Raw genomic sequence first — 72,089 nt, 5'->3', positions numbered from 1 at the left:
AAGTGGTGGTCCCTGAAGTTGTGGGGGGCCATGGGGCCCCCATGCACAGATTTGCAATGAAGCCCTGGGAAAGTGGCAGTCCCTGGGGCTGCAGGGGGACCAGTGTGGCCCCCCACATTGATTTTGATTAAAGCCCCGGGGAGGTGGCAGTCCCTACATTAAAAATAAGCAATGCATCTGGGACTTGGCCTACCCGAGGGGTTCAGAATTAAGAAGTGCAGGAGCCCATGCTTCATTTTTAAAAGAAATTTTACCAGATCTGGGGATCCACCGCAAATCATGGTAAAAACCTTTTAAAAATGCCTTTTTACTCTGGGGGACCTCTGGGCCTCTACCCTGGCCCCTTTTCTTATTTTTTACACTTTTTTCTGGGTCTCGAATTAAGCTGATTCCCAACATGGCTGCCAAAACTTCCTTGGTGTTGGCATCCAATCAGGTTTCAGCACAAGCTCAGGAGGGTTTTCCGAGCCTTTGTGTCCCTATTTATACAATTTTAGATTTTCTTTAATTTCTCTAACACTACTGAATGGATATATACCAAATAACAAAAAGTTCACTTCCTAGACCAGTGGTCTTCAAACTTTTTTATGCCGGCCCCCCCAGTTGAAAAATAAAAATCATTGGGCCCCCCTCAGAAATTTTCACAATTATTTTAGAAAGATGGCAATGTTTAAATATGTCTAAACCTATTTTAACATTGCACTTAAGTACTGTTACCTTTTTAAAACCGCAATAACATGCTTCTGCTTAAAACAAAGGCATGTTATCTGTATAATATTTCTTTTGGCCAGAGTTTGGCGCCCCCCCTGGGATCACTTGAGGCCCCCCTAGGGGGGCCCGCCCCCCAGTTTGAAGACCTCTGTCCTAGACCAAGACCTACCTTTCTGCCAAATTTTGTGTAATTCTGTCCAGCAGTTTGGGCACTATCGCTGTTCAAAATTCCTATAGAAAACTGAATGGGGAAAAAAGTGTTTTGGGACCCCCCCCTTTTTCTCAGGCTCTTGCTTGACGGATCGCCACAAATCTTTCCAGACAGATGCTGAAGTGAGCATCATAGCTTCTTGGAAAATTTCATGAAGATTTCATCAAACATTGCCTAAGTTATCAGCAAAACAAAAAATGCTTTTTTCTATAGAAACTACCGCCTAACAATATCTACCTAGTGGCGACCGCCAGTATATATATATATATATATATATATCTATACATATATATCTTCACAAAAAAAACAAAGGTTAGAGGGACTTTGTAGTTAAGCTCACATTTCAAGTGTACAAAACCATAGAAATGCAACATTTATAGTTAGAGTTACCTCAAGTAACTAGAGCTTGTGCCCTAAGGTAACTATAACTTGCTGCACAGTTTTTTCCTAAATATTTTTGAATGCAAATATTGCATTGATATTATCAAGCGTGTTATCAAAGATGTCTTGGGTACCATAATTTGTGGAGTAATTAGCAGTTCATGGCGAGAGCGCAAGTTATAGTTACCTCAGGCCACGAGTTACTTGAGGTAACTATAACTATAAGTGCTGAATTTCTAAGGTTTTGTACGCTTGAAATTTAAGCCGAACTTTAACTTCTCTCTAACCTTTTGTTTTTCAGTAAATTTCAATGTTTTTTGAACATCTATTTCCTTTCCCTGTAACCTTTGTTTTTTTCAATGAATTTCTATGGCTTTTTAACGTATAGTAATTGTCATTACTAAACGTTAATCCAATCACCACCATGCATAGCCTTCAGCCGTGCACAGCAGTGGTTGGCCACAGAGCCTGGCCATTGGCTAGGCCCTGAGGACAATCCCCTTTAAGCACCCAAAATTGCACTGTGCATGGCCTTCACCCGTGTGCAAGGGAGGTTGCCCGCAAGACCTGGCCTGCAGACAGACCCTGCATCCAACTCCCCCTAACTACTCAACCTCATGCTGTACATAGGCCTTTGGCCATGTGTGGCGCGAGTTGGCCACGGTCTCTCTGGGTGTGAAAACAGATGCGAGAGGGTGTAGTTAGAGTGAGAGTGGCTGTCAGGTTGTCTATCTGGGTGTGTACATCAGTGTTTTAGTAGTGTGTCAGGGTGTGCGTGAGTTTGTAAGTTGGTGCATGAGGGTGTGAGTTTGTCTGTGAGTGGGTGTGTGAGTGTCTGAGTGGGTGCGTGAGTGTCTGACTGGGGCTGTGAGTGGGTGCAAGAGGGTCTCAGTGGGTCTATGAGTGGGTGTGTGAGTGTCTAAGTGGGTGTGTGCGTGGGTGCATAATTGTCTCAGTGGGTGTATGATTGGCAGAAAGAGATTGAAAGAGAGAGAGAGAAAAAGAGAGTGAGAGGGAGACAGACTTTTTTTAGGCTTTGATGAATGATAACTTAAAATGACATATTTTTGTTTAATTCAAAAATGAAACAGATTGTCTGTGTGTGAGAGTGTGTACATCAGTGTTTTAGTAGGTGCGTCAGTGTGCGTGCAAGTCTGTAAGTGGGTACATGAGTGTGTGTGTGTGAGTGTGTCTGTGAGTGGGTGTGTGAGTGTCTGAGTGGGTCTGTGAGTGCCTGACTGGGGCTGTGAGTGGTTGCAAGAGGGTCTCAATGGGTCTGCGAGTGGGTGTGTGGATGTCTAAGTGGGTGTGTGAGTGGGTGTGTAAGTGTCTCAGTGGGTGTATGAGTGGCAGAAAGAGATTGAAAAGAGAAAGAGAGAGCGAGAGAGAGAAAGAAATAAGAGAGTGAGAGGGAGACACTTTTTTAGGCTTTGATGAATGATAACCGAAAATGACATATTTTTCTTTAATTCAAAAATGAAAATGTATTTTTTATTTTTAAGAAATAAAATCACCTTTAATTTTTCACTTAAACATAAAAAAAAAAAAAAGGAAAACAAGTCCAACTGGACTCGAATCCTTAGTGCTCAGTGAGAAAGTCCTTAACTTTGACGCTGTGCTACCTTTGCTTCTTTTTTTCAGACCTGTTTTTTTTCACCCTTTAAGGGCTATCTGGGATCATGGGGAAGCCCTCCAGGGCTCCCCGCGGTCCCTATATGTATTTTCTTTAAATTTATTATTTAAAAACAAGCCCTTTAAGGGCTATCTGGGACTGCAGGGAGCCCTCAAGGGGGTCCTTGTGGTCCCTACTGTTTAAAAAATGTTATTTCACAAACATTTCATTATGGGCTACATGGGACTGTGGGGGACACCTTAAGGCTTCCCCCACAGTGCCATTGCTTCAGCAAGCAAAGAGCTGCTTTGATAGCAGCAACCTGCTTACTGAAGCATTTCAATTCTGTCCCCTGCACACGTGCAGACAACAGAGATGAAACTTCGGATTTTGGGAGCGGGACCTGCTCTACAGGTCCCACTGTCAAAACCTGAAGTGTTTGCTGTGGCTTGGCTGCAGTCAAGCCACAGCAAACAGCTATGTCCCAGGGGATGGTATCCCTGGGACATAGAAGGGGCCAGCCCTGGGGGGGTGGTGGTTCCCAGGGCCATCAGTGGCTCCATGAGGGGCCAGCGTGGCCCCCTCTGAAGTTTACATAGCCCCGGTGGTGGTCTGAAACAGACCCCCTTTCAATTATTTTCTGTTTGCCCCGGTGGGGGGTGGTCCCCGAGGCATAGGGGGGCACAAACCCCCACATATGACCATATAGAAGACACGCGGGGAGGTCACAGGGGCTTGGGAGTCACATAAGGACCTCCCCTTTTTTTCAAAGATTTGCCCTGGTAGTGTCCCCAGAGCACGGGGGACACATGGCCCCCTCTCAAAATTCAGTGTAGCCCCAGGAGGTGGTGATCTCCCCATATCATTTCTTCAATGCCCCAGGAGGTGGCGGTCCCTGGGGCAGCAGGAGGGATCCAGATGCCCCCGCATATCAAACCAGCCCTGGGGAGGTGGCGGTCTCCAGGACAGCAGGGGGCATGTGCCCCCGCATAAATAATATATGCCAGAGGAGGGGGTAGTCCCTGGAACAGCGGTAGGGGGCCAGGAGCCCCCCCATTTCGGAAAAAAGCACCAAAACTTGGCCCTCCCATGGGCTTTATCATAAGGAAGCATGGGAGACCGCACTTCATTTTTTTGTTATATTTTATGGTGTATCTATGGATCCACTGCAGATCCAATCGGAAAGTAAAAAAAATGCCTTTTAGCTCTCGGGGGTCCCTTTGGGACCCCACCACCAGAGCCAGGGAGTCAGGTTGTTAGTACCCGGGCCCCTTTTATATTTTTTTTAATTTTTTTCTGGGACTCGGCTTCAGCCAAGTCCCAAGATGGCTGACAACACTTCTGTTGTTGAAGAGTTATCAGCCAATCAGATCTCAGCACAAGATGGGAGCGGTTGTGAATCCTTTGTGTCCCTTTATATAAAAATTTTGATTTTCTTAAATTGCTCAAAAACTACAGAATGGATTTACACCAAATAACAAAAGGGGCTCTTTCTGGACCAAGAGCTACCTTTCTGCCCAATTTGGAGTAATTCTGTCCAGTGGTTTTTGCGCTATCGCTGTTAAATTTTTCCCATGGTAATTAACATTGGAAACACTCTGAATTGCAACCCCCCTTCATCTCGTTCCCCCCCTTGATGGATCACCCTGAAATTTTCGAGACAGCAGCTGACATGACTGACTGTCAATTTTTTGGGGAAACTTTCATGATGATTCGTCAAGCGGCGCCAAAGATGTAGGCGAGCAAAAAACAACTTTTTCTATAGAAACTAGGTCCTAACTGTAACTACCTTTTGGCGACCGCCACTAGGTAATATATATAAATATAATAGATATATATATTTAGTCGCCCCTAGATAGTTACAGTTAGGACCTAGTTTCCATAGGACGAGCGATTATTGGTTTGCCTATAACTTTGGCGCTGTTTATTGAATTGTCAAAAAAAATTCAAACTGTATACTTTGCTAAGTTCGGCTTCTGTCTTGAAAGTTTTGAAGTGATCTGTCAAGCAGAGGCCGAGAAAAAAGGGGACTCCCATAATGTTTTTCCCATTCCTTTTTCCATAGGACCTTTAGACACGCCTACAGCCCGAACCGCTGAACGGAATTACACCAAATTTGGCACAAAGCTAGATTGTGTTCCCTAGATCACGCTTTTTTGTATTGGTATAAATCAGTTCAGTAGTTTTGTGGTAATTTAAGCCCAAAAAATAAAGATATATAGGGACACAGTTCCTCCGCACCACAGAAGAAATCTGATCGGCTGCTTGCAACCTGAGAGAAATGTTGCAGCTGCCATTTAGTTTTGTCAGTAAACGGTGCCCGGGGCTGAAATGTGGGTGGCAGTGGAGCTCATGGGGTCAGGGTACAGGTTCCCTGACACCATAGGGGTGATATAGTTGTGGTGATGGAACAAATAATGAGCTTGAAATACCCCAAAATATTTTTTTTTACGTTTCATGAGATCCGCAAATCAAAAAAAAAAAAGTAAAAAAAAAACAGTCTATATGCTGACAGATACACTCTGACATTCAAATTTACACACACATAGACACTCTCACACCTAGTCTGACATCCAGGCAGACACGGTCACACCCACTCTCACACCTACTGACATGCTGTTACATCCACTGTCACACCTGCACAGACACTCTCACACTCACTCTCATACTCAGAGAGACACTCTCACACCCAACCTCACCTCCAAGCAGACACTGTCACACTCCCTCTCACACCCAGACAGAGGCTCTCATGAATACACTCACACTAACATAGACTCTCTCACGTGTAGTGTCAATCCCTGAGACACACTCTGACACCCTCACACCTGACAGCTACTCTCACACCCAGTATGACATGCAGGCAGACACTGTCATAGCCTTTCTCACACCTACAGAGATGCTGTCACAGCTACACAGAAACTCTCACACTCACTCTCACACTCAGAGAGACAGTCTCACACCCACCCACCAGGCAGACACTGTCACACTCCTTCTCACACCCAGACAGAGACTCTCATGCTCAGTCTCAGATTAACAAAGAGACTCTCACATGTAGTGTCAAACGAGAGACACACTCTGACACTCACACCAAGACAGCTACCCTCACACCCATTATGACATGCAGTCACACCCACTCTCATACCTACAGACATGCTGTTACACCCACTGTCACATTTACACAGACACTCTCACATTCAGAGAGACACTCTCACACCCACACTCATATCCAGACAGACATCGTCATACTCCCTCTTGCTCCCAGACAGAGACTCTCACATGTACTCTAAAACTAACATAGACACTCTCAAATGTAGTGTCTAACTTAGAGACACACTCTGACACTTACTCTCACACCCAGACAGCTATTCTCATACCCAGTCTGACATCTACACAGACACTCTCACACTTACTCTCACATTCAGACAGACACTGTCACACTCCCTCTCCCACCCAGACAGAAACTCTCATACTTAGTCTCACACTAGCATAGACACTCTCAGATGTAGTGTCAAACCTAGGGACACACTCTGACACACACAGACAGTTTGACATCAATGGCTACTCTTAGACACAGTCTCACAGCCAGATAGACAGACTCACAGATATTTACAGACAGAGAGAGATAGTCAGTGGTAAAGGGTCTGGGGTAATATGTACCACTGATGCATATAAAAGAGTTAGGGCAGGAGTTCCCTGGCCACATACATTTATATAAATGTGGGATATTGATGAAAATGTGTTTAGAGTATAAATTATAATTTTTTTCTTTTAGGAGATCCGTGGATGGATCCACAGAGCAAATCGGCATTTAAAAAAAATAAGAATATAAATATATATATATATGTATAATATATGGGTAATGGATTGGCTCCATCATTTCTGCATATATCCTCCATATCAAATTGTAAATTGTTGTAGTATATAGAAACCATGTTCTGGTCTCAGAGGAATCCAGAAACAGTTTTATTAACATGTTTCCTTGATTTGTCTATTTGTGGGCAGAATTGAGTTGACCAGTTTCACTTCTGCCTTTGGAAAATGTTTGAAAAAACAAAGCACTGTGTGGGAAGAGTGGCATTCATTTTTCAAAGGTAGCCTTCATTAGGATTTCCAAACCAAATCCTGTGACTGCACCCAGGTCATTGCCACCACAATGACAATCATAAGATTTGGATGGTGGCAATCCTAAACAGTTTCAACCAAATAAAGTAATTGATGCTACTTTAACCCTCTCTGGCCAATCCAAGAAATATCCACATTAAACAAACCTAGGTCCCTGTCAATACAACTTCTTTGTTGCTCTCTCTCTCTGGCCCAAAACACAAAGCTATTTCCCACAATCCACACTCTGAGCATCTTGGAGGTAATCTGCAGATGCACACAGGAGATGGTTGCACCTGAATGAGGTTGGTTTGAAATGAAATTTAGTTAAATGGAGGTTAGTAGGTACAGTCTGGAAGAACATATTCAATTGGCTGTTGTAGATGTGTTTGGGTGAAGGTAGGTAGCGAGGTTATGTGAATTGTAAGTATTTTTTGGATTGGCTTTGCAAAAATGATAAAACAGTAAACGTAGCTGTGATATGTTCACTGTGAAAGATTCAACCACACCTGCTAAAGATGTCTTTAAAGTAAGCATGCTCAAGTCAGAAACTATTATGAACTGGTGGCCTGCTGCAGCAGAATGTTGCATACTGTTTAACCATGGTATGAGAGCTACATGGGCATGAGGGTGCTAACACAGATGCCTTAATTAGAAATTATTAATGAACGTTTACGTATTTTGAATAATGACGTATGTAGAAAAATGAATAACGTAGAAAAATAATGTGCATCTTTGAAATTGTGACCTCGGAGATTGGCCACCAGTGTTCACGAAATGTACTAAAATTATGATTAATCCACATGAAACTTTGAAAATGTATTAGATTAATGTAGTAATATGTTATATTAAGGGTCATGAAATATGTCCTTGCTTATTAATTGTAGACTTTAACTTAGTGAGTGTCTTGGCCTAGTGTTGCCAGGCCTCATGTAGAAGCTGTATTTCTTAAGTGTTTAATGAAAAATACTGACATAATGAACTAAGAAATGCTCATTGTTTCAATAAAATGCTTAGCAGAAGCTTTCTATGGAAACCCATGGACAGGAGATAAGGTCTCTCGCAGAGTAACTAAATGTGTGTAAAGTGAGCAAAGGGTTCTTTCCCAGGACACAAACAATGAAGACACTGACTGGAGACGAAGATGAAACAAAATTGATACCTGACAAGGCGGATGATGAGAATAACGTAAAGCAGACCAATCCACGACATGTGACCTGGGAAATATTAGAATTCATAGATTTGGTAAAGGGACATTATTGGGTAGAGTAATAAAGTACGATTAATTGACCAATTGGAAATTGGAGGATAGTGTGGGTAACCTTGATATAACAACGTGACAGAGGAGAACACAGACAGATTAGATCTTACCCCGTTATGAACTGCGATATTGAGAAGAGATTCGAGATTCTGTCATTGGGCTCCTACTCTCTGACTGAGAGCCTGAAGTTTTGCTGATCGACTGGTGACCTGAGGATAAAGACTGATTCTGCTTGCTGACCCATATCGTGGATAGGTTGATATGACAATGACTGAATTGCATTTTATGCCTTTTCTTTCTAGGTACCAACTGTGCTGACTTAATACTTTTCTTTACGTGCATGTTTTCCAAATTTGTGTTCTAAATTGTTTTGCATGAAGCCCCACATGCTGATGCAAATTGGTGTTAGCTGAGGTTACTCATGTGACAACTGACAAATTACAGAGACAAATGGTTGGCAGACTATCTTGCTGAACTTGATGGATGTCGTAGTTTTACTGAATTGGGTTTTATTAATGTCTTGTGTTGATACCTTAGAATGTCTTTTGATTCAAGCTTTGATTAGATCACGACTTCTGCGACTTGTTCTGTGACTCAATTGCCCTATTGAATCATTTGGGAAGGTTTGGTCATAAAGTGTCACCATTGAAGTTGCAGTACTGGCAGAAGGTAGTGAAGTATTTGGGTCACCAGATTGAGAAAGGATCAAGGAGAAGATCCAGAGAAAGGATAGGGAAGTTCTGAGTCAGTATTTTGAAGTGACCTGAAGAAAACTGATGAACTGAACTGTTGAAACAATCTGAGAAACATTTATTTTTAGAAAGAGACTGATGAAATAACTGGGTAAGACATTGATAACCTGATTTGACATTTGAAACTGATTTTGACAAAGCTGCTAACCGAATTTGACAAGGAGAGGGGTTCCTGGAAGTGAAACTGAACTGCTGAACAAATTGTCTATTTTTGATTTTGCTGCACTTTTCTAAAGTTACTTCTGCTTTGTGATTCTGTACAGATCAAGGCTGATGTAGATAAGAGAATTAGGGATATTAGGCGCTGTAAATATATGAGCATTGGTTTGGCAATTAAGTGTGTAATATTGTTTATAGTGTTGATTGTGTCTGTTCTTGGCATGAAAGGAGTCAACCATACTTCTGCTTTTGAGACTACTGCCTTAACGGCTTTAGAAAGATTTAAGTTAGACGAGAAGTATTTGCATGATTTTACTAATGTTCAAGGAGAACTTTCTTCTAATGTTTTCTATCGCTTGTTGAGTGAGTATGTTGAGACCTAGGATGCAAAGGATTTTCTTGTGTGAACGCAGATTCCTTCATCAGTCGAGGAAGGAGTCACTTATCATAGTCTTCCCCTAACATATGGGAAAGATTGTAGTCTGTCACTAACAAGATTCTATAATCAAGAATACATTCAATATTTTTACTCCAATCACGATGTTGTGTTTTCATTTGGTCCTATTATTAGGTATTTGAGTAGAGTACAGTAGCTAAGGATAATAACATAGAATTAGTTAGAGGATTCTTTGAACCTTCACTATCGTTTTGGACCGCTCATGCTCATAAGAATAATCTCAGATGCTTGCTTACATCTTTAGAGACGAGCTTCTTAGATCACACTGATGACAGGAGAAAGGCACTTAAGGAAAGATTAGAAAAAGGATTAGAGAAGAGGACTTATCAAAATGATTATGCTTACACTGCAATTAAAACAGGGCAGGGAAATTAGCTTTAGATGTGCTTGCACCACTGCCCTGGGGATTATGACATATTTAGTCATCAGAGGAGGGATTGCTAATGCCGATGTCTTAATTAGAAATTATTAATGAATGTTTACGTATTTTGAATAATGACTTATGTAGAAACATGAATAACGTAGAAAAATAATGTGCACGTTTGAAAACGTGACCTCAGAGATTGGCCACCAGTGTTCACGAAATGTACTAAAATTATGATTAACCCACATGAAATATTGAAGATGTATTAGATTATTGTAGTAATATGTGATATTAAGGGTCATGAAATAAGTCCTTGCTTATTAATTGTAGGCCTTAACTTAGCGAGTGTCTTGGCCTAGTTTTGCCAGGCCTCATGTAGAAGCTGTATTTCTTAAGCTTTTAATGAAAAATGCTGACAGAGTGAACTAACTAAGAAATGCTCATTGTTTTAATAAAATACTTAGCAGAAGCTTTCTTTGGGAACTGACGGACAGGAGATGAGGTCTCTCGTAAAGAAACTAAATGTGTGTAAAGTGTGCAAAGGGTTATTTCCCAGGACGTGAACAATGAAGACACTAACTGGAGAAGAAGATGTAACAAAATTGACACCTGATGAGCTGGATGATGAGAACATCGTAAAGCAGACCAATCAACGACATGTGAACTCTGAAATATTAGAATTCATAGATTTGGTAGAGGGACATTATTGAGTAGAGTAAAAAAGTATGATTAATTGACCAATTGGAAATTGGGGGATAGTTTTGGTGACTTTGATATAACAACGTGACAAAGGAGAACACAGAAAGATTAGATTGTACCCCGTTATGAACTGCAATATTGAGAGAAGAGATTTGAGATTCTGTCATTGGGCTCATACGCAGACTGAGAGCCTGATGTTTTGCTGATTGACTGGTGACCTGAGGACGAAGACTGACTCTGCTTGCTGACCCATATTGTGGATAGGTAGAAATGACAATGACTGAATTGCATTTTTATGCCTTTTCTTTCTAGGTACCAATTGCGCTGACTTAATACTTTTCTTTAGATAGATGTTTTCCAAATGTGTGTTCTAAATTGTTTTGCATGAAGCCCCACATGCTGATGCTAATTGGTGTTAGCTGAGGTTAATCACGTGATGACTGACAAATTACAGAGACAAATGGTTGATGGACTATCTTGCTGAACTTGTTGGATGTCATAGTTTTACTGAATTGGGTTGAATTAATATCTTGTGTTGATGCCTTAGAATGTCTTTTGATTCAAGCTTTGATTAGATCACGTCTTCTGAGACTTGCTGATGAACAAGTGTTATCAGAATTGTTTTGATTAGAGTTGATGATTAAAATTCATGACTTAGTATTGTTAACAAATACGGAATAAACTTACTAAATTTATACCTAAAGGAGTGGTTATTCATGGCCGAAGAGTCATGGTGAGTGACAATTTACTGACTCCATTGATTATTATTGATTTGACTAATGATTATTGATTATTGTGTGTTGATTCCTGATTCTGTGTCGAAGCTATGGTAAGAAAACACTATACGAATCAAAAGGTTCATCGACCTATACACGTCCCTTTGTAAGTTTACTTATTAAGGACTGAGGCGCCGACAAGGGGGAAGGGAATACAAAAAAAGACTACACTGTGCCTTTGTTTTACAACATATAGAGGCAATAATGATTTAAAATGAGTATTTATTGTTATGACTTGGTTTTGTGTCATTAAAAAAAGTGTTTATATGGATGTGTATTTGTTATAAGAACAACAATTAATTTCCAAACTTCCCCATTGACCTACATCTCCAGGGGGGCCGCACTGAGATCTGTGGTGGATTTGCTGATCTGGCAAAACTCCTATCGTATTGGCTAACGTTTGAGGAGTACTGCAAAGGGTTTACTATAGAAACTAGTCACAAGTTGTAGAACATTATAGTCACATGAATGGAAGATTGTGAATGGTTTAGTGATTGAGTAACCTTGAAAGCAAATTTCAAGAGAAACATGCAGTACAACAAAGACAATCATCAGGTACGTGTAGTGAAATATTCTTTATTTTAAAAAGTATTAGTAAATTAATAATGTAATATTACATGAAAGAAAGTGAGGAGTGTGTTCACAAAATGCCATTAAAGTTATAAATACTCGGTTTGTGATTTCTGTAAAGAAAGTGTACAAGTAATTCAATGTTTAACAAAGGTATTTAGCTGAACTTGGATAAACAGTTTCATGGAGGTTTCTAGTTTCTTTCAGTATAATAAACTGATTCCTGATGTATGTTGAAGTTGCTACGGACAATGCACTGATGAGTAAATTAATGATTAAAAATGTTTTATTGAGTTTTAAAAATGTAATGTATATGTCTATAGTCAAATGGGTATGTATAAATGCAATGTTGAATTCATGCATAGAGTTAAAGATATATTGGGATGTGTTAGAGGTTATTACACTATCAGTTCGATATGGATATGAGTGAAGTATATTGCTTGGAAAGCTAAAACAAATTTGGTGAGAACATCTTGAACTGTTATTCTGCTGTAGAAAGTCTATGAGTCAGATATACTGTATATGGGCAAAAGAGGAGATTCCCATGACTATAAAAGAGAAAAAGGTCTGAAGTGTATCATTTAAAACCTGCACTTGCTATGTTAAGGTATATATATATATATAGTCGCTAATGTATACTGTTAAGCAGATAATAACACAAATGTAAAGGGAGGCTCATACCCAGTTAGATACATAAACAACCACTTGTATATTGATGTGCATATAGAGACTTTAAGTATGTAGTCTGCAGTAAGGGATGGATTTGGAATATAATATAGTGAATGGAATATATAGTTTTCCATATTGATAGTATAGATTATTATTGATAGAAATTGTTTGTTAAATATGGTTTAGGCTACTGATTATGATTCTAAGTACACCATTTTTTTTTTTTTTTTAAGTTCACTTGGTATTAGAATATGGGGGTCATTCTGACCTTGGCGGTCTTTTCGCAAGACCGCCGAGTTACCGCCGCGGTGAAGACCGCCGACCGTGGCGGTATGCCGCTGTGCGCATTCCGACCGCTGGGAGCGTTCCACCGGAAAACTGCCAGCAGCCACACTGGCGGTCGGCGGGAAAGTGGAGACTGGTCAACCTCCACCGCCACTCCAGCAGAACACCGCCCACAGAATTACGACCCACATATCTGTGTGGCGGTCTTCTGTTGGCGGTCTTCTGTTGGCGGTCACCTCCCCATGGCTCCTGTCGCCTCCCTGAGGACCAACGCACAAGGTAAGTTGATCGTCCGTGAGGGGAGGGGGTGGGGGGGGTGTTGTGTGATGTGTGCGTGCATGGGGGTGTGCGTGTGAGTGTGTAGAGGGGGTGTGTGAGTGCGTGCATGCGGGCGGGGGGTGCTGCTGTGCCTATGGGCAATGTGTGTAGTTCGGCGGGTGCGCATGTCGGCATGTATGTGTGCGGGTATGTGTCCCCGTTGTGTATGTGTGTGTGTAGGGGGTGTGTATATGTGCATGTTGGGGGTGTGTGCATGTCGGGGTGCGTGTATGTGCATGTCGGGGTGGGGGTGGGGAGGGGGTTCGTACCACCTCTGGGGGGTGGCAGGGGGGTGGAGGGTGTGGGGGGAGGACTCGGGGGGCAGTGGGGGGTGGGGGAGACCCCTATCAGTGCCAGGGAAGGAATTCCCTGGCCCCGATAGTGCCTACCGCCATGGTTCGCATGGCGGTTCCCGACCGCCAGAAACCGCGGCGGTAAGCAGGGTCATGATACCGTTGGCGGTCTTGGGTCGACCGCCGGAGTGCGCAGACTTCAGCCCGTCGGTCATGACCGCCGTGGCTGTCGGAGTGGGGAAGTGGCGGTCGATCGCGGCGGTGACCGCCGCGGTCAGAATGCGATTTTTTTGACCGCCGGTCTGTTCGCGGTCCGACCGCCGCCTCTCCACCGACCGCCAAGGTCAGAATGAGGGCCTATGTGTTTAAGTAGGTTTATACAGTGTGTTGTGAGAAAGCGTGTCCTTTAAGTGAGAGGAATGTAGAGTATAGAGCAGAGTGTTTTCTTATTAAAAGATTAAACATGTCTTTTTGAGTTTTACTGACTGAGATGAAGGGTTGAAGAGGCCTATGGTTAGGTATATATGCACTCTATTAAAACATATGGTACATATATAGCTAATATAAAAAACAGAGGCCCTTATTACAACCCTGGCGGTTGGTGTTAAAGCGACGGTAATACCGCCAACAGGCTGGCAGGAAAAAAATGGAATCACGACCGTGGTGGAAACCGCCAACATAGACAGCCACTTTAGCACTCCGACCGCCAAGGGGGTACAAACAAACAGTGCGGCGGACACCGCCAACAGACAGGCGGAAGACAATGTACTGCCCACACTATTATGAGAGGCCAATCCGCCACCTTTTCCGGGGCGGAACCAATGCAAACAAAAACACGGCGGAAACAGGACTTGGAAGGGAAAACACTCACCACTCCACACCCAACGAGGAACCAGGACACCATGGAGCCAGAACTCCAAATACTCCCTGCGATGGTATTCCTGCTCCTCTATCAGGAGCTCCAAAGACGGCGGCGGCGGCGACCACTGTGAGTACTGCACCTACAACACAGGGGAGGGGGGAGGGAAAAGAGAGTGACACAAAAATGCAACACGCAAAACCCCCACCCTCACCCACAACAACATGCACACAAATACATGCTGCAACATTACATTTACACCCCCCCCCCCCGGAAGAACGCATGGACAAAAGGAAATGAGTTGAACGAATGTAATAAATAAAAATCCATTAGTCAAAACTTGAAATACAGTATATACAATTATGTACACCAACTACACAAGTCCGGATAGTGCACCAATTATACCACTGGGCCCAAAATGCATGGGCGAGGCCCACACTCGATACCAGACTCCAAATGGAGAGAACACTGCAGGGGAATCAGATCGAAATGAAACAGGCACCACAGAGGGAAGGGAAGGGGGGGCACCTCAGCCAGATGAGTGCACGACGCCACTGCTCTCCGAGGGGGCTCCATGCCCACTGCTATATCCTGTGGAGTGCAAAGCCACAGTCTCTATAGTCTCTCCAGTGGGTGATTTGCCCACTGCTGTATCCTGGGGAGTGCAAAGCCACAGTCTCTCAAGTCTCTCCAGAGGGTGGTTTGCCCACTGCTGCATCCTGGGAAGTGCAAAGCCACAGTCTCACACATTTTTACAGTGGGTGGTTTGCCCACTGACGTATCCTGGGGAGTGCAAAGCCACAGTCTTACAAGTCTTTACAGTGGGTGGTTTGCCCACTGACTTATCCTGGGGAGTGCAAAGCCATAGTCTCTCTAGTCTCTCCAGTGGGTGGTTTGCCCACTGCTGTATCCTGGGGAGTGCAAAGCCACAGTCTCTCAAGTCTTTACAGTGGGTGGTTTGCCCACTGACTTATCCTGGGGAGTGCAAAGTCACAGTCTCTCTAGTCTCTCCAGTGGGTGGTTTGCCCACTGACTTATCATGGGGAGTGCAAAGCCAGAGTCTCTCAGGTGGATGTCTTTATCCACTGGTTCTGGAGGGGTCTTTGTGCCCAGAGTGCTTCATCCTGCCAAAGACAGAGGTAGTGGATGCCTTCCTCCAGTGGTTATGGAGGAGGCTTTGTGCCCAGAGTGCTTCACCCTGCCAAGGACAGAGGTAGTGGAAGTGATTCTCCACTGGTTCTGGAGGGGGCTTTGTGTCCAGAGTGCTTCATCCTGCCAAGGACAGAGGTAGTGGATGTGATTCTCCACTGGTTCTGGAGAGGGCTTTGTGCCCAGAGTGCTTTATCCTGCCAAGGACATAGGTAGTGGATGTGATTCTCCACTGGTTCTGGAGGGGGCTTTGTACCCAGAGTGCTTCATCCTGCCAAGGGCTGAGGTAGTGGATGTGATTTTCCTCTGGTTCTGGAGGGGGCTTGGTACCCAGAGTGCTTCATCCTGCCACAGAAAGTTGTGCATCATGGAAGCTGCCCAGGCTCCTGGAACTGACCACCAGCATCGGACGACTGACCACTGGGGATGGCAGCCATGTCTGCGGTGGTGCCACAGGCTCAGGATGTTGCGGGGCCGCTGGTGGTGCTTGCGGCGGGGTCATTGGTGGCGGTGCTGGTGGCGGGTTCTGTCGCATAGGTGCTGGCGGCGGGCTCTGTGGCGGCGGAGCTGGTGGCGGCCTCTGTGGCATCGGTGCTGGAGGCGGCCTCTGTGGCGGCGGTGCTTGCGGTGGTCTCTGTGGCTGCAGTGCTTGCGGCGGCCTTTGTGGCATTGGTGCTGGCGGCGGGCTCTGTGGCGGCGGTGCTGGTGGCGGGCTCAGTGACTGCGGTGCTGGTGGCAGTCTCAGTGACTGCAGTGCTGGTGGTGGGCTCAGTGACTGCGGTGCTAGTGGCAGCCTCAATGACAGCGGTGCAGGTGGCTGTGCAGGTTGCAGTGCAGGTGGCGGTACAGGTGGTGGTCTTCTCCGCTGTAAAGATTGGCGTCGGCATGGACTGAAGGTGTGACACTGGTCCAATTGTCGGTGTCACCATGCCCTCTCCTGACCTGCCCTTTATTTTCTGGGCCTTCCCCACCTTGGATGGTGGCGTAGCTATCTTGCCACCATCACCTTTTGTTTTCCCTGAGCCCTTGGTGGCAGCTGTTTTCTGCTTCTCCCTCCAGGATGTGGGCAACCTTTTGACTTTGGTAGGTGGCGGAATGTCCTTTCCCTCGCTCCGTGGCACACTGGCAGCCCTGTTGGTTGGCGCACTCCATTAGCCCGCAGTTGCTGGCACCACTGTGCCTGATGATGTGGTGGCTGAGGTGCTGGGTTGGGACATGGAAAGCTTGGTCCTAGGGGAAGGACGGGAGGGGGAGGTGTAGGGAAGAGGTCAATATTAGCCAGGAAAGGTTTTTTAGACACATTGGGACGGGTAGATGGAGGGGGTTTGGGAGTGGAGAAAGAGGTAGTGGTTGTAGGAGGTGTACGTTTGCTGAATTTGGGTGAAGGTGCATGAGCTGGAGGCTGTTGTGAGGTGGATGGCTGTTGGGTGGGTGTGTGCCTGAGTTTGTGCACTTTGGGAGGAGGGCTCACAGACACACTGGTAGAGGACACAGGGGATGTGTGGATGGTAGTGGGGGTGGTGAGTGCACATGAGCGCTGTGTGGTGATGAGCGTGCTGGTGATGGAGGTAGTGGCTGAAGATGTAGTGCATGCAGGTGTGAGTGGAGACGAGACAGAGAGGGAGGAGAATGACGTGGAGGAGGGGGACACAGTGAAGGCAGTGGATGTTGGTGTGTGTGCATGGGTATGATGCTTGTGTGAGTGCCTGTGGGATGTGTGGTGCCTATGTTTGCCAGAGCCACCCTTGTGTGGTGAGGCGTGTTGCATGCTGGTCTGATGGTGTGCTTGGGATAGGCTGAGGTACAGGGGATTGGGTCTGGGTGGAGGAAGTTGGAGGGGGAGGCTGGACACAGGGACAATGGCTGCCATCACTGCTGAAGCCAGAGCCTGAAATGCTCTCTGTTGGGCTGCCTGGCCAGAATGAATGCCCTCCAGGTATGCATTTGTTTGTTGCAAATGCCTCTCGACACACTGGATGGATTCACAATGGTAGATTGCCCAACAGTGAGGGATCTCAGGAGGTCAATAGCCTCCTCACTGAGGGCAGCAGGGCTGACTGGGGCAGGGCCTGAGGTGCCTGGGGCGAAGGAGATGCCCACCCTCCTGGGTCACTGGACACACGCTGAGGGGCTGCTGGGAGGGCCGTGTTGGTAGGGGGGTGGCAGCTGTACCTGTTGATGCTGGGGCACAGAAGGGCCCACCACCACAAGGGAACTCCCATCAAAGGAGGAGTCGCTGTCGCTGGTCTCTGCTCCTGTCCCTGCCGTGGAGCTCCCCACGCCCTCCGTCCCACTGGGGGCTTCAGACTCCATTGTCTCGCCCCCCAGGGCCAAGTGGGATGCACCTCCCTCCTGCTCCGGTGTCAATGCTCAACCACCTGATGGTGCTATTGCACACAAGACCAGGGAGACTACAAAAAGGGGATGGGAAGGACAGAAGAAGGACCAAATGCACAACCACAAGTGCAAGTGCAGTGTATTAACGGTATTGAAGGTGAGTTAGTCTCTGAATTTCCTGAAGTGTTTGTGGAGAAGTTAGGTTGTTTAAAAGGATACAGACATAGAATTAAACTGAAGAAGGGTGCCATTATGGTAGTAGCTAAAGTGAGGAAAATTCCTTTGGCACTACAAGAGTTGGTGGTGTCAGAACTTAAAAGACTGCAGGATTTGGGTATAATTGAAGTAGTGGAAGCAACTGAATGGTTGGCGCCCATAGTTGTAGCAAGGAAGGGAGCTGGAGACATCAGATTATGTGTGGACCTTAGGGCCTTGAAGAGAGAGGTTGTAGTTGACAAATTTCCCCTTCCTAATATTGAAGAAATTGTGTCCACAGTTGGGGGAGCAAAATATTTCTCGACGCTAGATTTAACATCGGCATATCATCAGGTAGAACTGGAGGAAAATTCAAAGAGTTGATGGCATTTATCACACCTTTTGGTGCCTTTAAATTTAAGAGGATGCCTTTTGGATTCGTATCAGCAGCCTCTGTGTTCCAACGCATTATGCATAAGATTTTGGGAAATGTAGGTGGTGTGAAGTGTTATCAGGATGATATTTTTATTTTTGCAGATACAGCGACAGAACATTGGGAGCGTGTGAGGGTGTTTTTGAGTTGAGTAAGTCATGCAGGTTTTACTCTTAAAAGAAAAAAATGTAGGTTTGGTCTAACAGAAGTTGAGTACCTGGGACATTTGATCACAGGGGAAGGCGTAAAACCCAAACCTGAGTTGGTCATGACAATAAAAAGATTATCAACTCCTCAAACCAAGGATGAAGTGAGTTCATTTTTGGGGATGGTAGAGTACTATGGGAGATATATCAGGAATTTGTCAGAGAAGACGGAGAACCTGAGAGGACTTTTAAAGAAGGGAAAGGAGTTCATTTGGGACACTGAAAGTGAAAAGAAATTTGTAAAAAATTAAGGAAGAACTGAATAATGCTCCGTGTCTCCAGGCTTTTAAACCTGGCAGGCCTACTATTATTGTCACTGATGCCAGTGCCAAAGGTTTGGGAGCGATTTTGATGCAAGATGACAAAGGAAAGAAGTGTTTGATTGCTTGTGCATCTAAAGTTCTGAGTGGTGCCGAGTATAATTACTCAGTAATTGAAAGGGAGTCGTTGGCTATACACTGCTCACTGAAGAAGTTCAGACATTTTGTCTGGGGTACAGAGTTGGTAGTGTTTTCAGATCACAAACCTTTGGTGGAGGTGTTGTGCAGCAAAGGTTTAAATTGTATTTCTGCAAGGATAAGAAGGTGGATCATTTCTTTACAAGAATTCAAATTTAGAAGAATATCTTCAGGGCACATTAAATTTTAGTGCAGATTGTCTGTCCAGATTAGTTGTGAAAGATGTGAAGGAGGGTGAATGTAAAGTATTACCTGGGCAGGAGGATGATGCTTGTGAATTATTCTGTGATGTATGTGAAATTTCATGTGGGGTGATAAGTGAGTTCATTTTTGGGGATGGTAGAGTACTATGGGAGATACATCAGGAATTTGTCAGAGAAGACGGAGAACCTGAGAGGACTTTTAAAGAAGGGAAAGTAGTTCATTTGGGACACTGAAAGTAAAAAGAAATTTGTAAAAATTAAGGAAGAACTGAATAATGCTCCGTGTCTCCAGGCTTTTAAACCTGACAGGCCTACTATTATTGTCAATGATGCCAGTGCCAAAGGTTTGGGTGCGATTTTGATGCAAGATGACAAAGGAAAGAAGTGTTTGATTGCTTGTGCATCTAAAGTTCTGGGTGGTGCCGAGTATAATTACTCAGTAATTGAAAGGGAGTCATTGGCTATACACTGCTCACTGAAGAAGTTCAGACATTTTGTCTGGGGTGCAGAGTTTGTAGTGTTTTCTGATCACAAACCTTTGGTGGAGGTGTTTTGCAGCAAAGGTTTAAATTGTATTTATGCAAGGATAAGAAGGTGGATCATTTCTTTACAAGAATTCAAATTTAGAATATCTTCCGGGCACATTAAATTTTAGTGCAGATTGTCTGTCCAGATTAGTTGTGAAAGATGTGAAGGAGGGTGAATGTAAAGTATTACCTGGGCAGGAGGATGATGCTTGTGAATTATTCTGTGATGTATGTGAAATTTCATGTGGGGTGATAACTGAACGTGAGTGGAAAGAAGCAGTGAAGGATGATGTAGAACTAAGTGAGGTGTGCAAAGCATTAGAAAATAGAAGATTTAGATCACTAAATAGAGTATGGAATTTGATAAAAAATGAATTAGCAGTGGATAATGGGATGCTGTTGAGAGGCACAAGATTAGTCCCACCTGAAGTGTTAAGGGCTAAGATCATGAACCAAGCACATGAAGGCCATCTATGAATTGTTAAAACAAAAGAAAATGTGAGGGAGAATTTCTGGTGGCCAGGAATGGATTTGCAGGTGGAACGAGTGGTCAGAGAGTGTATTCAATGTTCACTGAGCGATAAAATATTAAAAACTCACAATGTACCGATGTGTTGTAGAAAGTTGCCATGCAAACCCTGGGATGAAGTCGCTATAGACATTGTAGGCCCATTATCAGGTGAACATTTTACCCAATATCTGATTGTGTTAATTGACTTATATTCCAGGTGGGTAGAGGTCAAAAATGTAGGGGATGTCTCCTCTTCCAGTGTGATAAGTTTTTTGGAAGACATTTTTAGGAAAGAAGGTTTTCCAAAATCTTTATTATCAGACAATGGTCCACAATTTTGTTCTACGATTTTTGAGAAATTTATGAGTGAGTGCGGTATCAAGCACAAGAGGTCAGCAATATATCATCCTGAAACAAATGGTGCAGTAGAGAGATTTAATAAATTTCTCAACAAAAGTATCCAACTGGCAAAGGCAAACCCTTTGAATTGGCGGGCGGAGTTGTTGAAGATGATCACAACTTATCGGTTTTCTCCACATGCTACCACTGGAAAATCTCCTTTTGTACTGTTCAAGAAAAGGTTACCTAATACCAAATTGTGTCCCGGTTGGATGGAGTGGAGGAAAAATGGTTTCAATTTGCACAATTCAGATTGGCGAGATACAGAACTATGGGGGTCATTTTGACCTTGGCGGTCTTTTTCCAAGACCGCTGAGGGACCGCTGTGCGGAAGACCGCCAGTGGTGGCGGTTTGCTGCTCGGCCTATTATGACCATTGGCTGCTCTCCGTCCTTTTTCGGACGGTGAGCCGCCAACAGCCATACTGGCGGGAGGCCGGGAAGTGGTGGTTGCTCCACCTCCACCACCACGCCAACAGAACACCACCCAGCGAATCACGTCCTGTTATTCGCCGTGGCGGTGTTCTGTTGGCGGTGTGGTGTCGGCAGAGCTGCCCCCATGGCTCCCGTCCCCTCCCGGAGGATCAACGGAACAGGTAAGTCAATCGTCCGTTAGGGGAGGCGGGTGGGGGGGTGTTGTGTGTTGTGTGGTTGCATGGGGGGGTGCGTCCGTGTATGTAGAGGGGATATGTGAGTGCGTGTATGCTTGCGGGGGTGTCGCGTGTTTTGGAAATGAGTGCGTGTATGTCTGTGGGTATGTCTGTATGGATGTGTGCATGTATGTTTGTATGTGGGTGTGCGTGTCTGACTGTGTGTTTGGATGTGTGGATGTAGGCATGTATGTCGGTGTGTGTGCGTGTAAGTGTGTAGGTGGTGCCTGCGTGCGTGTGGGTATGGGGGATGTGATGTTGGGGGTCGGGGTGGGGAGGGGGCCCTGCCACCTTTGGGGGGTGGCAGGGGTGGTGGGGGGCGTAGGGGAGGGAGTCAGGGTGGGGGTGGGGGGTTCGGGAGACCCCTATCAGTGCCAGGGAAGGAATTCCCTGGCACTGATAGTGCTTACCGCCATGGATTTCATGGCGGTTCAAACCGCAGGAAATCCACGGCGGTAAGCCGGGTCAAAATACCGCCGGCGGTATAGTGACGGCCACCGGGCTGGAGACCCAGGTCTCCAGCCCGGCAGGCAGAACGGAGAACCGGCAGATGACCATGGTGGTAACCGCCATGGTCATAATACTACAAAGAAAGACCGCCAGCCTGTTGGCGGTCTTACCGCCTCTTCTCCGCCTTCCACCAGGGACATAGGTGGTCATTCTGACCCTGGCGGTCTTTGACCGCCAGGGCGGAGGACCGCGGGAGCACCGCCGACAGGCCGGCGGTGCTCCAATGGGGATTCCGACCGCGGCGGTAAAGCCGCGGTCGGACCGGCACCACTGGCGGGGTCCCGCCAGTGTACCGCGGCCCCATTGAATCCTCCGCGGCGGCGCAGCTTGCTGCACCGCCGCGGGGATTCCGACCCCCCCTACCGCCATCCAGATCCCGGCGGTCGGACCGCCGAGATCCGGATGGCGGTAGGGGGGGTCGCGGGGCCCCTGGGGGCCCCTGCAGTGCCCATGCCACTGGCATGGGCATTGCAGGGGCCCCCGTAAGAGGGCCCCTAAATGTATTTCACTGTCTGCTGCGCAGACAGTGAAATACGCGACGGGTGCAACTGCACCCGTCGCACAGCTTCCACTCCGCCGGCTCGATTCCGAGCCGGCTTCATCGTGGAAGCCTCTTTCCCGCTGGGCTGGCTGGCGGTCTGAAGGCGACCGCCCGCCAGCCCAGCGGGAAAGTCAGAATTACCGCCGCGGTCTTTCGACCGCGGAACGGTAACCTGACGGCGGGACTTTGGCGGTCGGCCTCCGCCGCCCGCCAAGGTCAGAATGAGGGCCATAATGACCCCCTAAGACTCCTAGAGAAGAGAAAGCAAGAATTTGATGCAAGGAAAAAAGTTTCAAATGTGAACATATCTGTGGGTGATATAGTGAAGATAAGGGCACCTACAGGGTGTGTAAAAGGATCAAAATTCACAAGACCCTATGGCCCGTATTTATACTTTTTTTGCGCCGCATTTGCGTAGTTTTTTGACGCAAAAACGGCGCAAACTTGCAAAATACCATTTTATTTTGTTTGCGCCGTTTTGCGTCAAAAAGCGGCGCAAAATTCGGCGCTAACAAAAGTATAAATATGGCCCAATGTGTTTATCAAACTATTTAAAAACGCTATAAAAACTTCTGATGGGAGAATTTGGAACATGAACCGTGTGGTTCGGATTAAGGATGTGGTTCAACCGGAATCGAGTATGGAAGATAATAACAGAGGAGGATTTTGGTCAAGATCACAAAATGACAGCTCTGATGGAGTGACTAGATGACGGGATGAGGAGAAGTAGTCGGAGGAAAGTCTCTCCTGAGCATCTTAAAGACTATGGGGATCATTACAACATTGGTGGTAAAAGCCGCTTAACGCCGTGCAGAAGACCGCCAACACACCACCGCGGTCGCGGAATTCCGCCACAGCTATTATGACCCACATCTCGGAATCCGACAAAATTCAGACACCCACATAAATCTGCCACACCAAAGGTCAGTGATAAACTGGCGAAAACAAAACCGACACCGTCACGCCAACAGAAATACACCCACACTATCACAACACACAAATCCACGCGGCGGTCTTTCAACCGTGGTATTCCATTGGCGGTACACACCGCCGCGCTCAAAATACACACACTCTTACAAAACACTGCCATATTGGACAATTTCAAATACATACACCTGAGACACGTACACACACCACTCCCACACACCCATTACAATATAAAACACACACCCACATCAACCACAAACCCCTGCGACCACTATTACAGAGAGAAGGCCAGAGAGAAACACCACCATCAACAAACTAGCATCCACAGGCACACAACACCATCACCCACACAACTTCCACGCACCAAACACCACAAACCACTACATATCACCACACTTATCACCACACACACCACCCCACACATCAGCTACACCACCTCATGGCACGGCAAAGACACCCCAGGTTCTCGGAGGAGGAGCTCAGGGTCATGGTGGAGGAAATCGTCTGGGTAGAGCCACAGCTTTGGAGCACAGGTGCAGCACACCTCAATTGCAAGGAAGATGGAGCTATGGCGAAGAATAGTTGACAGGGTCAACGCAGTGGGACAACACCCAAGAAATCGGGAGGACATCAGGAAGAGGTGGAACGACCTATGGGGGAAGGTGCGTTCCGTGGTCTCAAGACACCACCAGGCGGTACAGCGGACTGGCGGCGGGCCCCCCGCCTCCTCCCCCACAATTGACAACATGGGAGGAGCAGGTCTTGGCGATTCTGCATCCTGAGGGCCTCGCAGGAGTCGGTGGAGGAATGGACTCTGGTAAGTCAAACCTTTAACTACCATATCCCCCACCCTACCTGCATGCTATAACATACCCCCACCCTCGCACCCACCCCGATCACTCCAACTCCTCACAAATGTACCAATATCACAAACCACACATCCCAACACCAAGCCCTGAATGCAACACCAACACATGGACACCTTTCACTAAATCATGCACACTGCACATACCCATACACCCCCCTAAACCATCATCACACAAGCCCCCACACAGGAATGTCAGCACTGGGGTACACGGTCGCCAACCCATTGCACACCATGACACACACTGATGCAATAATCATGCCTTTACACCCCTGCAGGACCACTACCCAACGTCACCAGACAGGAGGGTCCAGACATCTCCACTCCACCCACAGAAGAGGCCCACAGTGATGACAGCAGCTCTGTTGACCTGGATCAAGATGACCAGCCCGGTCCATCGTGGGCCTCAGGACAGTCGGTTCCCCTCACACAGGCACAGGCCACCACAGACCTTCCCCCCTCTGGAAACACCAGAACAGCACCTACCCAGCGGGCCCATACCTCCATCCCCAGGACACGTCAATCAGCTGTGTGTCCACCACTACAGGGAACCCAGGATAACCCACCACCCCAACAACAACAGGGACCTGGGGGCAGTGGCAGTGGGCACACGGTCCCTGACACTAGCATGGATGATGAACTAACCACCATCTCCGCCGGCAATAGTGGACAGGAGGCACCGCCACAGGACCACCACACCAGCACCCCACCACCTGCAGACGGAGAACCACCCTGCAAACGGTCCCTGAGATCCAGGAACAAGACAGAGCACGATGCCAAGACCCCCGCCAAGCAATGAGACCACCCTGATTGTCATCCCACTGTCCCACTTTGTAACCCTGTCCACATTGAAACTGCCCCAGCTCCACTTCCTATGCCCATATGGGCAATGCACCTGTGAGACTAATAGACTGGACTCTGCCATGGACACTCCTCTGCCATCACCCCTCACCATTTAATTTACCCCTCCAATATTTTGTATTTTAATAAACACACCTAATGCACCAAAAGATCTGGAGTCTGTCTGTGATTTCGAAATAGTGTATTTGCAATTACAGTGAAAAAATGTTCATGAAATAGTAATGTCAACATACCTATTTCACACAGCTCTAGTCCATGAGGAATCTAAGCAGATGACACACGTTGGGACCCACACCTGTAAAACCGTAAGGGAAAGTGACAACTCAGTGACCATACACTGGGTGAAATCGACAGACAGGATAGAGGTAGAAGTGTAAAAGTACATGTAGTAGGCAGGAATGTATTCTCACCTGTGTTTCACTGGAAATATTGCTGGATCACTGAGTCCCTGTTCTGCATGTCTTCTTCCTCTGCTTCCTCCTCATCACTGTCCACAGGCTCCACAGCTGCCACAACACCGCCATCTGGACCATCCTCCTGCAGAAAAGGCACCTGTCGTCGCAAAGCCAAGTTGTGAAGCATACAGCAGGCCACGATGATCTGGCACACCTTCTTTGGTGAGTAGAATAGGGATCCACCTGTCATATGGAGGCACCTGAACCTGGCCTTCAGGAGGCTGAAGGTCAGTTCGATCACCCTCCTAGTTCAACCATGGGCCTCATTGTAGCGTTCCTCTGCCCTTGTCCTGGGATTCCTCACTGGGGTCAGTAGCCATGACAGGTTGGGGTAACCAGAGTCACCTAATAGCCACACACGGTGCCTCTGGAGTTGACCCATCACATAAGGGATGCTGCTATTCCGCATGATGTAGGCGTCATGCACTGAGACAGGGAACATGACATTCACATGGGAGATGTACTGGTCTGCTCAACATACCATCTGTACATTCATGGAATGATAACTCTTCCGGTTCCTGTACACCTGTTCACTCCTGTGGGGGGGTCCAAAGCCACATGAGTCCCATCAATGGCACCTATGATGTTGGGGATATGTCCCAGGGCATAGAAGTCACCTTTCACTGTAGGCAAATCCTCCACCTGAGGGAAAACGATGTAGCTCTGCATGTGTTTCAGCAGGGCAGACAACACTCTGGACAATACGTTGGAAAACATAGACTGGGACATCCCTGATGCCATGGCCACAGTTGTTTGAAAAGACCCACTTGCAAGGAAATGGAGCACTGATAGCACCTGCATTTGAGGGGGGATTCCTGTGGGATGGCGGATTGCTGACATCAGGTCAGGCTCCAACTGTGTACACAGTTCCTGGATTGTGGCACGGTCAAACCTGTAGGTGATTATCAAAGTTCTTTCCTCCATTGTTGACAGGTCTTCCAGCGGTCCACAGGAGGATTCCGCCATCTCCTCACATGTCCCAGCGGGCGGTGCTTATGAAGGACAACAGCGAGCACAGAGTCAAACAACTCAGAGGTATGTACCCACAGTCTACACAGAACACCATTCATACACAAAATGTGGTCTGTATGTGTGTTGAGACTAGGCCTAGGAATGTGTGACGCAGTTGGTAATTAGGCCATGTGGGCTCCTGAAATGGCGGCTGCCTGACCTGTAAAGTGGGACAATGGGATGTGAGGTAACTGCGCTGGCGTTGTACACCGTCGCGGTAGGCGGTCGAAGACCGCGGCGCAATGCTGCATTGGTTAACGTTGGACCCTATGGGTCCCAGGAGCCAATGACGATGTACGCCGGCGGTGACGGTACGCACCGCCGCGGACGTGACCACCGCATACGTGACAGCCATTTTCTATCTGTTGAATCACACGATACCTAATCTTCGACAGGAGAGGACCTACACTGCAAGTGCTGCTGTGACCTCGGTCTGGAAGAGACAATGGCTCGTGTGTCTGGGGAAAGGGCCCCTGCCTTCACATCGGAGGAGTTGGAGAAGCTCGTTGATGGGGTCCTCCCCCAGTACACGCTAATCTAGGGTCCTCCAGATGAACAGGTAAGTACACAGGGAGCATGTTGTATGGGCTATGCCTGTGTGGAGAGGGCTGGTTGTAAGAAGGAAGGGGGCAGAGTTCTGGGTGCATGAAAGACAGTGGGTGCATGTGCCACATAGGAGGGGTAGGGATGGGGACCACTACCTTTGACGGCACAGTTGGTAATGACATCTCTTCTTCCCCTGTACATTTCAAGTAGGTCAGCGCCCACCAGAAGAAGGATATTTGGCGTGCCATCGCCAAGGACGTCCGGACCCTGGGGGTCCACCACAGACGGAGCACACACTGCCGGAAAAGATGAGAGGACATTCGCAGCTGGAGCAAGAAGATGGCGGAGGCTCAGCTGGGGATGGCCTGGAAACGTGGGAGGGGTGCCCGTCGAACCATGACCCCCCTGATGTTCCGGATCCTAGCCGTGGTCTACCCGGAGTTGGATGGGCGCTTGAAGGCATCACAGCAGACACAAGGGGGTGAGTACACTCTCATTCAGCTGACTTTGCGCGCAGTGAAGGGGTCTGGGTGGGGGAGGAGGGCTGTGGGTTTCCCTAGGCCAGGGCGAGTTCCGTAGGCTAGGCCCCTTCGTAAGGCATGGCCCTGTGGCCCCCCACCCCACCTCTTTAGAGTGCCAAGTACAGCTATTCATGCACCTGTGTCATCTATGTGTGCATATGTCGTCCATAGCCTTGTAGGCCATTTCCCAGGAATTGCACTGTAGAGCCCAACAGCGCGACGTAGTGAAGGGGGCTTCTGTCTGTCATGTCCGCCAACGGTGGCGGTAAGCCATGCAATCAACATGTCTTTCTTCTGTTCCCCCCCCCCCTTTTTTGCGGTCTCCCTGTTCTTTTGTTCATCAGCATCATCAGGCATAGGAGCAGTGGCACCGGAGCACGAGGGAGCTGCATCCCACATGGCCATGGAGGGCCACACTACGGACTCTGAATACACCAGTGGGACGGAGGGTGAGGGGAGCACCACGGTGGGGACAGGAGCTGAAACCAGCGACACGGACTCGTCCTCCGATGGGAGCTCCCTTGTGGTGGCTGCAACATCTGTGCCCCCCCCTTCTACAGGTACAGCCGCCACCCCCCCTACCAGCACCATCCTCCCAGCAGCCCCTCTGCCTTCGCCCTGTGCCCGCTCACCCAGGAGGGTGGGCATCTCCTTCGCCCCAGGCACCTCAGCCCCTGCCCCTGTCAACTCTGCTGCCCTCAGTGAGGAGGCCATTGACCTCCTCAGGTCACTCACTGTTGGGCAGTCTACCATTTTGAATGCCATCCAGGGTGTAGAAAGGGAGTTGCAACAAACCAATGCATTCCTGGAGGGCATACATTCTGGTCAGACGGCCCTTCACCGAATCTTTCAAACTCTGGCCTCAGCACTGATGGCAGCCATTGTCCCTGTGTCTAGGCTTCCCCCTCCAACTCCCTCCACCCAGACCCAATCCCCTGTACCTCTGCCTATCCCAAGCACACCATCACACCAGCCTGCACACACCCAAGCACACAAGGGAAGCTCAGGCAAACATAAGCACCACACATCCCACAGGCACTCACGCAAGCATCACACACATACAGACACACCAACATCCAATGCCTCCACTGTGTCCCCCTCCTCGTTGTCTCCCTCCTCCCTCCCAGTCTCGTCTACACTCACACCTGCATGCACTACCTCTACAGCCACTATGTCCCACACCAGCACACCCACCACCACACCCCGCTCACGTGCAGTCACCACCCCACTACCATTCTCACGTCCCCTGTGTCCTCTCCCAGTGTGTCTGTGACGCCCCCTCCCAAGATTCACAAACGCAGGCACACACCCACGCAGCATACATCCACCTCACAACAGCCTCCAGCGTATGCACCTGCACCCAAAGCCACAAAACTTACACCTCCTACAACCACCACCTCTTCCTCCACTCCCAAACCCCCTCCAGCTACCCGTCCCAGTGTCTCCAAACAACTTTTCCTGTCCAGACTTAACCTATTTCCCACCACCCCCCGTCCAACTCATAGGCCATGAATTAGCACCTCAGCCACAAAATCTCCGGGACCAGGGGTGCCTGTTGTCACAGGTATGTGGAGTGCACCGGCCACCAGGACAGCCAGTGTGGCACGGAGCCACAGCACAGCCAGTCCCCCCCCTGTGAAGCACCAGAAGTTGGCCAGTGCCCGGCGGGAGAGGGGGAAGACTCCAGCCACCCAAGCCGCTCCCAGGGGTCCCGGTGGGAGAGTGGACTCAGCTGTGACTCCTCCCAAGGTGGGGAAGGGCCAGAAGGAACCTGGCAAGTCTGGGAGGAGCAGCACAGCGGAGAAGACTGCCATCATCCCCGTTGGCCAGGAGGGCCCCACCAGCCCCATCATCGCTGCCCAGGAGGCCGCCGCCAGCCCCATCGTCGCTGCCCAGGAGGACCCCGCCAGCCCCATCATCGCTGCCCAGGAGGACCCCACCAGCCACAGCCCAGCTGCCCAGGACGGCCCCGCCAGCCACAGCCCAGCTGCCCAGGAGGGCCCCACCAGCCACAGCCCAGCTGCCCAGGAGGGCCCTGCCAGTCACAGCCCAGCTGCCCAGGAGGGCCCCTCCAGCCCCAGCCCAGTTGCCCAGGAGGGCCCCGCCAGCCACAGCCCAGCTGCCCAATGAAGGACCGCCAGCCCCAACCCAGCTGGGCAATGAAGGACCGCCAAGTCAAGCACCGCTGAACTGGGCAAGGACTGCTAACTCAAGCACCGCTGCACAGGGCAAGCACCGCTGAACAGGGCAAGGACCGCAAACTCAAGCACCGCTGCACAGGGCAAGCACCGCTGAACAGGGCAAGGACCGCCAATTCAAGCACCACTGAACAGGGCAAGGACCGCCAAGTCAAGCACCGCTGAACAGGGCAAGCACCGCTGAACAGGGCAAGGACCGCCAAGTCAATCACCGCTGCACAGGGCAAGCACCGCTGAACAGGGCAAGGACCGCCAACTCAAGCACCGTTGAACAGGGCAAGCACCGCCAACTCAAGCACAACTAGCCCATGAGCACCAGGAGCACTGACGCAACAGGGACCGTCACGGGGTGAGTGATGCACTCTGGGCACCAGTCCCCTTCCAGAACCAGTGGAGAAAGACATCCACTACCTCTGTCCTTGGCAGGATGAAGCACTCTGGGCACCAGTCCCCCTCCAGAACCAGTGGAGACATGCATCCACTACCTCTGTCCTTGCCAGGATGAAGCACTCTGGGCACCAGTCCCCCTCCAGAACCAGTGGAGACATGCACCCACTACCTCTGTCCTTGGCAGGATGAAGCACTCTGGGCACCAGTCCCCCTCCAGAACCAGTGGAGAAAGACATCCACTACCTCTGTCCTTGCCAGGATGAAGCACTCTGGGCACCAGTCCCCCTCCAGAACCAGTGGAGACATGCACCCACTACCTCTGTCCTTCGCAGGATGAAGCACTCTGGGCACCAGTCCCCCTCCAGAACCAGTGAAGAAATACATCCACTACCTCTGTCCTTGCCAGGATTAAGCACTCTGGGCACCAGTCCCCCTCCAGAACCAGTGGAGAAAAACATCCACTACCTCTGTCCTTGCCAGGATGAAGCGCTCTGGGCCCCAGTCCCCCTCCAGAACCAGTGGAGATATGCATCCACTACCTCTGTCCTTGCCAGGATAAAGCACTCTGGGCACCAGTCCCCCTCCAGAACCAGTGGAGACATGCATCCACTACCTCTGTCCTTGACAGGATGTAGCACTCTGGGCACCAGTCCGCCTCCACAACCAGTGGAGGCAGGCATCCACTTGAGAGACTGTGGCTTGGCACTTCCCAGGATTGAACAGTGGGCAACCCACCCACTGTAGAGACTTGAGAGACTGTGGCTTTTCACTCCCCAGGATGCAGCAGTGGGCAAACCACCCACTTGAGAGACTTGAGAGACTGTGGCTTTGCACTCCCCAGGATTGAACAGTGGGCAACCCACCCACTATAGAGACTTGTGAGACTGTGGCTTTGCACTCCCCAGGATGCAGCAGTGGGCAAACCACCCACTTGGGAGACTTGAGAGACTGTGGCTTTGCACTCCCCAGGATTGAACAGTGGGCAACCCACCCACTGTAGAGAATTGAGAGACTGCGGCTTTGCACTCCCCAGGATGCAGCAGTGGGCAAACCACCCACTTGGGAGACTGTGGCTTTGCACTCCCCAGGATTGAACAGTGGGCAACCCACCCACTGTAGAGACTTGAGAGACTGTGGCTTTGCACTCTTCAGGATTGAACAGTGGGCAAACCACCCACTGTAGAGACTTGAGAGACTGTGTCTTTGCACTCCCCAGGATTGAACAGTGGGCATGGAGCCCCCTCGTGGATCTGGCGTCGTGCACTCATCCGGCTGAGGTGCCCCCCCTTCCCTTCCCCCTGAGGTGCCTGTTGTATTTCTATCTGATGCCCCTGCAGTGTTCTCTCTGTTTTGATCTGGTATCGTGTGTGGGCCTCGCCCATGCATGTTGGGCCCAGTGGTCCACGGACTATAAATGCTGCAATACCTGGACTAATAATCTTGGTGTATATTTTGTTAATATTGTTCATATGTATATATTTGCTTACTGGTTTTTGATATATTACAATGGTTACACTCATTTCCTTTTGTCTTTGCATTCTTCCGGGGAGGTTGGGGGGTGTTACTGTGATGTATTAATATGCATTAGTGTGTGTGTTGTAGTAGGTGGGGGTGGGGGTGTTGCGTGCTGCGTGTGTGTGTCCCTGTTTTTTGCCTCCCTCCTCTCCTGTGTCGTAGGTGCAGTACTCACCGTGGTCTTCGCCGCCGGCATTGGTGCTCCTGATACAGGAGCAGGAAGACTATCGCAGGGAGAATATGGAGTTCCGGCTCAATTGTGTTGTCGTTCCTCGTGGAGTGTGTAGAGGTGAGCACTTTTCCTTCGAAATTCCTGTTTCCGCCGTGTTTTTATCCACGGTGAATCTGCCCCGGAAAAGGTGGTATATTGGCCTGTCATAATAGTGTGGGCGGTACATTGTCCTCTGCTTGACTGTTGGCGGTGTCCGCCGAGCTGTTTGTTTGTACCGCCGTGGAGGTCGGAGTGTTAAAGTGGCTGTCTTTGTTGGCGGTTTCCGCCACAGTCGTAATTCCAAAAAGTTTACCGCCGGCCTGTTGGCGGTCTTACCGCCGCTTTAACACCATCCGCCAGGGTTGTAATGACCACCCATGTCTTAAATTGAATGTATTTGTTCTATGGTTATAATAGGATTGTTTACTTTGTGTTTTTCAGTGATAATATTGCATCCTCTTATTTATTGTGCACCAGGATTTTGTATGTACGTAACACAGTTCCTAATGTTAATGCTTGTTAATTCTAAAGAGGGAGATGTGTGGTGTATTGCCGCTTCCGCATGCAAGCGGTCTCCACAGAGACGCCGAGTGTGTATACCTCGCGCGGTCTCCGTGGAGAGTGCTGCGGCGTTGGGAAGAACGGCGGTTGACGGAGGTTGGATGGCTGGGGCTCAATAACTTAAAGATATTCAATCTACCTTGACGGATCTTCCTGTTTTCGTGCGAGGACCCGATTTTACAATCCCCAACACCATAGGTGCCATTGATGGGACACATGTGGCCTTGGTACCCCCGCAGGAGTGAACAGGTTTACAGAAACCGAAAGAGCTACCATTCAATGAATGTGCAGATGGTGTGTTTGGCCGACCAGTACATCTCCCATGTGAATGCCAAGTTTCCTGGCTCAGTGCATGACACTTACATTCTGAGGGATAGCAGCATCCCTTATGTTATGGGGCAACTCCAGAGGCACTGTGTGTGGCTAATAGGTGAGGACAAGGACCCTATACCCTGTGAATAGTTGTCTGGGTCTGGGGTTGTCCCTAAGGGTTAGTGTGTGTCTAATAGTTGTCCCTCGACATTTACAGGTGGCTCTGGGTACCCCAACCTGTCATGGCTACTGACCCCAGTGAGAAATCCCAGGACAAGGGCAGAGGAATGCTACAATGAGGCACATGGGTGAACTAGGAGAGTGATTGAAAGGACCTTCGGCCCCCTGAAGGCCAGGTTCCAGTGCCTCCATGTGACAGGTGGTTTTCTATACTACTCACCAAAGAAGGTGTGCCAGATCATTGTGGCCTGCTGTATGCTGCACAACCTGGCTTTGCGACGACAGGTGCCTTTTCTGTAGGAGGATGGTCCAGAAGGTCTTGTGGCAGCTGTGGAGCCTGTGGACAGTGAAGAAGAGGAGGCAGAAGAAGAGGATATCGACAACAGAAACAACGTTATCCAGCAGGTAAGAAGATGTCACTGCCTCACACATCTCATACAATTGTTAGACCTATCATATGTCTGTCACTTTCAGCCAGTGTATGGACCCTGACTTGTCACTTTGCCTTTCCATTTCACAGATGTGGATCCCACTGTGTGACCTCTGCTATATTACCTCATGGACTAGAGCTGCGTTACATCGGTATGTTGACAATACAATCGACATTGCTATTTTCTAACGTTATTGCAAACACACATTTGTTAAAGCACAGACTGACTCCAGATTGTTTTGTGATTAAAGGGTGTTTATTTCAGTGCAAATTAGTGGAGGGGGTTATAAAATGGGCAGGGGTGATGGTGGAGGATTGTCCATGGCGGAGTCCAGTCCATTTGTTTCACAGGTGCATTGTCCAAAGGGGCATAGGAAGTAGAGCTAGGGCAGTTGATGTATGGACAGGGTGACGAAGTGGGACAGAAGGGTGACATTCAGGGGGGTCTCATTTCCTGGCGGGGGTCTTGGTATTGTTCTCTGTCTTTGTCCTGGATCTCAGGGACCGTTTGCAGGGTGGTTCTCCATCTGCAGGGGGTGGGGGACTGGTGTTGGGGTCCTGTTGGCGTGCCTCCTGTCCACTAGCGCCGGCGGAGGTGGTGGACTGTTCATCATCCAGGCTAGTGTCAGGGGCCCCTTGTTGTGCCACAGTGTCCCTTCTGGTGTTCACAGTGTCCTTCAGCACCCCTACAATGGTGACCAGGGTGGTGTTGATGGACTTGAGTTCCTCCCTGATCCCCAGATACTGTTCCTCCTGCAGCCGCTGGGTCTCCTGAAAGTTGACCAGTACCGTTGCCATCGTTTCCTGGGAATGATGGTACGCTCCCATGATGTTGGAGAGGGCCTCGTGGAGAGTGGGTTCCCTGGGCCTGTCCTCCCCCTGATGGACAGCAGTCCTCCAGTTCCCCTGTTTTCTTGTTCCTCTGTCCTCTGAACCGTGTGCCCACTGCCCCAGGGTCCCTGATTTTCTTGGGGTGGTGGGTTTGCCTGGGTTCCCTGTAGTGGTGGACACACTGCTGCTTGATGTGTCCTGGGGACAGAGGGATGGGCCTGCTGGGTGGGTTCTGTGCTGGTGTTTCCTGAGGGGGGAGGCTCTGTGGTGGCATGTGCCAGTGTCAGGGGAACCTACTGTCCCGAGGTCCCAGATGGGCCGGGCTGGTCATCTTGATCCAGTTGGACAGAGCTGCTGTCATCACTGTGGACCTCTTCTGTGGGGGAGCGGACATGTCTGGAACCTCCTGTCCGGTGACGTTGGGTAGGGGTCCTGCAGGGGTGTAAAGGCATGATTATTGCATCTGTGTGTGCCATTGTGTGCAATGGGTGGGTGACCCTGTACTCCAGTGCTTGCATTCTTGTCTAGGACCTTGTGTGATAATTGGTTTGGGGTCTGTGTGGGTAACTGTAGTGGACATGCTTTGGTAATGGGTGCCCATGCAGGGCTTGGTGTTGGGATGGGTGGGTTGTGATAGTTGGACATTTGTGAGGTGTTGGAGTGATGGCGGTGAGGGCAAGGGTGGGGTATGTGATAGCATGCAGGTAGGGTGGGGGATGTAGTAGTAAAGTTTGACTTACCAGAGTCCTTTCCTCCTGTTACTCCTGCGAGGCCCTCAGGATGCAGTATAGCCAAGACTTGCTCCTCCCATGTTGTTAGTTGTGGAGGAGGAGGTGGGGGTCTGCTGCCAGTCCTCTGTACTGCAATCTGGTGTCTTGAGACCACGGAACGCACCTTCCCCCCTAGGTCGTTCTACCTCTTCCTGATGTCATCCCATGTTCTTGGATGCTGTCCCACTGCGTTCACCCTGTCTACGATTCTGCGCCATAGCTCCATCTTCCTAGCTATGGAGGAGTGCTGCACCTGTGATCCGAATAGCTGTGGCTCTCCCCGGATGATTTCCTCCACCATGACCCCGAGCTCCTCCTCAGAGAACCTGGGGTGTCTTTGAGGTGCCATGATGTGGTGTGGGTGATGTGTGAGGTGGTGCTGGTTGTGATGTGTGAGGGGATGTGTTTGTGTGTGTTGTCTGAGGTGCGTGAATGTTGTGTGAGGGATGGTGTTGTGTGCCTGTGGATGCTAGTTTTGTCTCTGGTGGTGTCTCTCTCTGGCCTTCTTTCGGAATTTTTGGTGACAGTAGGGGTTTGTGGGTGATGTGGGTGTGTGTTTTATATTGGATTGGATGTATGGGAGAGGTGTGTATATGTGTGTCAGGTGTGTGTATTTCTAATTGTCCAATGTGGTTGTGTTTTGTGAATGTGTGTGTATTTTGAGCTTGGCGGTGTGTACCGCCAATGGTTTACCGTGGTTGAAAGACCGCCGGGTGGATGAGTGGGTCGTGATAGTGTGGGCGTATTCCTGTTGGCGTGATGGTGTCGGTTTTGTAATCGCCAGTTTATCACTGACCTTTGGTGTGGCTGACTTGTGTGGGTGTCTGGATTTTGGCAGATTCCGGGCTGTGGGTCGTAATAGCTGTAGTGGTATTCTGCCGCCGCAGCGGTGAGTTGGCGGTCTTCTGCACGGCGGTAAGCGGGATTTACCGCCAATGTTGTAATGAGGGCCATAGTGTCATATCTAGTGAAACAGTGAGAAACAGTGAGAAAGTCACCTGTCTAGTCACCAATGCACACACTAACATACTGAGTCATACACCAAGGGTCATACTGATAGATTCACTAACAGAATGAGGAATAGACTGATGCATAAAGTGACACACCTAGGCACACACTGATCTGTACACTGCCACTCCTATGCACACTGTGATACATAGAATGACATACCCAGACGCGTACTAATCAGTAGAATGACACACCTGGCACGCAATGTTGCATGCACTGACACACCCAGGTGGACACTGATGCATTGAATGAGACACCCAGGTGCACTGTGATGCATACACTGCAATACCCAGGTAACAGTGATCCATACACTGACACAACCAGAGACATACTGATATTTACACTGAGACACTTAGGTGTGCAGTAATACATATAGTGAGACACAGAGGCACACCCAGACACACTCTCTTACATATACTAAGATGCCCAGGAATGCAAATATACATGTTCTGACAGATCCAGGCACATATTGGTTCTTGCACTGACACACCTAGGTGCACACTGATGCATTCACAGAAATATTTAGATGTAGACTGATGTATGTACTGAGACACCCAGGCACAGAGAGATGCATAGTGTGACACTCACACACCTAGAGGCACAGTGATGTATATACTACCACACACAGGCACACACCAATGCATACACTGATACACTCAGGCAAATATATAGACATACTGAGACACATAGGTTCACACACTAAGGTTCACACTGATATATAGTGGTATACAGCTAGGTACACACTAATACATACACTGAGATAGTGAGGGACATATTGGTACTCACTAATGGATATGCTGAGACACCCAGGTATACAGGTATATACACATACTAATACACTCAGACCTGAATACTGTTAGACATCCTGAGAGAGATTTATACATACAGTGAGAGACTCAGAGACAAATGGGTAGAGTGACACATCTGGGCGGACATTAATCCATCTAGTAAAGCTTCGAAGAAGACAGTGACACATATGGTGACATGAACCAGATAACACTTATAAAGAATGTGACACAGGAGACACACAGTATTAAATTGACTGGTACATCTAGCAGAACGTCTTGCATTCACTGATGCACTTATATACAAACTAAGATATAGGCCCTCATTACGACTTTGGCGGCCATGGTAGCAGCACTCCGACGGTGGTGGTCGGACCGCCACAAGGCTGGTGGTGCACAGCGCCAAATTATGACCCTGGTGGTGATCCAACTGTAACCCAGTACCCCGCCATTACCGCCAGTGCTGCCCGACCGCCGACGACAGAGGTTGCCATCTCCAGGCCGGTGACAAGCAGTGAACTGCTCACCCTATTACAAGTCAGCAGACCACCACGATTTCCGGGGTGGACCGACCGCAACAAAAAGCTGGCGGAAATGACTGAAATAAAAGGAAATACTCATCTCCAGGGATACAGACGAGTCCGCGGATGCCATGGAACGTGCACTGGAAGTCTTCCCAGCACTCTTCTTCGCCTTCCTCCTACAGGACCAGCAATGCTGATAAAGACGTCATTGGTAAATACACCCACCAAGCACACAATGGAGGGAAGGGGAGCGTCACACACGCACATGCAACACACACACATGGCACGAACTGTAATGCACACACACGTAATACAACACCCATACCGATACACACACACACATTCACAGACACACACAGACCACACACATGAATATCCAAAACACACACACCAGCCCCAACACACATGTCAGACACACACACACAGGTGAAAATCATCACAATAGACCCTCACATACACCCTTCCGCAGCAATCCACACTCAATAGGCCACAAAAGTAATGCTGGCACCCTAATGCTGTATCAGACAGGGCCAGCAAGCATAACAAAATGTCAACACAACCTGTATGGAAATGGAAACATACAACACAACCAATTCAGAATGGTCAGACATCCTTGCAAAGGGAACATACCCACATCATGGGCACACACCACAATCATACCTCCACACATACATCAAGATTCTCAGCCACACGAATACCACAGCCAAACATACGCAAACATGGCAAACCATAATCATTACAATACTTACACTGCCCAAGGTATGGATCCAGCAGATGTAGCCATACAAATACAATGCATAGATATGCAACGTAAACAGCATCCACATACATTTGTATATGAACCATGAACTGGGAAAGGCTTGACAAATGTCTGAAAATTTCACCAACTGTTGGGTAGTTGTATTTAGAATTTGACATTCAAAAACAGTTATAAACAAAAATGGGCCACAGGCCAGTCGAAATGCAATTCACTGGCAAAGTACATAGGCCCAGGCAATTGGCCCAACTTGACTCCTGACAGTCTCATGGTCTTCACAGGGCAGGGACATCAATGGGGTAGGCAGGCACCTCAGGGGTCAGTGGGTGGGAGTGGTGGCAGGAGTCAAGGTTTGGGAGGGGGTTCCCTGGGCTTTGGCTTGGGAGGGGGTCCTTGGGATTTGGGTTGAGGGGGCGTGTTCAACTTTAGAGTTGGTCAGAGGGGAGGGGTTTTTGATTTAGCTTTCGGCGCAGGTATTGTTTTGGTATAAGGGGAGGCTTTTTGGCAGGGGGAGAGACATGTGAAACAGAAGGGGGTCTTGGGAGGATTTTGAGATGGAGAGACTCAGTGTAGGGAGGGAACCATGACGGCGAGGGGCAACACAGGGTGGGACTGGATCGGGAAACAAATCAAGGTGGGCAAAGAAAAGCTTCTTAGGAACAGGGGTGAAGGGCTTGAAAGCAGGCCTGGGAGTAGAAGTAGCGGGAGTGCTTGTAGGACGAGTAGGTGTGCTGGACATGGATGCAGGTGTATGCATAATGTGCATGTGTGGGGTAGAAGAATGTTGAGTCTCAACGGGGGCGTTAACATGTCTTGGTAGAAGGGGGAAGAGAGACTGGAAGAGGACAAACAGGTCATGTGACTGCATGTTGGGGTGGTGTCTGTAAGTAAGGTGGGTGTGCTGCATGTGGTCGTGATGGTGGTTGTGGTGAGTGCCGATGTGGTGTATGGGGTTCATGTCTGAGTGTCTGCTGTTATAGTGACTCAGGGCAAAACAGAAGCGGTGGCAAGATCTGGAAGTGAGGATGCAGTGCTGGCAGGTGTGAGTGGTGATGTGACTGTAAGGCAGGAGGCGGTCGGGAAGAAGAGGAGGCAATGGCTGTTGTTGTGTCTGATTGTGAGTATTGAGTGTGTGAATGCTTGTGGTGTGACTTGTGGTGCCTGTGTTTGTCTTTGTGTGCCTTGTCTGTTGCTTCAGGTGAATGCTTGTCGGAATGTGTGGGTTGGATGGGTGAGGGGAGAGGGCTCTGGGATTAGGCACAGTAGCTGGAGGGAGGACGGAAGAAGTAGGAACACTAGCTGCCACTGCTGTCAAGGAAGAGGCCAGAGCCTGAAATGATCTCTGTAGGCCAGCCAAGCCACCGTGAATTCCTTCCAGGTAGGCATTGGTTTGCTGCATTTGGAATGCCAGGCTCTCAGTGGCATTCATGATGGTTGGCTGCCCCACATAGATGGATTTCAGGAGGTCAATAGCCTCCACATTGAGGGCAGCAGGACTGACTGGGGCAGAGATGCCTGTAGTGAAGGAGACGCTCAAACTCCTGAGTGGGCAGGCACAGGTGACTGGGTGGGGAGCTACTGGGAGGGCAGAGCTGGTAAAGGTGGTGGCGGACAAGGATGTTTCTGGGCTGGTTCCAGAAGGGTTCACCACTGACAGGAGCTTTCATCAGAGGAGGAATCAGAGTCAGTTGTGGCAGTTCCTGTCTCCTCCGTGGTGCTCCCCTAACCCTCCAACCCACTGGTCCCCTCGGTGTCAGTGGATACTGCCTCCAGCGCCCCGTGGGCTGCCGCCTTTCCACTCACCGGTGCCCCCACTTCTCCGCCTGCTGATGCTAATGCACACAAGGGAAGGAGAGGACAAGGAGAGAGGGTGGAATAGAAAGGAAGGGAGCATAGGGTCAATATCTACACATCTAGCACATGTGAACACAGTTTTAGCCATTAGCATAGCAATCACAGGTATGCAGCGCCTACTAAATACCCACAGTCTTCAAAACTCCAAAATTGCTACCCATAAGTAAGTAAGCACAACCATCATTCCTCTATAGCACAACTCAGGATCTGCTGTGCACTGGCATGCCTCTATAGATCATGTTACCAAATATTACAAGAGAATTCCCTAAGCCACAATGTTGCAATGTAATGCCAACATGTGTATGCCCTTACTGAACTAACAAATTCAGAAAGAACCTTTCCATGAGAGTCACTTACGACCAGTCGAATCATAGATTGTACAACTTAACACATGCCTGACATCCTTAGGTACAAACACTTGCTTATCTTACATACCTACACACCTTGTACACAAAATCCTAGCTACATACCCTATCATGTCTACACTAGGCATCTACCATTGTATATCACATTCATCATGTCCATTCAAAGTGAAATAACACAAGAAATACACTCTGTGACTCACCCCCTTGTGGCTGCTGTGTTGTCCCCAATTTCCCATCCAACTCCGATTAGGCCACCACCAGTATGCGGGCCATTGGGGGAGTCAGGGTCCAACAGGCACCCCTTCCTCATTGGGAGGCTGTCCCCAACTGGGCCTCTGCGATTTTCCAGGCCCAACGTCTCAGGTCCTCCACCGTTTTGTGCAGGGGGTGCTCCGCTGGCTCTGGATCCCCAGGATCCGCACTTCCTTGGCGATGGCTTTCCACAACACTTTCTTCTGGTTTGCACTGACCTGGATGGGAGACACAGAAAGACGGGCACAGTCATGTAGACTCACTAAGCATGAATATGATAGGACTACAAACAGTATACATCACACATCTGTCCACAACATTACACTTATACTTTTTTCCAGCATGCGTGTCCGATGCATGGACGTCCACAGGGTAGGCAGTATACACATACTATCATCCACACACATCCATGTCACTAGTTATACACCAATATGCAATCTACCTGCTGTTCTGGAGCCCCATACAGCTTTGTATACAGGGGTAGGACCCCATTCACATGTTTCTCAAGTTCTTCTGTTGTGAAGGTGGAGACCGTTCCCTGTGACATGTGCCATTGTGGCTTCTAGGAACAGGACAAAGCAGCACAAGCAATGGAGGTCGTGTTGGCTGGAGAGTCAGGAGTCAAGTGAGATAGGCTGTAGAAAGTGGGGGTCAAGGCCACGACGGTCTGCACGGTCCACCGGCAGTCATACTCATTGGCCCCCGTTTCCCATAGACATCAATATTAACCAATGAGGAGTTGCACGGGAGTTACGACCATCTACCACCATGATGACAAATGCCCGCCGAATGAGCTCACTATAATCATTCCTCTGCATGCAGGACAGGAAGCAGCCATTTTACACATCTAATGTACATTGTACAGTATTTTATGTGTGCCACAGCAATGTACATGCCAAGAAGAACAATGCAAATCATGTCTTGTCAGTTGTACCTTTAGAGTTATGAGGAATATTGTGCAGACACATTAACAGCCTATGATTTGGTAGTAAGAAAAATGGGTGACTGTACGTTTATGATGCCTGATACCAGACGCCACAAATGTATGGTGTATTCGCTCCAGAGCATTTCAGTGAGTTGTTATATGTAGGAACTGTCTCTCTTCATAATTCAGGTCTGAATATGGGTGTGATGCATATTGCACAAATATTGTCACAGTAGGGGATAAAAGAAGTGTAATCATAGTCAAACTTGTGTTGTTTGCTATATCTAGATACCGAGTACTGTGGAGGCTGAGAAATGCACCTGTGTACCTGACCCTGGTTGACCTTGCTACCATGGAAGAAAGACACATCATAGTAAACAATCATCTTAACCATGCAACAATCAGGGAACAGTATACCTAGTTGGAGTTAGATCTGCAACCAGCCATATGCCAATCTACAGCCATTCCTCAATCTTTGCAGGTGCTTTCAGTCCTCCACTTTTTGCCCACCGGCTCATTCCACGGGACAGTGGGATTGGAAGCAGGTATGTCTCAACCTATGTTCAGTAGTGTGGTTTGTGGATTGTCTTGTCTGCCTTGTTGAAACATTTTGAAACTTACATTAAATTTCCCCATAGTGTAGAGTTTTGCCAATGTGAATCTGAATTCTATGCAATGGGATACATCCCTCATGTTATAGGGGCCATAGATGGTAACCATATAGAATTGGTGCCACCCAGGGACAACCAGCAAGTGTACAGAAATAGAAAGACCTTTCATTAATTTAATGTGCAGATGGTCTGTTTAGCAGACCAATACATCTCCCAGGTGACTGCAAGGTTTCCTGGGTCAGTACATGATTCCCATGTCCCCAGGAACAGCAGTGTCCCACATATGATGGCTTATCTACAGAGGGAGAGAGGCTACCTCATTGGTGAGTATGATGAGTGTGTGTATAACAACTGTGACCTCAACAATCCTACACTTTCCACTGTGACCACAGCAGGACTATAATGGGTGTTACCACTATCCACAGGTGATTCTGGGTATCCAAATTTGTCCTGGCCACTGACACCGGTGAGGAATCCAAGGACCGGGGTGGAGATTCGGTACAATGAGCCTCATGGGAGGAAGAGATGGGAAATTGAAAGGACATTTGGTCTTCTTAAGAGGATGTTCCGGTGTCTGCACCTCCCTGGAGGTTTCCTACTCTACTCACCTCAGAAGGTGTGTCAGATTGTCATGACCTGCTGCATGCTGCACAATTTGGCACTAAGGAGGCATGTGCCATTGCTGGAAGAGGAGGGTGTAGGGGACATACCAGTAGCAATAGAGAGACCAATGGACAGTGACGAAGATGGGGCCGAAGTTTATGTTGTCACAACAACTCAGCTCATCAAGCAATACTTCCAGTGACATTCTGGTAGGTTAATCTCTCAAAATGCCAGGCTTCATGCAGAACTACATTATGGGTGTTGTTTGTAATCTATTTGTGATGTGAGAAGTGTTATGTGTCAGTTAGGAACATCAGTAGAGTGTACCTGATAGGTAGGTATGATTGTCCTGCAGTACTACTGCCATTGCTATTGTCATTCTGTATGAATTGATTTCAATTTTTATCCAAACCCTTTATGTGCTCAATTATATTTGATATTTTTGGTAATGACAATGTGATGTACCTTCTTCACAGCTGTCCTCATACATCACCGCAGTGGACAGTTTCAACAAATCTGGTTTCTCTGTTTTGAAAATCTATCAGTTGCATGTAGCATACTGATAATTGAGCTAAACAATACTTCTGTTATGTGTCATGTGCCCAAGACAGAAATCGGGTGATAAGGTAAGTTATTTTCAAAATATCCTCTATGTGTAGTTACAATTAGATATGTTTGTAGTCACTTTCCATTGCAGGCGAATAAAGTATTGCATTGCTATGGTGATCTATCATCAAAGAGTTTTTCTTTACACTTTTCACAGAAGACCACACTTTTCACAGAAGACCAGTCGCTGAATGCTGAGATCCATTGCCTCACTGCTCCCTGTGGATCCAGAGATGTGTGGACGTTGACAGTGAGCATCTGACACCGACCTGTATGGACAAAGGCTTACCTTTTTTTTATTTTTCTCACAAAAGGTTGATTACAACATTATTGTTTGTTCATTGTCACTTATTAAACACAAAAAAATCAATTGTTGTGATCATATCTTTTTATTGTGATTACAAAAAGATGGGTTGGTGCAAAAGAGTGGGATCATGGTGTTTGGAATCATTAGTTCTCTGGACCAAGCTGTAAGTACCAGAGGTCCAGTATCCAGGAGTTATAGTGAAATGAAGCTATGGTAGTAGTAAGTCTGCAAGGTGTCTCAGTGGCACACAAGGGAGACAGTTCAGGGGAGGCTAATTTCCTGGCAGTTGGATTGGTCTTGGCTTCAGTCCCTGCAGGATGTCTGGTTCTGCAGCCACGTTTGCATGGGGGTTCCTCAGCTACAGGGAGATGTAAGTCCTCAGGTAGGGCCACCATCCCCATAGCTGCAGCAGATGTAGAGGGCTGGTCAGGACTGTGGCTAGTGGAAGGGGCCTGGTGGTGGGTGGAGGACTGACGCAGAACAGATATCATCTCCTGCATCAACCCTTTCATGGGTATTATGGTGGCACTGTGTTCCTGCCACTGCTGCATGGTCTCGTGGTGGTACTCCCTCTGCAGCCTTTGGTGTTCCCCCAACATGGTGATTATCTGTCCCATCTTGTCCTGGGATTGGTGGTATGCTTCCAGGACTTGTGCTATGGCCTCCTGTGCAAGTGGCTCCCTGGGTTTCCCCACCCTTTGGCCCACAGATGCCTTCCCACTGGCCATAGCCCTCTGTGCCTGTGTCCTCGGCACAGTCTGTCCACTTCCACTTACACCAGGACCTTCATCGTCTTGAGTGGAGGGCGGTAACTCAGGCCCCTGTACAGGTGGGCACACTATAGACTGTTGTGGCCTGGAGACACTGGTTTGGGGGTGTTGGGTGACTGGTGTTGTGCCTGCTAGAGTTGTGGGGGGCTCTATTGTGGCCTGGGTGAGGCTAGTGGAGGTGGACTGGCCAGAAGTGCCTGATGGGCAAGGGATCTCATCCATTTCCAGACATCCTGAGTAGCTGTCATCACTGGGGTCTTCTTCTGGTGGAGGACTAGCTCTTCGTGGCACCTGCTGACAGGTGACATTTTCAGTGGCACTTGTGAATAATAGTGAATGTTATTCATATATGTCTATTCTTTTTTATGTAGGCTGCTCAATGAGTGCTATTTGGCATGCTTCAGTATGCAGGGCTACCTATGTGAAGGTGTGTGTTCATTGTTAGGTTGAGAAAGAGAAAGAGTGATGCATTGTGGGATTCATAGTGCTTCATGCTGAACATGCATTAGGTGCAATTGTGTGTGCAGACGTTTGGATTGGTGTTAGTAGGGTTGGGTGGGCATGAAGGGGATGTGGACGCATGTGATACAGGTATACTTAATACAAGAGATTATAGGTGACTTACCAGTCTCCAGTCCTCTGAGGATTCCACTGAGACCCTTATGAAGCAGGATTGCCAAGACCTTCTCCTTCCATGATATCAGCTCCAGGGGAGGAGGTGGGGGCCCACCACCAGTCTTCATGAGAGCAATGTGGTGCCTTGATGCCATGGAGTGGACCTTCCCCCTCAGATCGTTTCACTTCTTCCATATGTTGTCCCTTGTGCAGGATGGCTTCCCACTGCATTCACCTTGTCAATGACCCTCCACACAACTCATCTTCTTAGCAATAGATGTCTGCTGGATCTATGCACCGAATAGCTGTGTGTTAAGATGACAACTCGTGGTAAGTTGAACAAGAAGGTTTATTGCAAATGAACCAACCCACTGAAAGATCCGTGCTGCTCCATCTCTCTGCACCCGACTTCAACTCCAACCGCCTTGCTCCTGGAACCCTCGCATCTCCACACTCCAGAATGAGAGTCCTGGAACAGGGGAGACAGCGAGGTTCCAGACCTAACACAAGCTAATGAGACATTACAACACATCCCCCTCCCTTACATCAATAACTCAAAAACACACAATAATATAACAAGGAAAACAAAGGAAGAGAAAAATAAAATAAAACAACATGCAGTGCCAAAAGTAAAATACAGTGCTAACATAGACCTGCAAATAGTAACTAGTTAAGTTAGATAGTCTTTCATCCAGACTGGTTTGGAACGTAATGTGGATGGAACGTTGGTAGATGGCCTCTCCTTGGCAGATTCCATGGAAATGTTCCTTCTCCGATCATTCAAGATAGAAGAGTCTTTGACACTAGTAGAGAGATTTCACGCACCAGTCCATTTCGCAATTCTGGACATGCTCCATGTATCCCCATTGTCCAAAATCACAATGTTTTTCCTTGCTTCCCTGATGCGGAAAGGGCCTTTGAAGGAAGATTTACCTTTAGTTTTAAAACTCGGGTTCTTCACTAACACTAAATCACCTACCTTCCACCTCACTCTCCCCACACAATGCTTGGCATCAAAACGCAACTTGTAATCACGCTGATACTTCTCTCGGAGACTGGGTAGCCTATCAAACATTTCCAGGTCCAAGTCGACCCGAGCCAAAGTGTTATTGAACCATGCCGGAAACAATTTAGTACAACCCAACCTTCCCCTCATGAACTCAAAAGGAGCTATGTTGGTGATGCTATAAGGAATGTTGCGATGTGCCCACCACAAGTCTCTCAGAAGATTAGCTAAGGGAGTTCTAGTCTCAATAGCTTCCTGTACACAAGCCTTCACCATCCTATTCATACACTCAGCTAGACCATTGGCTTGTGGCAGATATAAAGCAGTTCTCAAGTGTACAATAGCAAGAGAGTCTAGAAATTGCTTCATGTCTTGTGATGTCAATTGTACTCCATTGTCCTTGACTAAATGACTGGGTATACCCTCCTTAGAGAACTCTTCTTCCAGGAACGCAATCACTGTACGAGTATCAATCGAGTTCACACATTTAGTCACGACCCACTTGGACGCATAATCCACCATGAGAATGACATATCGTTTGTTCGGTGGTAAGAGGTGGAAAGGACCCATAAAGTCTAGGCCAAGTTTCACCCAGGGTTTCTCTGGAATCTCAACGGGAGAGAGCAGCGCTCTCGCCACAACCTTGCTCTTGTCATTACGTGCACAATTCATACAGTCCTTCACAACTGCCTCAGCTTCACTATCCAACCCTGGCCACCAATAGATGGCCCTGAGTCTGGATTTGGTCAAACTCCTGCCCAAAGGCCCCTCGTGAGCCAGATTCAAAATTTTGTTCCTCAGCCCTTTAGGAGGTATGGATTTGCTTCCCCTAAACAATTCACTACCATCTAAAGAAAGTTTGTCTCTCACATTCCAATAGCCCTTCAATGAGTCAGGAATGTCCTTAAATTCTGGCCATCCCTTAACAATGAATTCCCCAAGCTTAAGTCTGTCCGAATCCCTCTCCACAGCCATCTTCCACTCCTCCTCATTGATGGCCATCTCTCTTACCCAATTAATCGTAGCCCCATCTTCAACATCCTCACAACTGTCAACCGAAGAAGGGGACAAGAAATCCACTACCACATTCCTCGGTCCAGGCACATATTCCACAATAAAGTTGTATTCTAACAGCCCTTCCGTCCACCTCCGTATTCTCGGGGTCAATTCCTCATTTTTTCTGGGAGAGAAAATCTGGACAAGAGGTATGTGATCTGTTCTCACAACAAAAGGTAGACCCCATTAATAAAATTTAAAGTGCTTGATCGCCCACATGCAGGCAAGTGCCTCTCTTTCAATGACCGAATAGTTTTGTTCAGCCTTGTTAAGGGAACGGGATGCAAAAGCTATTACTCTCTCCTCTTGACCTACTCTTTGCACCAGAACAGCACCCAAACCCTTGATACTAGCATCTGTGTACACGAACGTTTTCGCACACGCATCAAAATGCCCTAAAGTGGGCATCATCCCAATGCAGTCTTTCACAAAAGAGAAAGCAGACATACATTCTTTCTCCCAAATGAACCACAACCCTTCCTTAAAAGAGCTCTTAAAGGTTGTGTCACGCTGGAAAAGTTGGGAATAAATTTAGAGTAATACTCCGCCAACCCCAGGAATGACCTCACATCATCTTTGTCTCTGGGTTCAGGTGCATGAACTATAAAATCAACTAGTTCCAACTTAGGTCTGATCCCATCACCAGAAATGGTATGACCCAAGTATGTCACAGAGGTGACTCTGAACTTGCATTTTTCCTTCTTAACAGTAAGACCAGCATCTGCTAACTTGCTCAAAACTTGCCTTAATACATTGTCATGATCAGCCACTGTTTTATCATGAACTAAAATGTCATCCTGGAAACACAACGTGCCAGAGATCTCTCCTAAGGCGTTTTTCATGATACGTTGGAAACACGCGGCCGCAGAGGCCAGACCAAAGGGCATCCTTAAAAATTGGTAAGCCCCCAACGGTGTAACAAAAGAGGTGAGATGCCTGGACTCAGGGTGGAAAACAATCTGATGGTAAGCCGATGAAAGGTCCAATACACTAAACACCCTAGAGCCACCTAAACTTGACAACTCTTCTGTTATGTTGGGTAGGGGTTGACGATCTACCCGTATCTACTTATTAAGATCTCTGAGGTCCACACACATTCTGATGCTCTTACCGTTATCTTTGGGAGCCAATACCACAGGGGCTAACCACTGTGAAGATTCTATTTCTTCAATAACCCCAGCCTTAAGCAATTTATTAAGTTCTGCTCTGAGAGGCTCTAACATCAACTTTGGTACCCTTCTAACTTTATGCACAATCGGCACAGCATTCTTTTTTAGTGCACTCAGGCATGACCACGGGTCCCTCATCTACTATGCCAGTATTGTGCTCAATATGGTCAATCTCCTGTCCCACATATAATACCATCTTGTTGATATTTTCGGTGACAGAATCTACATTGCTTTTGTCATTGCTGCAAACCCTGGCATAATGGCCCTTCTTCCCACACTTCCTACATAATGAATTTCGTGCAAAACAATTAGCACTGTTTGCCGCATAACCCACATTGCCACAGCGGTAACAACGCAAAGGTTTAATGTCCTTTTTTCCTCTTGAATGAGTCCCTGTGCCCTACTGTCACTGTTAACCCTAAAAACTTCATCCTGGATCTTTGGTGTTTGTACAGTAGAAAGACTATCTCCCTCAGTATGGTTCATTTCTTTGATCTAGTTGCTAGTACTTTCCATCCCTTCGATAATGACAATCGCTTCTCTCAGATCAGGGTTCTTCTCAAGAATTTATCCGGAACTTTTTTATTATTGGTGCAACGCACAATTTGGTCATGAATAAGGGAGTCTGTAATTTTGCCAAAATCACAGGTGCGTGCTAAAGTGCGTAAAGCAGCTACAAAATTCCCCACGCTCTCGGTATTGTCTTGAGAACTGGCGAAGAATTTATGTCTCTCTAAAACAACATTAAGTTTGGATTCGAAATGTGTTGCCAGGATAGCTACCGACATTTCTTAAGCATCTCTGGGTTCACCATCTGCCCCACCAATAGTTAAAGGTTCCAAACTGTCATATATATTTCTGCCTTTGATTCCCAAGTTGTGCAAGAGAACAGCTTGCTTCCTGGCTGGAGAGAATTTTCCTCCACCAATGGCTATTAAATAAGAATCAAATAAGTTTTTCCATCGTTTCCATGGAAGAATGGGATCCCCTTTGTCCGATAAGAAAGGAGGTGGTTGTGACATAGTAGGTGCGGTCATAGTGATACAACTGAAAGTTCTGTTGAAACTCGTGAAAAAGTGTCAAAAGTTGCTTGCAAGATAATACTTGTCTAAAACCATCAGGAAAAAAAAAAGAAAAATAGTTGCAGAAAAGGAGAGCAGTTCAGCAAAAACTGAGGCGTCACACGGTGAACATTGAGGGAAACAATAACAAAAAACAATATAAAGAATTGTAACGAGCTGCAGAGAAGTCGTTTTACCTTCTATTCCTGAATTAATTCCAGAGTAGCCGTTTTTCCTTCTTTTCCTGAATTAAGGTTGCGGTCTAGTCTTTAATTCCTTCCACGTAATGCTGCATCGTGAGTAAAGAGTAGCGGTCTAGCCTTTGAACTTCACCACAGGAAGTGCGAGTGACGTCAGGATCGTCACGTAATGAAAAGAGAAGAAAAAACAATACACACAGCAGAGGGGCACGCGGGTGCGCAAGAGAAAGCACAAGCTTGATCCGGAGTTAATGGCAACAGCACGAGTAAATTGAAAGAGGCAGCAGCAGGACTACACCCAAGGTAAGACAAATGTTTTTAAAATGTAGAATAGTACCTCCAGTGATTCGCGGAAAATCCTCGGTTTGGAGGCTCCAAGAAATGAGACAGCTGAAGGTAGCGCGAACCCAACACAACGGCAAGGTCCACGTAAACGGCAAGTTCGTGGGTTCAGGGTTGGCAAGTCGTCGCCAGTGTTAAGATGACAACTCGTGGTAAGTTGAGCAAGAAGGTTTATTGCAAAAGAACCAACCCACTGAAAGATCCGTGCTGCTCCATCTCTCCGCACCCGACTTCAACTCCAACCGCCTTGCTCCTGGAACCCTTGCGTCTCCACACTCCAGAATGAGAGTCCTGGAACAGGGGAGACAGCGAGGTTCCAGACCTAACACAAGCTAATGAGACATTACAACACTGTGGCTCTACCCTGATGATTTCGTCCACCATTATCCGCAACTCGTTATCTGTGAAATGGGGGTGCTTTTGTGGAGACATGGTGATGGTGATGGTGATGTGTGTGTTTGTGTTCAAATATATAATGTGAAGTGTTGTATGTGTGCAGTGCGGTCTCCTGAGAGGCCATTAAATGTTTTGTAATAGTTTGTCGTAGCTAAGGGTTGTGTGTTGTGTGGGTGTGGTGGTGTCTGGGGAGGAGAGGGGAGGTGGTGTGTGTATGCGTACAAGGTGTGGGATATTTGAATTGACCGGTGTGGTGTTGTTGTGAAGGTTCCTTTTTGACCGCGGCAGTCTGCACTACCATTGGATTACTGCCACGCTAGGACCGCTGTGCTGATTGAAGGGTAGTGATATGTTTTTGTTGTGGAGGTGTGGATGGTGGGACTGCCTCTCTCCCGCAATCCTTCAGCCTGGCGGTGTCAAATTTGGGGCTGTTTTCTGGTGATTTGGTTTTTGTGAGTAATAATAGGGTCGGCGGATTACTGTCACCGTAGCGGTCTTTTGGCAGCCGCCGGCACGGCGGTCTCCAGAAATGACTGCCAAAGTTGTAATGAGGGCCATAGTCTGACAGATAGAGGTACAACCTAATGTAGTGTATGTTTATAAATTTGCTAGCAAGTAAACTTTGTATTAGAAAATTACGTTCTTAACTTTTTTTTCATATGGGTAAAGGTATTCTTTATCTGGTTTGTAGGTATTGATTTCTACCTAAGTAAGAAGATTCACAATGCCCAACAAAAGAGACTCAAGGAAAAACACAAAACAACTGTTCTACCTGCTTAAAATTGACAGTACAAAACTTAATAAGGTGGAAAATGTGCATAAGAAGAAAACAGGCACTAGTAAGAGTACTAAGGGTTTTTAAAAAGAAATATGCCATAAAATGCAAAGTGACAGAAAGACATTAATTAAAATTGGAAACTTGGAATGAAGTGAGAAACTGGAACTGATGGATGTTATAAGAATTAGGAAATCGAGTAAGAAGCCAGAGACTTTCAGATAGCAACAATTTAAGGAGTTAAGAGTAAAAATGTTTCAAAACAGAGTATTTCAAAACTTGTGAATGAAGATGAAGAAGTATAAGAGCAGTGCTATTATAAAAGCAAAAGCAACATGTTGAGAACAAAATTTGCAAAGCATTTGTTATAAAAAGGAAAGTTTTTATTTTATATTGTGTAGCATGAAGACACTGTATGAAACAGTCATGTCTGTGAGGAAGAGAAGTTTAAGAAAGAGAATTATTAACAAAACTAATTTTTGCAAAAGTTTTAAAGGTGAATGAATGCACACATCTAGTACAGAACCATTTTTAATGAAGAAAGTTATTTCTAGGAGAATACATTAGTACACCCAGTTGATACAACTAGTTCCTAGGAATGTAGAAGAAATGATAGCTGAAGAACTACAGGGAAGACATAAACAGACTGCCGTGTAGAAGTGGAAGTGTAGAAGCATTTGTAGTATCCATCAGGAATCAATTAATACATTGACAACATTCTTAAGAAAATTTTCAAGTTGAAGTCTGCAACAAAAATTATTTTAATGCTTCAAGAATAAAATCCTTGCAGAGTTAGAAAATACAGTAAATTGCAATGACCTTCATTGGCATGTCTTTCAAAGAAAGTGTATCAAAGTACTTATTACTTCAGAATGCTAGCTGTGCATCATTCAAGAATGCAAAATTTGGTAAGGAGACTGTATTATCTGAAGACTCCAGCTTTCTGTTCAGGAGAGTTTAATTGAGCTTTCTTACATGGTACTATAGCAGAAGTTGAGAAAGCTTCCGAAAACATTCAGTTCCGTTTTTTTGGCCCTGAAGAAGAGAATAGGGAGAATGACTAGATACTGTTTGCAGCTGTAGAGCAAATAGACAAATAAATTAATATTGAAAAATTTAGAAAAGAAATAAGCAAGTTCAATTTAGTATGTTCTGAGAAACCAGAGTATGTTTGTGTTTCTTGTCGGAGTACTCACTACAAAAACGAAACCTGTTTGACTTAGCCTCGTAGTAAATAAATGTAATCATTGTTATGACGAGTTACAAGAGAATTAAATGCCAGCTAGAGCAATTAATAACAAATTGAAGTTGGTACCCATGCCACATGAACTTAAGGAATTACATTTGTCTGAATCAATTTTAATACAAACTGTACACCCATTTCAAGCAATTGTTCAAATGGAGCTCAAGCCAGGGAAACTGCCAGCAACGGAACTACAAAAAGATCTAACGGAAAGAGTAGTGTATTTACCTCTAGATTTAAAAAGAAAATTGATACTGTGGCTGTTGAAAAAGATGGAAATGAACCACTGATTATTCTAGTAAATGGGGTTACCATGAAAAGTAAATAAATCTGGCAAGAATTAGTAGATGTCAATAAAGTTAAAAAAGCTATAATTTATTTGAAAGAAAAAACATTTTTTATACTAATATTGATATTAATGGAGATGTAACCTGTGTTGAAGATGATGTAGTACAAACAAGTGAACAGATTGAAAAAGTAAAGAAGCAGAAGTCAGAAGAAATATATTAGCAATGTAGTATTCATCCACTACATTCCAAAGACGTTGTAGGAGATTCTATTGATTTGTTTCAAATGAAACAAGCTAGAAGAGCTCCTTTGAGTGTCTGAGAAAAACGTTTAGAGACAGGTTGTTTTCCACACCTATTTCCTACAGGAGTAGGTGGCCGTTATGATGACCAACCTGTACAAATACCAGCAGCTGAGTACAGGCCAGCAAGACAATATTCAGGGGATTCTAGGTTTTGACAATGTATTCCGTCTATATTCCATCTTTTATTTGAGAGTGATTTGTCTGGACTCTCATATGCTGTTAACCATATTACTAAGACTGGAGTTAATTTCCAAACTCTTTCTGCAAGAGATTTTGTGGATAAGATACAAGAAAAAGATGAAAATCTAGAGTGCAACTTAATCAATTTGATGGCTTGTCTACGTGGCACTAAGGAATACTCGTACCATTGTCACAGAGAAGTTAAATGTATGCTATGTAATCTAGGTCAAAATTCCTCTGTGTGCGTCATTGTGCACCTTATTTATACTCCTGCGTCATTTTGATGCACAGGAGGGGGCAGGCCTTAAAAAACGGCGCCCAGCATGATATGCGTTGTTTTTTAACGTGTGGGTCAGAGCAGGCATTAAGGGACCTGTGGGCTCATTTACATGGTCTCAGGGACACCCCCTGCCACCCCACCCACCCCTGGAGGACACCCATGGATGGGGGGACCCATCCCAGGTAAGTATAGGTAAGTATTTTTTTTATTTTGTTTTAGTGACATGCCACTGTGCCCAATGGCCATGCCCAGGGGACAGAAGTCCCCTGGGCATGGCCATTGGGCAGGGGGGCATGACTCCTGTCTTTGCTAAGACAAGAGTCATTTCAATGGGGGTTGTGTGTCAAAAAATGGCACATGAGTTTTGACTCTAACCTGACTTGCACCATTCTTTGACTCACAACCCCCATTTTTCCCGACGCTGGTGGTGCCTGCTTTGAGTAATTTTTTTTTACTCTGACCAGTCCGCAGCACCAGCTAACGTCAATCGATAAATAAGGCGCCTGCCTGGTGCGTTGGAATGGCGTTAGCCGGCGGTAAATTTTTTGACGCAACCCAGCGCCGACACTGGTTTGCATCAAAAAGTATAAATATGGGCCACAGTTTTTTGCTGACAATTCTATTGCTGTTGCCCGCTGTTGGACCTGGCCCTTTTCACAGCGTCATTCCCCAAACCTTTTGCCTTTACTTCCAAATTTTTCTGACCCTTTTTGGCTGGTGTTGTGACTCTGGGCACTTTACCACTGCTAACCAGTGCTAAAGTGCATGTGCTCTCTCTTGTAAACTTGGTATGATTGTCTTATACCGAATCAGCATATTTAATTTTCCTGTAAGTCCCTTGTACAGTTGTATCTCTATGCCCAGGGCCTGTAAATTAACCGCTACTAGGGGGCCTGCAGCACTGCTTGCACCACCCACTGAAGTAGTCTTTCAAACCTGTCTCAGGCCTGCTGGCGTAGGACCTGCGTGCGCAGTTTTCTGCCACATGGACCTGACATCTAAATTTACTTGCCAGGCCCAGAACTCCCCTTTTACTACATGTAAGTCACCCCTCAGGTAGGCCCTAGCTAGCACTATGGGCAGGGGCTATGTATGTAGAAGGCAGGATGTGTGCTTGGTTGCTTTGCCTGTCCTGGTAGTGATAGCTTATTTGGTTTCTCACTGCTGTGAGTGCTGCCTTTTCATAGGATTGCATTGGGAATGCCCTGCCTTCTGTCTAGGGGGTATTGTCTGATTTATGAGGGGTAACATAGGCATGTTTGGTATGATTGTAATGGTAGTGAGAAATGCTGCTTACCGATGTAAGTGGATTTTTTTATTACTAGTACAGAAATGCCACTTCTAGAAAAGTGAGCATTTTTCTGTGCTTATGTTGTTTTGCAGCTTGACTCCAATCCACATCTGGGCAGAGTGACAGTTGGGCTTTGTGCATACTTCTCAGACAGCCTGTACACAGGGAGGGGGGAGGTGTCACAAAGGTGCATCTGCATATTGAATGGTCTTCCTGGGCTACGAGAAGAGGGAGGCAGGGCACACCTGCACCTGTAAAGGCTTTGCCCTGGCCTCACACAAAAGGTTGTTTTCCCCCAACTGATATTTGGAGCCTGTGCTGGAGGAGAGAGGGGACACTCCTAGAACCAGTTGCAACTGGTTGAAACCCCCTCTACTCATTGAAAATGCTTTGCAGAACTGAGTATGAGTACAGGGGATTTTTCCCCACAATTTACACTAGAAACATACTTGGAACTGGACACAGAACGCTGCTGGAAGGACCTCTCCCCAGGAACCACCTTGGACAGCTACTGTTGTGCTGACCTGTGACCTGCTGGGTCTCCAGGAGGACTTGATATTGACTAAATCTTCCATGTGCTGGCCTGTTGCTGGGCCCTGCCACCTGTGCATCCATTAATGGTTTCCAGGGGCTTGGTGCTGTGGTCCCTGTTTCTCCTGCATCCCTATTTTTCCCTGCACTGGAGCAGTGCATGAGGAGCACTTTGTCTTGCAGATAGCTCCCTGAAAGCGCCTTGATCCTTTTCTTTATAGCACCTGGAGAGCGCTCTGCACTGTGGTCCCCAAGCGCCCTAAAAGCCCATTGCTCCTGCCCTTCTAGCACCTGGAGAGCACGTTATCGCGGGACCAGAGTGAGCCTCATCGCCGTGACCCAGGCTCTCTCTCTGTCTGAAATCAGAGCACATTGGAGGCATACTACAGCGGGTGCCCCCCGGGCATGGGAGAGCATTGACAGGAGCTGCTGGGCTTCGCTTAGTACAGCCGGGATGAAGCGCGCTGAGGGAGACGCGCCTGAAGAACAAGCAGGCACCAACTCTGGTGCTGTTTCACCGCCACGGCCCAGGAAGGGCTGAAGGGCAGCACACACACCTCGTCAGGTGCGGCTGTCCCCAAGCACAGTGGAAGCCTCATTGGATGCCGCCCTGCTCCACCACGCCCCATTCTAGGAAGGATCTTGGGCAGGGAATGAGGTCTCAGCGGAGTCTCCTTGCCTCCTTAGTACCATTCGGACATCGTGGGTGGGTGGAAGCCTCATCAGAGGCCCCCGCACTGGCCAGTCTCCCTATTTACCCCACGGCGGGGATTTCTGTTCCCCCCCTTTTTTTTAGGGCCCGTAGTGGCCCGGGGACAACTCAGAAGATTGAGGGTCCCAGGAGGGGCCGCTATATATGAACCAGGAGGGGGTGCGTGCCGTCCCCTGCTCACAACCATCACCACGAGGCCCCCGTTGGTTGCAAGGAGTGCTGGGGGCCCCTTGTATGCTTCGTGGCATGGGAGGTACCCTTCAAATCCCAAAACAGGTACTCTTGCCGAAATACCCTTTCTGGATGTTCCTTTTAGGGGCATGAGGGGATTGTTGGGCTAACCTGTTCTTGGTGTGATGTAACATAGATCCTTGTTGATGTTCCTTTTATGGGCACCCTACGCTGATATGATGTCATGCCTTGCCATATGTAATAATGTTCTTTATATGGACATTTATGATGTGTTTATGACAAGTGCATTTCTTTAGCAATGTCATTCCTGACTTCTACTTATGTTGCAGAATGATAAGTAACATATGTGTTGCACGTGACTACTGCTGGGTCTGCAGAGTAACTATTGCATACAGTTCTGACAACTGCTGGGTAGCAGGGTAATACTGACATGTTGTGTTTGGTCTAATTATGTTTTGTTCAATACAGTTTATTTTTACATAACTTGGTGTTGTGTTTCGTTGTGGTGTATTTATTGTGTCACGTGTGTTGAGTGTCTTGTGCAAACGCTTTACACATTGCCTACGAGTTAGGCCTGACTGCTTGTGCCAAGCTACCAGGGGGGTGAGCAGGGGTTATCTTGGACATGTAACTCCCTTGCCCTCACTAGAGTGGGTGTGTTCTGCATGGCTTAGGTGCATATCCTAGCCAACCCGAAACCCCATTTCTAACACCCGCTATGTCATTTCATACATCGCTAAGACAGAGAAAACATAGATGAAGGAAACGTTGGAGGACATTTCTTCAGAAAGTCGCTATCAAAGAAATGATACAGTTTCAATCAATCAATCAATCAATCAATCACAAGCTTGTAAAGTGCACTACTCACCCGTACGGTCTCAAGGCGCTGGGGGATGATCTCAGAAATCAGTCAAGGACCAAGGTCTTGAGGTCCTTCCTAAACTGAGACAGTGATTATGACTGTCTGAGGTGTGGTGGTAAGGTGTTCCATCATTTTGCTGTCTGGTGTGAAATTGATTTTCCACCCACTGAGGACTTCTTTATGCAGTATGTTGGCGAGTAACTGTTGAGACGAGCGGATCGGTCTGGAAGGGGCATCCCAGTTGATACAGTTGTTGAGGTATTTGGGTCCGTTGGTATGGAGGGTTCTGTAGGCATGTATGAGGAGTTTGAAGTTGATCCTCTTCTCGATGGTGAGTCATTGGAGGTTTCTCAGATGTTGGTTTCAAATTTAAGCTAGAAAATGCCATCATACAGAGAGATAAGTTCTTATGAGTGCTGTGATAGTTTGAGTTCAACTAGCTTGTTATAGAAGTTTAGAGGAATTGGTTGGGTTATCCTGGGCCTTGCCAACATGTGGAACAGAGTTTTGAAATCTTATCCAGAAATTCAGTACTTTGCAGAATTTGATCCTGAGAGTACAGATTTTGTAAAAACAAATATGTTAGACACGTACAATCCAGAAAGAATTGTACACCTTGAAAATATGTGTTTTTATGAAATTCTGAAACACTATAGCTACAGAAGTAATGTTTCAGAAAACATTGATGAAGGCAAATATGGTGTAGCTGGTTGTGATGGTGGTTTAGATTGGCATGCAAAGGGTAACCTAATCAACCATAGAAAACTTACTTGTCAAACTGTTGAAAAAAGAGAATTTTTCTACTTGGCACTTCTGCAGCTATGCAAACCTTGGTGATCTGAAGCAGAGTTACTTGGAACATTTTATTGCTATGAAGACTCTATCAACGCTGTGAAAGACAGTATTCAGTGTCCAACGTTTCCAAACTATATGAAAATGTTAAATGAGGAAATTGAACAAGAAGAAACAATTGCTACGGCGATATCAAAGGAAAGTTCACAAAGCAGCCAAAGTTCTGCACCTATTGGTCAAGATCCTCTTGGACAGCCAGTAATAGAAAATTAAGCTGCCATAGCAAAGAATGAAGTGGTGACAAGTAAGAGAAGAAAATGTTACGTTGGAAGAGTTAGTAGACCAACTAAATAATAAGAAGAAAGAAGTATATTTGGAAGTTTAAGAAAAATAGACCATGTATTACTACATGTAGAGAATCAATGTAACTGTTCAAATTTTAAACAAATTCTTTTGTATGTCAAGTGGACAAGCGAGCACTGGAAAAAACTTTCTAATACAAGTTCTAACAGCATATCTACAGCAGACGACAGACTCCATTTTGTTGTGTGTAGTAACAGCACCTACTGAATTAGCTGCACATATTATCAAAGGAATAACCTTGCATTGTCTACAAATGCTCCCTGCGGAACACAACAATAAACTTGAATACAAAAAGTTATCTGATGAAGCTTGTCACTAAGGGCCAAATGTATCATTTATCCAAGTAGCAATTACCTAATTGCAATTATCTGCAAATACCATTTAGGTAATCACTATTTGAATGTATGAAACTCCAGGAGTTTCATTTAGTGATTCCCAAAGTCTCGCAAATCGACCTACCTCATTAATATTCATGAGATAGATCGCAATTTGGGAACCATTGTGAATGGTTATAATCACAGAAATGGTGGCCTGCTGGGCTCAGCAGACCACCATGTCTGTGATTGTTTTTAAATAAAGCAATAAAGCAGTCTTTTTTTTTTATGCAGCCCGTTATCCTTAAAGGAAAATGGGATGCGTTTAAAAAATAAAAATAAAAAGCTTTCTTTTCATTTTTTAAGAGTAGGCAGTGGTCCATGGGACCACTGCCTGCTCTTAAAAAATGTTTTTGCATGCATTCACAAAAGGGAAGGGGTCCCTTTGGGACCCCTTCCCATTTGTGACTAGTTTACCACCTACTTGAAGTAGGTAGTAAAATGCAAGTGTATTGCGATGGAATTTGGTCACAACATTCCTGCGCACCACTGCGATTCGGTATTAGGAAGGACGCCCTTGAAACGTACCTTCATAATACCAAATCTGTATGTAGTCACAATTCCAATTTTCAATTCGGTAACAAGTTACTTAATCGCAAATTGGAATTCATACATACCAAAATGCATGTTTGTGATTGCAAACGGCCCGATTGACCCGTTTGCAATTGAAAAAATGCATGATACATCTGGACCTAACTTTCCAGAGTTTTGAAGAAACTAAAGCTTTTAATTATTGCTGAGGTGAGCATGGTCTCAAACTTAATGCTTGTCTTTGTGCATTTGATAATGCAACAGATGTTAAAGACTGACTATGATGTGCTCTTTGAAGGAAAGCATTTGATTGTTTTTGGTGATTTACTACAACTTACCCCTGTGAAAAGACAACCTATATTGAAGACTCTAACACATGATGAAACTCATAATTCTTTAGGAAGCATTGGAAATGTAAATATTTGGTTATATTTCCAATACAAGGAACTGATTACAAACATGCGTCAAGCCTCTGATAAGCAATATGGAAATATTTTGAAGGAAATTAGAGTTGGAATACTGTCAAAAGAAGGAAAACATTTTCTGGAAACAAGATTTATAAAGAACATATTTCCTTTAAAAAAAAGTGCAGCAGAGCTACTGTTTGAATTTATTCAACGAGGGAAGTCAATTGTGTGCTCAATGACTATGATTCAAGAATGCACAAACTTTAATGAACTACTACAACTACAGCAAATATTAGGATTGCTGAAATTGAACATCAAGGAGACACAATATTATTGAATGATAAACTACAGTCAAAACTGGAGTCTTTGGAAAAATCTGTTTCCAGAACTGCAGGAATGGAAAAGTGTCTCCATGTTTGTATGAGCTAAGGAGTCATTTTGCGGTATAATTTAAATGTTGAAGAAGGATTAGTTAATGGAGCTATTGGAAAAATAATAGATTTTATTGTGTATCGAAACAGAAATGAAGTTCAGTATCTAGCAATTACACTTGATGATAGCACAATCTGCTGTGCGTTTCTTACTTGTGGAAGACCTGTATGTAAGTAGAAAGCAGTTTCCAATATCTTTAGCATATGTTGTAACTATACATAACTCTCAAGGTTTAAGTGTAGATGCAGCTTTTATTAATATTGGTAGCACTGTATTTAAGGAAGATATGTCTTATGTAGCATTATCACGCATAAGAACTTTGTCTGGTTTGTATCTAATAGACTTTGATGACAGTAAAATAAATGCTGATTCCAGTTGTGTATTGGAGTACAACAATTTGAGAACCTTGTATGCTCCCCATCTAGAGCAGTATCCAGTTCACGAAAAGCCTACTATCTTGCCAAAACAAAAAAATAAAAAATATCTGAGTGGTGATCCAGAGAAAAAGATGAAAAAGGAAAAGAAAGTATCAGAGATAAACAACAGTAAAAGTGATGGTGAAATTGTAGGTTACCAGTTATCAAATTTATCTGGAGTCAACTGCTATGCTAATGTAGTTGTTAATGCACTGTTCTCCTTACCTAGTCTGGTCCATGAACTTAAAAAGAGAAGGGAAAAACAATTATGCTCTGCACTATTGACTTTGTTACAATGGTTGTGCAGTGAGAAAACAAAAACATACTCTGCACCTTGTATTAGAGGTATTACAGATATGTGCTGTGGATTTGTACACTTTAGACAAAATACTCAAGAAGATGCACAGGAATTGTTGATGCTCCTAATAGGTATTTTAGCAGAAGAGGTAGTACCTATTGATGGCCTGTTTGGACTAAGTAACTCATGGCAGTATGACTGTGAAAATTGTTCCTTTTCTTCAATAGCAGAAATATATTCAGAATGATTTATCTACCTAACTTTACCAGATTCTAAAACTGTCAGTTTTGAAAACTTGTTTAAAGATTCTTCACAAAATAAAACATGTATGAAATGTAACTCAGACTTCCTTTCAACTTTGAGCATAAGAAATACTGGGAAATATATAATCTTAATGCTACAACAATGCAAAGCAGATGGAACTGAATTTGAAACTCAAATCACAAATTTTAAAGCAGGACAACTCTCAATTAGTAGTAAAACATGTATCTGCATAGCCATTATTTTCCATGAAGGAGTAAGTGATACATCTGGCCATTATACCATTTACATAAAGAATACAACTGGACGGACAGTCTGTAATGGTAGTAAGCTTACATTTAAGCAGAGATTACCATATAAATTACCAAAGTCCTACCTTCTGTTTCTTGAACCAAAGTTCTAAGGAAAATGACTACTGGAGAAATGGAATAGTAAATGTATGGGACTTTTAAGAGTACAATATAAGGCATCATACGGCCTAACAAGGGTGTTGTCTTTCTAAGGCATTTTAAATGTATAAATATTCTTCGCATTGGATGCAAATTGGATACATACTACTAAGGTGAACATGGAGATTACAATCAATGAACTACAATATACATCTACTAAAGATTAAAAAACTGATGACATACTATACTCTTCTTTAATGGATGAATGGAGTTTCTGACATCATGCGGCCTACCAAGGGTGATGTGTTCAGACACTTTTTAAACTACTAATGTAATTCATACACATTAATTGCATTAAAATATGTAATATTATTTATGTAATTTGACAACTATAGCTGAAAGAGTTTGGGTAATAGTCCTAGTGAGTACCACCAATAGTAATGTTAATTTGAAATAACTTGATATGTACTTATGTTTTTTTTAAGTCTATATGACTGTTCACCCCCCCACTGTTCAAGGAAGAGTATCTATATGCACTTATTGTATAGTGCAAAAGTAGAGACGCTGAGAACAGTGGATAGGGAAATATTAGATGTTTAAATAATATTTAAAAATATCTAGTACTAAATATTGTTTATTTGGTAACAATTGCTATACTACTTTTTTAGAGATTGAAAACTTCGAATGGATAACTTAATACAACCAAACTTTAACTTATATTTATGATTTATCTATTTTTATACATGTAAAAAGTTCATTTTACTGCACTAATGTAGGTAACTAAGTGCATCTCTCTCTATCCATAAATATAAGCAGGTACACATAGGTAATTATACTAATACAGCAATACATTAATGTAAAAACAGCTGTTTATATACATGTATATACTAACATACTCACAAGACACTGATGCTTAACCTTAAAAACTTTGATAAACACTAACTTATACAATGATGTATTGAAGCACACACAGGTATAGACTATCAACGATTCATTCACACACTGATGCATTCACTTAGATACCCGGGTTTACTGTCATGTATACACTAAGACACCCAGGGACGCTGTTATGCATAGAGTGATACACACAGACACAAAATGTTCCATAGACTGACACAGCCAGGGATACTCTCACGCACTTAGTGATACAGCCAGACACACGTGTATGCATATAGTAACACAGCTAGGTACACAGCCATTGGTACACTGACACACCTACATACATACTGGTGCATACACTAACACATCCATCCAAACACTTATGAATACACTGACACACCCTGGAAGACTGCCCACTACACATTGTCAGACCCAGAAACACTCCTATACATACACTAAAAGACAAAGGCACACAATAATCCATGCAGTAACACACACAGGAACACTCTCCTGCACATAGTGACATACCCAGACACATTCTTATGCATATACTAACACTCCCAGGTACACTCTCATTCATACACTGACACATCCAGGTACACACTTATGTATACACTAACTCACCCTGCCAGACACTTATTTATACACTGACCCACCCAGGTACAGTCCCCAACATACAGTGACACACCCAGGGACACATTTATATATACACTAATACACAAAAGTACATAATGATCTATAAACTGAAACACCCAGGTAGACTCTCATGTACATAGTGACACACCCAAGCACACAGTTATTCATACACTATCACACCCATGTACACTTTCATTTATACACTGAAACACTCAGGCCCACACTATTGTATACACTGCGACACCCACATGGATACTGATGTATACACTGATACATCCAGATATACACTAATATATACACTGACACACCCAAGCACACACTGATGCATACACTGACACGCCCAGGTACAGCCTTATGCATACACTGATACAGCCATACACATACTACTGCATACACTAATACACCCAAATGTCAAATCATGCATATGCTGGCACACCCAGGCCCAAATGATTGCATACACTGGCATACTCAGATGCACACTGATGTATACATTAGTACATCCAAACACACATTAATACATGCACCAAATACACGCTGATGGATAATGGAAACATTGACAGATCCAGGACGAGAATCATACATAGACAACTAATCCACTGAAATACTGATGCATACACTCAGACATCCAGTCACAGACAGTCATATACACTGACACACCCAGGATCACATTCATGCATACACCGACACACCCAGAAACACACTTATGCATACACTGATACACCCAGGCACACATTTTTGCATACACTACATACCCTGTTGCACACTGATGTATAATCTGATACTTCCAGACATACACTAATACTTACAGGAGCACAGTCAAGCACACACTAATACATACACTGAGACACCCAGGCACAGACAAATGCAAACACTAGAACACACAACTACAACCTATGGGAATACTAACACAGCTAGGAAGATACTTATGCATTCTCTGACACAGTCACACACACTATTATATATACACTAACACACCCACACTCACATTGATGCATACACTGACACACCCAAACACATACTTATGCATTGACTGAGACACCCAGATACAAACTGATGACTAAACTTATACATGTAAGTGGGAAGTCATACATACATAGGCATGTATATACTAATACATAATAATGACTCAAAGACAGCTCTTTGTTTGATTCAGTGGTGGTTCTAAGAAGAACCGGTTTTTGGTAGATTTTTTTAAACAAGTTTTTAATTTGTTTTATTTTTATTTTCAGAAAACGTATTGGAAACTTGAGAGAAACGTAAATGCAAAACGTTTGCATTATCAAACCACAGCAGTGTGCAATAACAGATTCTTTAAAGAAAAAAAAAGTTGATTTTGTTTTTAGCCTTGGTGCTTTTTCACCAGCAAAAATAAATCATTGACATCTTTAACGTTTGTAACCACAAGATTATGGCTGATGATGCAGGGTGTTACCATTCAACCCAATTCGATGCAGGTGGCTGGCATGCTAATGTTTTGAGCAGTAGCATGGGCAGATGATGATGTACCAGGTTCAGGATCCAAATGTGTTGCTTCTTTTTTCCTCATCATACGTTGGTATGCCCATTTGTGGACTGTGTGTACATGCTTCCACATACTTGACATTCTGTGCTGTATTTTTTTGATGTACCACGAGACAGGTCTTTTCCACAGAGGCTGCATTTAACAATTCTTGCGCCACCTTTTTTACCCCACTAGGTATGGTAAGCAATTGCCATACATCACTCTCCTTTCTTGATGAAGAAGGCACCTGTTGACTGTCATCTTCTTCAGCAATATCTTTGGACTGAGCAGATAGTGGTGGAGCACTCCCTTCAGCCATTCTGGAACGTTATGTAACAGAGGATCTCAGCTAAGCATCTCCCTCAATAGTTAGAATAATAATAACTGTTTTAGGAAGTAGCCCTACCCAAAATTAGGTGTGGTTCAAAAGTAACCAATGAAATAGCAGAATAGGCTTCAGCCATCGAGTGCCTCCATAGATCTGAACTGGACACGCGGATTCATAAAAATTGTAAAACAATTTTCACATTGTATTGTAAGGAAACAAAATATGTTTGTGACTTTTGTACATGGGAAAGAATGGGTTGTATAATTAAAATTTGTTCAGTATAATTTACGCAAATCTGTGGATCCGAACCAAAAATTCATTCCAATCAGGTGATCCGAATGGAAACCATAGAGCTTTGTCACGCTATCTGTCTGGAACCCCGGATGGCACTGCTGATCTAAAATTATTTTAAATTTTTTTTTTATAATAATATTGCACTAGCCTTTGACAAGTATTTAAATAGTCAATAGACTATGAAAGTGTTTCACTATCACCATTTTAAAAAGGAATGGGCCTGTTCAATTTTACTTACAATAGTGTACAGTGTTGCTGTATTTTATTATGGGAAACAGCTTAACAAAAAGATTCTCATTACTTTTTCCCCTAGACTCCTGGGGTTAATATCTTCGGAAGTATATCTAAATGATTTTAATTACCTACCAAATCCAAACATTTCAAACAGGTTATACTTATGAAATACACTAAAACAAAACTTAGAAATTAAATGAAAATACTAAAGGTGACAAGGACTTCATAGTTAGGAAACATAATTAAAAGAACTTAGAAATTCCTCAAAAAATACCAAAAGGTTACAGTGGTGTTATAGTTAGGAAATAGAATTTCAAAAAACATTAAATGTATTTATAGAAAACCTTAGAAATTCAGCAGTTATAGTTACTTGAGCTAACTACAACTTGTGCTCCTCTAATTCACTGCTTATGACCTCATATATTACAACCCTTATGACATGGTGGGTGACATCACTGATGACATCTCAAATTACATCACTGGTTGAAACAGTTGAGTTATTGAACAGATGTAATCTCCTCAGGCATATAAAAGCCAATGCTAGTAAACTAACTAAAATAACTAAGTAAAATTAAATTCAACGTCACCCAGGCCACACCATTTGTTCCACAGGAAAGGGAGGAGATGTATACAGCACACCACCTTAAATTGAATCACTTCTAGCATTTGTAGCATGCCTAAGGTCTTGGAGTGAATTTACATAGGGTGATCATTTGCTATCAACTTTTCCAACTTTGGCAGAAAGGCAGCTTAACAGTAACAGATGTAGAAATATTGACCAGGACCACAAGATTCTTGTTGAGGTTATGTAGCTGGGACTCAGTCCCAGGATTCCATACTCCTAGATTATCATCATTGTTCTGCTCTATATATTTCAATCACCCAGTTTACAAAAAAGTGTTTTTATACTATGGACACCTCGACAAAGCATGCTAAAAAAGAGCTGTAGTTTGAAGCTGCCTCTGTGAGCTTTGCAATATACTGTCATTAGTGTCAAGTGGCTCTCATGACAGCAGGAATTCTGGCATGAATTTATTATTTCACATGAGTTCATTTTTATGAAGTTTTCATCATAAAGGGAAGGCAATTTGATAGTTCCAAACAGTTCTTATATAAAATGCACATTTCCATTTAATACCCTTAGCTACTGCAGAAGCATCTTCCAAGCAAGGGAGGTTAAACCTTCTGCTTATACTGTGGAATGTACACCATCAATATTGGTGACCGAGTATTATTGGAGTTATATAGCACTTACTACCCCTGACAAGGTGTTCAGTAGTAATGCAGGGAGGCTACAGCCCCCAGAACACTCACTATCAACCCAAAAGCAGGGCTGAAATCACCCTGGGTGACAAATGTTGAGCGCTGCTGTGGCTGTCAAAGGGTTGAGGAGCTTGGCCAATCGTTCGGTACTGAATCCTTAAAAAGATAGCCCCTCCAGGCAATTTTGTAAAAAAATGTTTGTCGCCAATTCGCAAGTCCGCTGTGATTTTGTGGCAAACGTTTTTTAACAAAATGCTTTTTTGCCATGAAGGGTCTCCGTGGGACCCCAGGGCTAGGGGGTCAGGATATTCCTACCCTACCCCATCACCATTATCTTATTTTGTTTTTCACTTTATTTTTGGGACTTGGCTGAGTCCAAGTCCCAAAATGGCTGTCAACACTTCCTGGTTGAAGTATTAGCAGCCAATCAGATTTCAGCATGAGATCTCTGGGATCAACGGAGGCTCCGTGTCCCTAGATATACAATTTTGTTTTTTCGTTACTGACTCTAAAACTACTGAACAGTTTGCACCAGATAATGAAAAGGTTTTTTTTCTGGACAAAGAATTGCCTTTTTACCAAATTTTGTGTAATTCCGTCCAGCGGTCCGGGCTATAGTCGTATCTAAACATCCACGATTGCACTGGGAAAAAGTGTTTTGGAAGCTACCCTTTTTCTTGGCCCTCTCTTGACAAAGCACCATAAAGCTTTCAAGACAGCAGTTGAACTTGCTGTTGTACTAGTTTCGAACATTTCTTGAAAATTCTTCAAATGGCGCCAAAGTTATTGGCAAAACAAAAAGCTCCTTTTCTATGGAAACAGATCTATAACTACCTAATGACGACCGGCAGTAGGTAACATAATACCTACTGGCAGTTCTAAGTAGGTAGCTATAGTTAGGACCTAGGGCCAGATGTAGCAAAACGCCAATTTGCGACTTGCAAATTGCGAGTCCCTGCGACTCGCAATTTGCAACTCGCAAATTGGTATGCAGTACGGTGTCTCAGACACCGACTGCGACTCGCTATGGGGTCGCAATGACCCACCTCATTAATATTCAGGAGGTGGGTCGCTAATTGCGGCCCCATAGCGAGTCTAGGCACTCGCAAACATGGAGGCCTGCTGTCGTCAGCAGACCTCCATGTTCGTGACTGCTTTAAATAAAGCATTTTCTTTTTTTTTAAGTGTAGCCCGTTTTCCTTAAAGGAAAACGAGCTGCACTTAAAAAAAAAAACGAAACCTTTAGTTTCGGTATTTTTTCAGGGCAGGGAGTGGTCCCTTGGACCACTCCCTGCCCTGAAAAAAATATTTGTGGGTCCATTCACAAAGTGGAAGGTGTCCCATGGGGACCCCTTCCAATTTGCGAGTGGGTTACCATCCACTTCAAGTGGATGGTAACTGCGACTCCGTTTGCGACCGCATATGCGGTCGCAAATGGAATTGCATTCCACTCCGAATCGCAAATAGGAAGGGAACACCCCATCCTATTTGCGATTCTGAAATGCATATTGTGAGTCGGTCCCGACTCGCAATATGCATTTCTGAATAGCAAAGAGGCTATTGCGCATCGCAAACGGCGATTTTCGCCGTTTGCGAGGCGCAAACCCTTTGCTACATCTGGCCCCTAGTTCCCATTGAAAAAGGGTTTTTGACTTGCCTACAACTTTGGCACTGGAATTCCCAAAATATTCTAAAAAAAGTGTGCCCAAGAATCTTGCTGTGCATGGGAATTTTCGAGGTGATCTGTTAAGCGAGGCTGAGAAAAAAGGGGAGTCAATAAAAGTGCATTTTCCATTTTAACTATTCCCATAGAGATTTTAAACATGACTACAGCCTGAACTGCTGGATGGAATTACACCAGCATTGGCAGAAAGATAGCTCTAGGTATAGAGAGAGTGATTTTGTTGTTATTTGGTGTAAACTTTTAAAATATTAAAAGAAACACAAATTTGTATGTCTGGAGGCACGAAGGCTTTGCGAATACTCCCGATCTCCTGCAGAGATCTGATTGGCTGGCAACACTTCAACCAGGAAGTGTTGGCAGCCATTTTGAGGTTCAGTTTCAGTCGAGTCTTAAAAAGAAATGTAAAAAAAATAAAAAAGGTGCAAGATACATTTACCATAACCCCCTAGCCTTGGTGGAGGGTCCCGCTGGGCCCCCACCAGGCTTAAAGGTATTTTTTTTTTATTACACCAGAAATCACTGCAAGTCTGCAAATTTCACGGTGATTTAAAAAAAAAAACGAGCGTGGTCTCTTACACTTGCTTTGAATTGTGCCTCTGGGTGGGCCAAGTCCTGTGGGCATTGCGGGAAAAATAGGAGGGGGTCACACAGTGTACCCTCCAAGGGCTCATAGAATCCCCAGATACCACCACATCCCTGGGATTATGTGTTAAAAATATTGTGGGGGGTGTGCACGGCCCCCATGTCCTGCTGACCACCACCTCCCCAGGGCCTATTTAATAGAAATATAATAGGGGACATCCTGGGGACCCTGCAGGCCCTGAGGAGCACCACTTCCCCAGAGTGATGTTGATAAGGTATGCAAGGAGCCATGTGGCCCCATGCACCCCAGGGACACACGTCCCCGTAACGTCATATAAAGTTATCTGGTTTATCCCTGGTACTGCCACCCCCAGGGCTATAATTTGGAAATATGAAGGGCAACATGGCCCCCTCAAACCCCGGGGACCACCACCTCTATGGGGCAAACTCAAAACATAAATAATAGGGCAGTCCTACAATCCCTCCTCAAGCCCCGGGGAACGCCACCTACCCGGGGCTACAAATAGGTAGAAGAAGGAGATCCATCACGGTCCCCAGGCCCAGGGACCACCACCTCCCCTGTGCAAAATTTAAAAGATGGAGCAGGCCTCTGGCCCCCCTCGTGGAACCATGCAAGGTCCCGGTTCCTAATACCTGGCAAGGTGCCCACCCTCTGAAGGTAGCTGTTTGCTTTTGTTTCATGGGAGCTGTCACCTCCCACCAAGCAAAAGCAAACTTAAGTCTCCTTTCAGTTAAACAGCTCCCACTTACTGAAAGCTGACGTTTCATCTCTTTACCTGCACACTAACATGCTTGTTGAGAAAGAGGTGTAAACATTGCTTCAGCAAGCAGGGAGCTGCTATTTAAAGCTTACGGGAGCAATTCCGGCTCCTGCAGGAGACAGGAGCCAGCTGGGACCATGGGGGCCCCAGGCTCTCCCCATGGTCCTCATCTCATCCAAGTGTGTTTTCTCTGCAGCTCCACCTTGTAAAGTTACCTGATGAAGATGATTGAGGAAGAATCACATTCGCAAAGTTACAGACACACAAAGTCACTGAAGAGTCACTGTAGAGTAGGAGATGCACTATACATTTACCCAAAGAGGTAGCACTTATGAATCAGCCAGTGCAAAGTATTCCAGTTGGGTAGATATTTTGCACAAAACTGACTCTCCTATTGGATAAATAGGCATGGCAGGATTCATTCTAGCTTGCTGCTCATTTCACAGAAATTAAACCTCAATGGGAAGTACTAATCACTCTAATTTCTTGCACATGGCAATTGCAAAGTAAGTGTGTTTTCTTTGAATTTTCACCTTGAAAAGTTGTCTGTAAACTTTCATGGAGGTGTTTGCATTCTGGCTTTTTTTTAGCGCAATATCTCAAGTAGTGACTGAAGAGTGCGTTCTTTGTTGTCAACTGCTGCTGAGAACCAGCACACCCTGCTCCCAAGAGCCATGCATAACGCAGGGCTGGGTGGTTATAGGGGTTTTGCCTAAGGCTGTGTGTGGCGCAGGTTGGGTAGTTACAGGGCCGAAGGTGGTGTTTGGATAAACGTATAGTAGTTAAAATTCTTTGTGTTAAAAAAAATTGAAATGCAATGAAAATTCAAAGGTTACAGGGACGTTATAGTTAGGAAATAGAACTTACAAAAATATGGAAATTCACTTAAAAAAGCAAAGGTTACAGGGACATTGTAGTTAGGCTCACATTTTAAACCATAGAAATTCAGCAGTTATAGTCAGAGTTATTTCAAGTAACTATAACTATAACTCGTTCTCTATAGTAGATGAAAAATATATATATATATATATATAGATAGATATTTTTTTTTCTTATGACGTGGATATTCGTGAATCTATCATGACACCTAGCACAGCGCCCCCACCACAGGTAACGTCTTGGTGAATTTGCGAATAATGGGAAAAAAAGAAAAAATATTTGCACACTCACCCACCTGCTCACACACTCATGCACCCACTCACAGACACACTGTGAGACTCATGATCACACTGACAAACCCACTCAAACACTCACTGAGAGACCCATTCACACCCTTATACACCCACTCACAGACCCACTCAGACCCTCATGCACACAATCACAGACCCACTCAGACATTCATGCACCCACTCACAGACCCACTCAGTCAGGCATCCACTCACACCCCTGCTCAGACACTGACACATCCACTCACCAACCTACTCAGACACTCATGCACCCACTCACAGACCCACTCAGAGACTCACATAGCCACTCACATGCCCACTCAGACCCTCATGCATACACTCAAAGACCCACTTAGATACTCACACACCCACTTACTGACCCACTCAGACACTCATGCACCCACTCACAGACCAACTTGTAGACTAATGCACACACTCTCAGATGCTCTCACACCAGCTCACCTACCCACTCAGATACGCATGCATGCACTCAGACAGTCAGACACTCATGCACCCTCTCACAGATCCAGTTAGAGACTCATGCACCTACTCACAGACCCACTCAGACCCTCATGCGCACACTCACAGAACCACTCAGACACTCATTACTTTAAATTAAAAAATCATAGAAATTCACTGAAAAAACAAAGGTTACAAGGATGATATAGTTAAGAAATAGAATTGAAAAAACATTGAAATTTACTTTAAAAAAAACAAAGGTTACAGGGATGTTATAATTAGACTCACATTTTAAATGTACAAAACCATAGAAATTAATTTGTTCAAGATAGAGTTATCTAAAGTAACTATAACTCATTTCCTACGGTAACCATAACTCGTGTCCTCACCATGCACTGATAATTACCCCACAAATTACAGCACTCAAGACATCTTTGATAACATCATTAATAATATCAATGTAATATTTGATTAAACGTTTTCACAAAAAAACGAAGGCCCTCATTACAACCCTGGCTGTAAATGCCGCCATCCGCTGTGGTGACAGCTGCCAAGATACTGTGACCACACAGACAAATCTGCCACTATACAGACACACACACAAGTGCGCCAGCCCAAAGATCAGTGATAAACTGGCGGTACCAAAACCCACACCTTTATGCCAACTGAAATACACTCACAGCATCAGGACCCACAAATCACCGCAGCGGTCTTTCAACCGTGGTAAACCATTGGCGGCACATACCACTGCGCTCAAAATACACACACACTAACAAAACTACACCACAATGGACAATTCAAACTACACACGCCTGACACACATACACACACTACACCCACACACCAAATCCAAAATAAAACACACACCCACAATACCCACAACCCCTTACAACCCCTTACAACAAAATCATTTTTGCCAACTGACAGAGAGACAAGCCAGGAGCACCCACTGAAACCGAGCCACATAA

The sequence above is a fragment of the Pleurodeles waltl genome, chromosome 3_1 (genome assembly GCF_031143425.1).
Source record: "Pleurodeles waltl isolate 20211129_DDA chromosome 3_1, aPleWal1.hap1.20221129, whole genome shotgun sequence".
NCBI lineage: Eukaryota > Metazoa > Chordata > Amphibia > Caudata > Salamandridae > Pleurodeles > Pleurodeles waltl.
Note: the sequence above shows the minus strand (reverse complement) of the source record.